Source organism: Medicago sativa, chromosome 4 (assembly GCF_051527215.1).
Source record: "Medicago sativa cultivar Bolivia chromosome 4, Bolivia_mono, whole genome shotgun sequence".
In the NCBI taxonomy this organism is placed as follows: Eukaryota; Viridiplantae; Streptophyta; class Magnoliopsida; order Fabales; family Fabaceae; genus Medicago; species Medicago sativa.
Window position 1 is genome coordinate 4,760,340 of NC_140752.1, and position 61,367 is coordinate 4,821,706.

The following is a 61,367-nucleotide window of genomic DNA, read 5'->3' on the forward strand; positions in this document are numbered from 1 at the left end:
AAAAAAAAAAAGGCTAAAATATGGTTTTAGTCCCTGCAAATATGCCTCGTTTTGATTTTAGTCCCTTTAAAAAAAATTGTTTTTGGTCCCTGCAAAATTTTTTGTTTTTTAAAATAGTCCCTGACCCCATTTTTGTGATGATTTGCATATGTGGCACATGATGACTGAACCCATTTTGTAGTTTTTGGTCCCTGCAAAATATTTTGTTTTTGAAAATAGTCCCTCCAGGTACTATTTTAAAAAACAAAAAATTTTGCAAGGACGAAAAACAAATTTTTTTTACAGGGACTAAAACCAAAACGAGGCATATTTGCAAGGACTAAAACCATATTTTCGCCTTAAAAAAATTATGGCTTTGAGAATAGTAAGATTAGCAATTTTAATAAAGGAAGGGATGGTGACTCACTAGCCATGAATGAATAGTAATCACATCGGAAACTTTACAAGTCGTCAAATATGAGATTGTAATAGGGGTGTTTGTGGTACGGTTTGATTCGGTTTGAGCATAAAATTCATTCTAACCGTGAGATAAAAAAAAATATACAGTTCAGTTTGGTTCGGTTAGCTTTTAAAAAGTCATCTGAACCTAACCAAACCAAACCAAACCAAATCATTGTGGCTTGAATTGGTTCGGTTGGTGCAGGGTTTTTCGAGACAATACAATTTTATGTTTTCAACATTAAAATCAAGTTAACAAAGCTAAAACACAACATATTTCCAACAAAGTTTTATATTCCATCCAACATAGATCAAATAAAAATGCTGACAAAAAGTAATCATATTCTGTTAGAAATACAAAAGATTAAGATTTTATCATTCTCAAAAAGTTCAAATAGCACAAAGATACATTTTTTAAGTAAAAAGCAAAGAAGAAACTTAACAAGAGAAAAAAATATGTTATTTTATAAAAGTTTCAATTGTGTTTCTATGAGTATTGGTCTAGGTGACATATGTTTAATTAATGTTTTTCTTATGTTGCGGTTTGGTTTGGTTGGTAAAATAAAATCCGCAAACCAAACCAAACCATGCGGTTGAGTAAAAAAAATGATTTGAATACATCCAAACCAAAAGTGGTTTTTTTGCGGTTTCAGTTTGGATTAATTTGATTTGCGGTTTTTCTATTGTATTGTAATTAGTTCAGTTTTGAACACCTCTAGATTGTAGCAGGGAGAGGACTAGGGATTTATGCATGTTTGATGCACACACTTGATATGATAAGATATATATCATAACTAAATGATAAAATTAACTTTCTAATAAATTCAATAATAACTTTAACATTTTTGTTTCTCTTTGGCATTGGTTCATACTTGGTGAGGTTTTCATTGGTTGATCCTTTTAATATTTTGGATCATTTTATTTAGTATACTCATTTGACTGGTGGTTCTAAAGTGTGACATTATTTTATGCACATAATTGTTTATAATAAGGAATAATCAATTTACGCAGCTTCTTGACAAAGTCAAGATTATTTTTTATTGGTGGCTACAGGCAAAAGTCACAAACCGATCTGTAGGTTTTCATAGTTGGTAGCAGTGTCCTTTTGTTTGTTTGAGCATTGACTAATTTTGTCATTTATCGATTTTGTTTTTTGTATTGAACTTTAAAGCTTCTTTTTGATACATCATGTGTTAGCGAGAATGATTGATTGGTGTTTTAATATAATTCATTTTAGCTTGTTCAAAAACAATATTAATTTAACATTTTTTAATAAAATATAATTAAATGGCAATTTGCCTTGTAATCCAATTAATTTTTTTTTGTTTGTAGTCTTTTCTATAAAAAAAAAAAAGTACTCGGATCCTCTACTGCCGCATGACGATCTTGTGCGATCTAGACCGTTTGATTTCAGTCAACTATGGGAAGTCAACAACACAAATTAATTGATGGATGGTTCAGATTAAGTGCAGGACGAAATGCATAAGAGAGAGGCAGGAGAGGATCTACTTCCAAAAAAAACATTTGTAATCTCTCCAGTTTGATTCACTCAATATTGGGTATTGGATTGAATCCCGATGAATATTATCGCTCCATCTTGCGTCTTCATTTGGGTGTTATATTGAATCGAATACAGATGAATACACTTTTGATATTTTCTTATAAATCAAAAATGAAGATTTTTTTTATTTAATTACGGTATATACCAAAAAAAAATCATAATCATATATGATAAAATAAATATATAATTACACACGATCAAAAGAGTAAAGATAGATATGTTAATGTATGTCTTAATGTTTGATAAAAAAAAATGTATGTCTTAATGCTAGTGAATAAATAAGATACAATGCCTTGTTTTTTCACAAAACCTAATGTTGCGATTGATCTTCTAAATAATATTTATAACACAACAAAATAGCTCAAGACAAACATTTATGATATTAAATAATTTTGTGTGTTATGCAATTTTTTGTGAACAAAATATTATTTTGATATTTTAAACAACTTGTAGGTGAGACAAAAAGTTGAGGTGTGGTGTATCCATAAACAAGAATTTCAATCTTTATCATATCTCTTGTTTCCAGTTTATCTTGTCCTTCAAACAGTTTTATAAATCAAACACATTTACAATTGGAGTTATCCTATCACGTATTCAATTTTTTAGCAGATCAAAATGCACCTCAAGAATTGATTTTTAATTAGTCTAACATAGTTTTTTTTATAATGACAGTTTGACATGGGTTGCATATAATGACAGTTTGACATGGGTTGCACTGAGAGCTGATCCCATGGCCGGTACATCAAAAAAATAATAATGCTAGCGGCAATGGAATCTTTCCTCACATATATATAAAAAGCACTTGCTAGCAATATCACCACCTGCTCTAAAACTTGTATTTCTTGATAAATCATGAATTTAATTATAATTAGTTTTCTTTTTTAGCTTCATAACCCAACATTAATTCTGCATCGAATTATATAAAAAACAAGATGTGGAATCTGAAGATAGCAGAAGGTGGGGATGACTCATACTTATTCAGCACAAACAATTTTGTGGGAAGACAAACATGGGAGTATGATCCAGAAGCAGGTAGTGAAGAAGAGAGGGCACAAGTTGAAGAAGCTCGTAAGAATTTCTATAACAACCGCTTCAAGGTTAAGACCTGTGGTGACCTCCTTTGGCGTTTTCAGGTACGTACATAGATTTTGTCTTGTAGGGTGTCCCGAGAATAGACAATAAGGGCAGCCATTAGAGCGCTATTTTTTTAAGCACTAAAATTATTATTTTAATTTAGTTATTTTTATATACTTTTTTTTTTAGAGAAGTTTTTTTTTTGACCAAAGCAAAATTAACTATCATTTATCAACCATTGTTCAATACAAGAAGAATAAGAATCAAAAATACGGTGACTAGCCCAAGAACAGACCGCTCTAGCTAAAGTATGAGCAACCATGTTCGTTTGTCTCCTAACAAACTTCATCTCGAAGTTGAAATGTAAAGATAACTGATAAATAATATATTTTTTTGAAGTAACTGATAAATAATACTTGGAATGTAGAGAAGTTATTTTTATATACTTGTATTTCCTTTTTAACTTTTTTTTAATTACTTCTATTTCAAATATATTTGTAGAGATCCTTAATTATGAATCAATCTTTTGTATAAAAAAAAATACTAAAAAAGACATTGAATAATTAAAATAGCACTATTTATTAATTTATTTATAAAAAATTAATTTACTTAGGACACCAAAAATCTTAAGACCGACTCTACTTTCTAAAACAACATATCGTTTTGAGTGAATGCAATCTATATTTCTCTCCCCACATTCACCTATTACCGGTGTCCAAGTCAATCTAATCCTAAACTTGACTTGTGCCAAAAAAGAATATCCTGAACTTGACAATCGAATATGTTTTAATCTCTATCAATCATTAAACTTTGTTTGTAGAGTCTGTAATTTTTCTTCAACTTTTAATCTTAAAAATATTCCATGTCACCTTTAGGTTTTGTTTTTGAATTTAAAGGAAAGTAGAGTTTTTTTTGGGAAGGAGAGTAGAGGAAAAACATAGAAATCTTCCATTTTTTTTAGGGAATGTTTTATAGAAAATGTTAAACGAATTGTATGATTAATTTATTTTTAATTTGAGAATATTCTAACAACATAGATTAATTTAAAATATTCATATAAACACTTCAAAATCATCCTCTAATACAATACTTTAGTTCCTACAATTAAGGAATTTTAAATCACTACTAATATAAGATTTTTAATTATTTCCAAGTGTACTTTATCACCCTTATCATTAATTTATGAGGTGTGTTATTTGAGCAATCATTTGTATGACGACTTATGGAACAACTATTACAAAGAAAAGTATCAATAGAAACATAAAGTAAAAACATAACGTGAGTATAAGAAAGAAAGTTGTCACAAATTAGTTGTACAAATAAGATCACTAATTTCGTAGGGTATTGGGTCATTTTACATGTTATTTATCAGAGACAAGATTTGACTTTTCCCTTTAAACTTCAATTCTAACACAATCTTTTAGAAGCTTCCCAACATTCTCCTCACTAAACCAATTCGTTTTTACAAACCCAACTCAAACTCTAAATTTTGGCCTTAATTTGATTATGGACGACTCAAATTCGGTGGTTCCTGAATCGCCTCCGACATTGAATCAGAATTCTTCAGGTTTCGAAGAGTTGGATGCTAAGAAAGTCTATGATATTCAAAAGAAGGTGGGAGTTACTTTTACTATGGAAGATGTAAGTACTACAACAAAATTGGTAGAGTTGGACGAAGGTGGTGTAGGATTGAAGGTAGCAAAGGAGAGACTAAATTGCGATCAATGATTATTACAACCTTCAATGTTAGAGGGTTGGGAGTAAGAAATAAAAGGAATAAAATTAAGGAGTTGGCGAGTAATAATAAAAATGGAGTTAATTACAGAGTTCTTATGTCACTCTTTGTAGGGTGGAGTTGATTGTGATTGGGTGTTTCTACCTTTAGCATAAAATAATGGCGGTTTTTTTCGTTGTGGAATAAGATTAATTTGAGCCTTGTGTTTTCTTTTCTATGGGGGGGGGGGGGGGGGGGTGATTTGTGTGTGTGCGTGCTTGGATTAGCATATCCTCAAGAAAATATGTTTGGTGATCGATATTTAAACAAAATGTGATTTTGCATCTAAAAGAAGGTTGTGAGATAGTCTTTTGGTGGTGAAAAGGGGTTTAGGAGTGGGGGCGTGGTGTTTGGAGATTTCAATGTGGTGTTTAGAAGGGAAGAGAGGAGGGGTGTGCATGTGGAAGACTCTCAGGGTTAATGATAGAAAATTAGCAAGTGTACTAATTTATATCGAAGTAATAATTTAATTCGTATCCACATGGACTGTTTTTAATCTCTACTTAACAAAATCATTAATATTAAGATGTGATTAAATAAGGGGGTTGCCTTAGGCAAGTTGGTTTTAAGTGCAATTGTAATTTAAAAACGAAAGAAATAAAATTGGTTTTTGGAATGTTTAAAAGAGATGACTAGGTCAATTGATTCATCTATATGTACCCCATTAGTAACATGTTTCTTAAGCCTACGAATGTAACAAAGTCAACGACGAATTAACAATTTAACTTAGTTCAATCCTTTGATCCTAAGTCCTCTCATCTAATCATAATTCCCTAATTCCTTAGGTGAACCTATAATCATCAAAGGCTATTTAGTGCGTTAATTCAATTGTCATTATCTAACAACGCTCTATCCCTAGATTGTCCGTTAGAAAGAACAGCATAAATATTTTCGAGATACACGCTAGTGTCAGTAGTCATATACTCTCTTAGATCAATTATATTGGGTCAGAATCATATAAGCATTAAGAACAAAATATGCTGAATAAACTAGATTGAAATTCATAAACGTAAGAGTTTCAGGTTACATCACATGAGCTAGTACAGAATCATCTCTTGACCTAATCACAGGAAAACTTAGCAATTCATAATAAAAGGATCAAGCAATATTAATAAAAGAAATTACAAGGTTTTAATCATGAGAATTTCTTCAATTTGATATGCTATGGCCCTCTGTGCATGCGTTAGAACCAGCTGCCACTTCTCCTTGCTTCGTGACCGTATCCCTTCTTGGTTGCAAAACGTGATCCACTTTGTGCCCAAAACGTGAATGAATATCCTCCTCTGTGTTGTGACTTTTATATCATTCATTGCCTTCAATTCTTCTCTCGGGTCAAACAACTTTGCTTTTGGTCAAAAGCCCAAATTTTCATTCAATTATGCATATAAGATATTTCTTCTCATACCTTCATTATTTGCTAGGCTAGACAAATGGTTCAGTACTAGTTGTTACTCATTAATATGTCCAACAAATAGTAAAATATACTACTTGACTCAATAAATCAAGAACGACAATTTATTCAAAATGACTCTAAATTAAATACTAAAATAATAATAATAGACTAAAAACTTAATTAAAAAGACTCTAAAAATAGTGAATGACTGACTGTCATCAGTTAATCTAAGGAGATAAGATTTTCAATAGATTTGTGGAAGATTCGGATATAGAAGATTTACCTATGGTAGATGGAGTCACTTTTCACATTCTATGTGATGATGATAATTTTGGTCTAGTAGACCCTTTTTTATGGCGGAAATAGATAGGGTGTTTTTTAGAGTGACATGAATAAAATTCCCGGTCCATACGACATTAATTTTGCTTTTTTTTAGAGATTTTGGTATCTCTAAAAGTATGAAATGCGAATTATGTCGGATCAATTTCATGCTAATGAATGTTTGCCTAAGAGTTTGTTGGCTTAATTGTACCTTTGATTCTGAAGGTTGTGGTAGCTTTTTCTTTGATGTATTTCGACCAATTTCGCTTTTAGGTTAATTGATAAACTTTTAGCAAAGGTTTTGGCGGTTAGATTATCTGGGGTGGTGAATAAAATAATCTCTTCCTCTCAATTGGATTTCATTAAAGGTCGAAATCTTGTGGATGGGGTATTGGTGGTGAATGAAGTGGTGGGAGAAAATTATCTATTTAAATTTAATTGAAGGTTTGCTCCCTTTTAAGTACTTGGGGTTACTGGCAGGAGAAAATTCTAGAAAGTTGGCTGCTTTGGAGCCCGTTTTGGAGAAATTGTGTAGAAAATTGAACTCGTGGGGTGACAAATTTGTTATTATAGAAGGCCAAATTATGCTTCTCAATTCAATCCCAATATCCTGCTTTTATTTTTGGGAAATGCTAGGTTTGGTGTAGCGGAAGTTAGTGCGTATCCAGAGGGAGTTTCTTTAGGGAGGTGTGACAGGTGGTTGAAAGATTAGTTGGGTTGAGTGAAGTACCATTTTTCAATCTAGAAGGAAAGGAGGCCTAAGGGTAAAAGATGTGAGATTAATGAATTTAAGACTCTTGGCTAAGCGGAGATGGAGGCTAATCTCAAGTGAAAATGATCTTTGAAAAGATGTGTTAAGGGGCAAATATGGAGATACTATTTCGAGTTTGGTGGATTAGCGGAGCTCTTCTTGGCCATATTTTGATTCTTTTTGGTGGAAATATTTAAATTCGTTAGAAGCCTTAGTGGGGTCAAATTGGGTTAATAGGGAAGTGAGGAGGAAAATGGGTAATGGTGTGAATATGGACTTTTGGATAACTTGTTGGATTTGTAACACTCCTCTTTGTGAGCAATTTTCGTATCTATTTTTAATTTTGGATGTATTGGAAATGTGGGTGACATTGAGGGGGGTAGTACTTATGGGTGGTCCCTTTATTTATTTGAGAGGAGGATCTCTTGAATAATTAGATTAATTTAGTAGAAATGGATAATGATAGATAAGTCATTTGATTTTTTTTTATGGGAGATAAATCAATTGATGGTGAATGAATTTATACTCTTACAAAATATGAGTCTAATATGGACTAGCCTTGGTTGCTCCCTCACCACACTCCATTTGCACGACCTTCCATTTGTCCATTTGCACGTAAATACAAGCAAAATTTTAATAATTTTTTGAGACAAATATATAATATAATGTCATTTTGTTCATATTCAATAATATAATTATAATGTATTTTCCATTTTTGCTTCTCGGCACATATGTATACAGGTTCTAAGAGAAAATAACTTCAAGCAAACAATAGATGGTGTAAAGATAGAAGATGGAGAAGAGATAACATATGAGAAAGCGACAACGACATTAAGAAAAGGCACACGTCACCTAGTAGCATTGCAAACTTGTGATGGCCATTGGCCTGCTCAAATTGCAGGTCCTATGTTTTACATGCCTCCCTTGGTGAGTATATACTTACTAACCGCTCAATATTAATATAAAGGTTAATAGTGTTTTTGTTCTCTATAGTATATGGTGAATATGTTTTTAGTTAATGTTTTCTGTTTAGATTCTCTATCTTTATGATTTTAGATTCTTCACGTTTGTGTCTTAGTGGAATGTGACAATACAAAAATGTCGTTGATGTGGCCGGCATAGTCAATAATCTTTGGAAAAAGATAGCTAGACACCCTTTTTTATACACCTCGTACTCCTCATGTGTCAGGGGTATTTTAGTAATTTCACATCACATCATCACCCTTTTTCATCTTTTCTTTCAATGTTTTTGCCACATGTCACAAATGATTGCTATTTATCTAGAGAGTTTTTATCAAGAATTTATCAAGAAAAAATCTCAACCAATTAAATTTGTTATTTGACGGAAATCAAGGGAGGTAATAGTGTGTAATTAAGGAAATATGTTAGTAAATACACTCTGTCTTGGAATTTTCTTGATAAATTTTGTCACTGTATCTATCATTTCCCATCTTTTAATTATGTGACCTTTTTATGTTTCTTAGTCAGCATATTTTATTAAAATAATTAAAGAAAAAATTAATAATTATAAATAAATTTAAAAAATTCTAAAAATGAAGGGAAAAATATTTAACTTAAGTTAATCTTAAAAAAATACTAAAAATCACGAAACTCATCATCAAACTCACCATCCTCAAATTTATAGGTTAGATTTCGATGCAACTCACTCTATAATTCTCGCAAACCAGAAACATCAACAAAACCCAAAAAGATCACATCAATAAAAAATCCAACAACAACAAACCTTGAAATTTAATCCTCATTTTTCAATATTTTGTTTAACCAAGAATTGCTCATTTCACACCATAGATTTAGCATGAAGCAAAATTCCAACCTCCACACCACACATTAGATAGAAAGCATGTTGAGATAAATGTTGTTTATGATAATCTCATTTGTCAAAAGAGACCCTCGCCCCACACGCCAAAGGAGTAATCTTAATCTTCTCAGAACCTCGCCATCGCCAAATATGCTTAAAGATTCTTGAAGGAGGGGGAAGATCGGCCTAAATAACATAAATAGGTTGATAGTAGAGCAAACCCATTCTAGTTTCTCATGTACTTCAGAAGGAGTAGGAAGAATAACTAATAAATTATTACATATGTTGAGAGATAACCATTAATGCAACAAGTATCAACAGATTCAAGCCAATTTTTATCAGAGAAGCCTCATTCATGAATCTGGCAGAACAAATTGCCAAACCCCCATTTTCCTTAGGAAGTCACATAGTCTCCCAAGAGACCATATGCATACATCGATTTTGATCATCACCTCGATCCCCAAATAAAATTCATGTATTTTGTATCAATAGAATCACAAATGGGTATAGAAATATAAAAAGTTTTCAAGCTATAAGCTAGATTTAAAAACAAAATGGATTTGGGAAGTGTAATCGTCCCTTCAAAGGACAAATTATGATTATCCATCTTATCCAAAATAAACTATAAAGTTTCTTATACAGCATGGTAATGTAAGATAGGCACTCCAACATATTGGCATAAGTCATCCGTCCTCCTAAAACCAAAAGTCTCGCTGATATGAGTACATGCACCCTAATTAAAAAAAAAAAATTTGAGAAGAATATTCTAGTCTTGTTAATTAGACTTAATTATTTTCATCGAACTGCTGCAAAACCGATTTAAACAAGTAGAAATAACATCCAAATAGGTCATGTTAGCTTTAGAAAATAAGATAATATCATTTTATAGGTTTCGAATTCCTCTCTACAATCAACATAATTATTATTTAAGATAAATGCTCAAGACACAGAACAAACAGGAGAAGAGTGATTAGATCTCCTTGTTGAATTCTTATAGTCGGCTGAAACTCATGCCTCTCCATTCCAAATACACATATTTTACTTGAAGGTAAACAATGTCTGTCTAATAAGAGAGAAGAAAATAGAACGAAAACCAATGTCCTTCAAAGTTCTCTTTTATAAAATTCCAATTATGGTTCTTGAAACTTATATTCTAATAAAAATTGCTTGAAAACCATCTCCGCCAGGTTCTTGAAACTTCCCTATTCTAAATGAAATTATAAATCTCCTCATGAGAGAAATTTAATTGGAAACATACCATGCTAATGTCATCAAATCTACAAAAACATATCACTAAATCAAGCGCCTCATGATTATTTTTCACCTAGAAATAACATGAATGAAATTTAGTGATGTGATTTTCAAGCTCAATATCAGAAATACTTTCACCATTATCATTTTGAAGGGTCTCAAACTTATTCCGCCTTATCCTAACAATAGTAGAACCATAAAAATAAAAATAAAATATCTATTTGTATCGCCAAACTCCGACCATTTGGCTCTAGATTTTTGGACCCACAATAACTCATCACTTTGCAAGGTAGTGTTACTCTAATTTCACAAATCATGCTGAAGGATTTTTTGGTTTTTTTTATGTGTAATTCTGGCCTTTCTTGTATTTAACCATTGTAACAATTGCTCCTTCTTAATTAAATTGAGTTTATGTATTCTTTGTAAGTAAATTGAATTACGGAGTGGTCACGTAAACAAAGTTTAATGAGTTTACCTAGTCTATGTAAACAACATGCCTAAACTGAGTTATATGTCTACATTAATTTCCTACTTGTAGGTGTTCTGTATCTACATTACAGGACATCTTGATTTTGTATTCCCACAAGAGCATCGCAGAGAGATTCTTCGATACATATATTGTCACCAGGTAGGTGTTATCATTCTATTCTATTTCAACACACATTTATTTACCTATTTTGAACATGATGCATGCAAATATTGTTGTAAAATTAGGAATAAATTATCTCTATAAATAATAATCAACATATATAAATATAAGCATCAATAAAATATAGGTAAAAGAGAGAACAATAAACTTATCTGTTCTTGAAATTGCGGTGATTTGACGTCGATAGCGGTGAGGTAAACAAACAAGAAATCATGACCTGTAACATAGTAAACCGTTATATAACATGAGGAGTGACAAAGTCACTGTCCTTAAGGATTTATACGCCTCATAAGCGCATATCCTCCCAGGATACAACATGTTCTTCCCTGATATGAATCACATCAGAGGTGACAGAACAGCTTGAATCTATCTCAAAGATAGCAGAAGATGTAACCCAGAAACTCAATTCTAAAACTAGAGAAACTAATCTTGAAGGTGAGTGGTTCTCTTATTCTGCCGTAAAAAATTACTAGTGCTATCACTTTTATACATAAGTTAATCAAGGGATATATAGGTATGAAATAGTTAAATAGGGAGGTTGAGAAAACTATATTTGAGAGAAGAGTTGGTTTAGCAAGCTATGGAACCCAAGACACTTGTTGTATGCAAGAGGTCTCACAATCACATTACACCCCCACAATTCTTGCTGTTACGCGGTTGTGCGCTAATAGGCCGTGCGCGTGCCTGGTATTCATGAGTGCTCTAGAGACCCGCCACGGTCTCATGCAAGCGGCCCCACTTGACACTCATATAGGTGATTCCATCTAGTGTATGCTACTATACCATACACCACCCATAAGGGCTTATGGTAATCATTAAAAGCTTTTAAAGCTTACCCATCAATTTTATATTATTTAGCACATCTCATCCATTATCATACACTATAGGAAAGAGACAACGTTGTTTTAGTGCTAACAGAACTAACAAGTAACTTGTTCTTACCCATTGAACCTTCTTCATGGGATCTCCAATCACAAAGGTTGGGTTCCTATTACTTGTCGTTTTCGAGTGGCAAAGTCTCATTTTCCTAAATTTCTTCCCAAGGAGTTTTATATACGGATCCGCTTAATTCACAAATATTGACTAAGACGTCTCTAAGTCAATTACCTCTTATTTCATCTAGTCTATAAAAATAAACTCGGATTACACAATAAATTTAAATTTAGATTTATTATATAGGTCTACTTGAAAATGCTTCCAAGCGACAACACCCAATATTGGGTAAATATAAATCTTGTGTGAATTTTATTCAAGTCTGCTTGAATTATTTTCCAAGTGACAACACCCCCACATTGGGGAAAATAAATCCACACATAGATAAATCAAACATCATTGTATTATTTTAATACAATGGATAATCCACACTATGTCGACCACTGTTGAACGAAAATTTAGAAACAAATGAGTGAATTACAAGTGTGATAAAGTTTTTGTCACTTAGACCTAATCTAAGTAGACCTGAATATATTTTTGTGGCACTTGATAAACACAGGATTTGGTTAAATAGACATGGAGTATAAATATTCCCTTAATAATGATGATTTATGGAGACATTCAAGGAAAATTAGTTAACGTATGGAACCGGTCAACAAATGGATATGTAGCAAAATTTCTCTTTTAAATTGTTTACTACTAATAAAAAAACTTTTGAAATATTTAATAACTACAAATTACAACAATAATTGTTACTTTTGCTTAATTAACCATGAAATTCACGAGTTCTTCATATTGGTTATTATGAATAATTTGTATTGACCTTGTTGTGGGTTCATTTTGAAGAATGAAGATGGAGGATGGGGGCTACAAATTGAGGGTCATAGTACCATGTTTTGTACTGCACTCAACTATATATGTATGCGGATTCTTGGAGAAGGACCTGATGGAGGTCAAGACAATGCTTGTGCTAGAGCCAGAAACTGGATTCGAGATCACGGTGGTGTAACACATATACCTTCATGGGGGAAAATTTGGCTTTCGGTAGCTACCATTATTTATTTTTTAGGTTAATATGTTAAATAGCTCGTGTAATTTATGTGAGGTCTGAAAATACATGGACTATTTAGGGTATTAACCTTATTAAACTCATATATATATATATATATATATATATATATATATATATATATATATATATATATATATATATATATATATATATATATATATATATCTGTTACTAATTTGAATGCATCCTTTACCTATAGATACTTGGTGTATATGATTGGTCGGGAAGCAACCCAATGCCCCCTGAGTTTTGGATCCTTCCTTCATTTCTTCCTATGCATCCAGGTTCAATTAATTTAGTCTGTTTTGTTAACCTTTTTAGAACAATTTAAATATAGGGTTTGAAATGACGCTTACAACTAACTCTAGTCAAGCAACATTGTCCATCAATAACTTGAATTTTGTTTCTAAGATCCTAAAATCTAAGAAGATGGCAGCAATTTAGTTAACATGTCAGCATGTTGATATTTAGTTGGTACATCATAAACTCGAAGTTGTCTAGATTTAACTTGCTCATTGACAAAATGATATATATACTTCATTTTTTAGTGCAGAGGTAGTAATAGACAAGGTTGTTAAAACCATGAGTTGACTCGTGGAATCGTATTGTTAAAAAAAAAAAACTTGTGCAATCATACGAATCTAATCTAAGTATCAATTTTAAGTTGACTCCGCTTTAAACTCGAATTGTAGTAAACTCGGAAATGAAATTGTGTTTACACGGATGGACTCACTCGTAGTGAACTCAATAAACTTGGGTAAACTAGGATAACCCATAGGAATGTTTTAAAATAATTATTTATCTTTTATTTCATCTCAGTTCTCACATCAGTTCCTTTTCTTCCTTGTTATCTTGATTTTACTCGTGTCAATTTTTTGCTTTATAATTGAGTTGAAATTTTTATTTATTGATACATTTATTGTATCATATAATTATATACGTCACCCTGTAAAAAAAATATATGTCACATATATTTTTTTAATATTATTTTAATATGAGATAAACTCATATGAGTCATTTTAACATAGGCAAAATGAATTTGCTAAACCTCTCGATTTTGACAACTTTGATAATAGAAACCTAAGCCTTCATAGAGCAAGAGAATTTAGAGAGAATCTAAATGAATGTGAATCTATTTTCATTGATGAAAGTTAGTTATGTTTATATGATGACAAGTATTTATAGAGAAGTAATCCCTCAAACTAATTTGACTCAAGTATTAGTCTAGTTAATTTAGCTGACTAGACTAATATCGGCTAACTGTAATGAATTGTTGCTCTATATTCTATAAACAATGTTCCCACCTCAAGCCACATTTCCGAGGTATTATTTGCTTTTGAGTCTTGTGTGTAAGCCTTCATGGAACTCATAGTAAGCTATTGTATGCTACTCATCACTCAATAGTTTAGGAGCATGAGCCATTGATATTTGCAAATCAGTGAAAAGATTGGTGACCAACATTATCTCAAATGTTGTTGTTGGAACTTTCATGTAATCAGCTTTCTGCTGAAGATCTTGCAATAATTTCTCTATTTCTTCGATAGTCATGTGATTGGATTGCCACCAAAGAAGATGATGTTGAGATATATAGCAATAAGTTGAGATAACAAGGTCATTTTGGCATGACCAAGTAGTAAATGGTATGCTTAAGATAGAAAAAAGACGTTGTATGTGTTGAAGATGAATGGTAATGGGTTTGTGCATGAATTGAGAAAGCTTGTCGATGTTGAACGATAAGTCAGGAAGGGTGGGATTTAAATGTTGAAGAGAACCAATTATTTGCCTATATGCGGTGGAGTTAGTGGATATTGAAGCATCATGTAGTTAATGTTTGCCGTTGTTAACATATCTATCAATGATGGGACATAAACAAACGATTTGATGTTGGTACTTGGTATAAGTTCAACTCCAAGAAATCAATGAAGATTTCTCATGTTTTTAAAAGCAAATGTTTCATTAAAATGAAATCTTGCACGTCGAGTAAAGTCTTTGGCCACAAGGCGTGCTTTCTACATAGCAATTTGTGGAGCCATCTAGATTAATTTTATGAGAAAAAGCCATTTGCATCCAAATATATTGTAGTTCTTCGGAAATGATAGCATGAAGGATAAGATTATCCCGACGTCTTTAGAAGTTCTACATGTTTTGGTACCATCAACATAGCCAACAAGGTCATATGCAATGAGTAATGCTTTGAGTTGAACCTTGCATACTAGATAATTGGTTACACTTAGTTTCATAGATGCATGGTTGTTGATAGAAACAACCGATTGAATATTATTGACAAGAATATCAGTAGTGGTTAGAGATTCAACAGACATGGCTGAGCCTTAACGTGTTAAAAAAATATGGATCAAGTTTGTTGTTAAGCAGAAGCTCGTGATATCATAAAGAGGGTTTGAAATGAAAAATTGAATTGAATTAGAATGAAATGAAAGCTTTATATAATTAGCATTGTTAGTTACATCAAGGTTAGGAACAAATACATAGAAGTAGGAATCGAATGAATTTCCATGATAACAGTTGGAGAATTCAAATTATACACCATAATAGAAAGCTTATAACTAGTCTTAGTCATTTGATATTATCTAATACAATATACATGTGAAATTGAATCGAGGGTTATTCTATCTGATTTTCACCTTCGTTATTTACAGCTAAAATGTGGTGTTATTGTCGGTTGGTATACATGCCAATGTCTTACTTGTATGGGAAGAGGTTTGTAGGTTCAATAACCCCACTAATCTTACAGTTGAGAGAAGAACTCCATACTCAACCTTACGAAAAAATTAATTGGCCAAAATCACGTCACCTATGTGCAAAGGTTAGAGTTTGTCTTTTATTGATCACAATGTGTGAACTTACACATCCTTTTTAACATAGGAGGAATAATGATCCATTTTATGTCTCACAGGAAGATCTTTACTATCCTCATCCTTTGATACAAGATCTGATATGGGATAGCTTATACATATTCACCGAGCCACTTCTCACCCACTGGCCTTTCAACAACCTAGTCAGAGAAAAAGCCCTTCAAGTAACAATGAAACATATCCACTATGAGGATGAGAATAGTCGATACATAACCATTGCGTCTGTGGAAAAAGTAAGTAACATGGCAATTAAGCATATTGGTCATTTAGTTTTATGCATTAACTGGAGTGGGATTAGTTTTTTAGTTTTCCATTGAAAAAGTGAATCAATTCAACTATGCCATTAAAGTGTATATATTTATCAGGTTTTATGTATGCTTGCTTGTTGGGTGGAAGATCCAAATGGAGATGCTTACAAGAAGCATCTCGCAAGGGTCCCAGATTATTTATGGATTTCAGAAGATGGAATGACCATGCAGGTGTGCGTGTGTGTGTGTGTGTGTGTGTGTGTTGTTATTACTAATTACTTCTATTACTATTATAACTTATGTGATACATTCATTAAAGAACATTTGTATTAATACAATGCAGACTTTTGGTAGCCAAGTATGGGATACTAGTTTTGCCATTCAAGCTTTGCTTGCCACCAACCTAATTGAGGAAATTGGTCCTGCACTTGCAAAAGGACATGATTTCATCAAGAAATCTCAGGTATGCTTAATTTTGATGACAAGCATATGACACAGTCACAATTTTTTCCTTTAAAATAAGGAAAGCAAACTCCCAAATGAACCAATATAGTAAATGAGATATGTAAGGTCGCATTTATTTATTAAATGTAAGGCCTTACAGGAGTTTATTAAGATTCCTCATCTTTACAAAATCAGCTTGCAAGATCAGGAGTGCAACTCTTAATAAACCCTTGTCAGGCCTTACCATTAATCTATTTCAGACTTTTGTTTTTCTCAATGACGCCCATTAGGCCTTTGAACAATAGGTGTGCTAGCTTTATCTTGCAATGAAACTGATACTCTTATTTCACAGGTTAAGGATAACCCTTCTGGAGATTTCAAGAGTATGTATCGTCATATTTCTAAAGGCTCGTGGACCTTCTCCGATCAAGACCAAGGATGGCAACTTTCTGATTGCACCGCAGAAGGATTGAAGGTAACTAACAACATAGGCTATAAACAACTTAATTTGATACTAAGCTTTCACAATCACAACAAATATAAGTTAATTAAGGTAAAGTTATGTGTTGTTCCAGTGCTGTCTACATTTATCAATGTTGCCTCCAGCGATTGTGGGGGAAAAGATGGAACCAGAAAGGTTATATGATTCAGTCAATATCTTGTTGTCGCTTCAGGCAAGTACTATTCAATTATTTGTCATATACTTTTAATTAATTGATTAATTAATTTCTACGTGATCTTTGATCAACAGAAACTTGGAGTTTATTTTGATCATTGATGTTTGATTTATTTGTGCTACCTGGTTTACTTTTGACACAACTTTATTTTTTTAATTATTGCAGAGTAAAAATGGTGGATTGGCAGCTTGGGAGCCAGCAGGAGCTTCAAAATGGTTAGAAGTAAGTATTGTATTAATATGTAATCATTCATATATGAAAATTAATAAACTAATTAGCTTTGTTATTTATTTTCAGGTGCTCAACCCCACAGAATTTTTTGTGGACATTGTAGTTGAACATGAATATGTTGAGTGCACTGCATCGGCAATTCAAGCTTTAATTTTGTTCAAGAAGCTATATCCAGGGCATAGGAAGAAAGAGATAGAGAATTTCATCGCCAATGCAGTTCGATTCCTTGAAGATACACAATTAGCTGATGGTTCATGGTATGGAAACTGGGGAGTTTGCTTCACTTATGGTTGTTGGTTTGCTCTTGGTGGTTTAGCAGCTGCTAGCAAGACTTATACCAATTGTGCTGCGATTCGCAAGGCTGTTAAATTTCTTCTCAGAATACAGGGAAAAGATGGTGGATGGGGGGAGAGCTATCTTTCATGCCCAAAAAAGGTTTATATATAATTAAGTAATTATTGCTAACTAGCTACCAATAATTTGCAAACTTCAAACATGAGTTGACTGACAATATTAATAGTGATAATGTCTTACTAAATAATGATAATTCAGATGTATGTACCTCTTGAAGGAAGTCGGTCAAATGTTGTACAAACTGCATGGGCTCTTATGGCATTAATTCATGCTGGACAGGTTAGCTTTTGATATTTATGTGTATGATTAATTGATTATAGACCTGCTTTCATGACCATATATATAATTGCCAATGAATCTTAAGATAAGTTTTTTTGTCTTCCTTTTATAATTCTGATGTACAGGCAGAGAGAGACCATACTCCTCTTCACCGTGCTGCAAAATTGCTCATCAATTCCCAATTGGAAGAAGGCAATTGGCCCCAACAGGTTCATCTCAGTACTTCTTTGATATGAAATAATATGGCTCTTGCTTCTTTATGCCTGCCTAAGGTCACAAGAGCAAAATTGATTATATTTGATTATACAAGACAAGACATTAGCATTATATATATATAATCAAAGAAGATCTCTTTTGCCATCTTGACTGTGTGAGGACACTGTGTTGAAATTGATCATACGTAATTTTTATTTCAAAGAAATTGAATTGCACAATTGCATTTTCTATCTGGTAGTCAACATCAACATCTACTAAACCTTTGTCCTATTTATTTATTGCAGGATATCTCAGGAGCATTCATGAAAAATTGTATGTTACATTACCCAATGTATAGAGATATTTTCCCATTGTGGGCTCTAGCCGAGTATCGTAGACAGGTTCCATTGCCTTCCACTGTGTGTGACTGCAATTTAAAGAATGAATTCGAGATTTGAACCCAACACATGCTAATTACTTGCAAATGTTATGTTCACTAGGACAATGATATATACAAAATTCAAGTATATAGGTAGAATATTTACATGATTTTTAATACAATTTTTTTAAGGACGGTATTCTTATTCTTCTTTCCTTCTACAAATTCCCGTTTTCATATTTTTAATGACATTTTATAGGCCACCCAATGGATGATGATATTCTTCATAATATAACAAAAAAATTATATTGAATCTGTTTTGTATAAGTTCGAAAAACTTGTTTAATTATCCTAAACAAAATTGTGTATAATTTCTCACTGAAAACTACTTTTTCAAGTAAAACGCCATTTGGTTCTTTGATAAAAAAGAATATTCCATTTTATTTTTTGAAAGGAGAATATTTGATTCTTATACTACTAGGACTAAGGAAAATGTGTGTGTATACTTCAATAACCTTTATGATGCATTATTCCAAAAAATAATAATTTATGATGCTTTAGTTTTTTCTAACATAAAACAGCCTATATCATTCATTTCATTAGGAAAGTAATAGCTGAAATAGTGAAATACAATGTAAGAAGGTCAAAAAATTGGTGACTAGTCTACAATATAGCTGCTTTTGTTGATGAATGAGCAGTTGCATTTTTTCCCCTCCTAGTAAAATGAATGAGAAAGCTTCAACAAAAATAATAAGGATTGTGTTAGTACAGCAATTGGTAACAAAAGAATAAAGAAATAATAATCGCAAGACAACGAGATACGATCTTTGTTCATTTAATTTTTAATGGTTTCTATATCTGCGATTATATAGTTGTTATAATTCTGTATATTTCTTCGGTGAATTAAAGTTTACAGTGTTACAGTCCAGATCTTCTTACTTTAAAAGCTTGTAAGGTTTAGCTAATGCTTTACCCTAATTACATGCCTACTTTCCCTCCTTAACTAATTAACCTAGCTTACATGAGAAGCTTTTACACATGTATTTAATTGCTATTGGCTAACTCTATTCTTATAAAAAAAAACTAAACATAGCTTCCTTTGGAAGCTTTTAGACGTGTAGTTAATGCCATACACCCAATAGCCTTGCTAACTTTTGTATTCTCAATTTGAATTTTTATTTCCCTCTCCCCATAATTAAATTGACCCTTCTATCAATGAGTGTGATTTTCATATTGGTCCACTATATATACACGTGCATGATACTATTTTATTCACCCACTTAACGCTAAAACATACTAATCAATTACTCCCTCCGTTTCAAAATGAGTGTCGTTTTAGCCAATTGCACATAAATTAAGGAATGGAATAAAGTAGTCAAATGTCATAGCAATTTTACCAAATTATCCTAATCAATTATTAGTTTGTTTTTCATTAAAGAAAAAATAATACTTTGGTAGTAGTGTAACATAATATTAATTGAAGGGTACAATTGAAAATAAAAAGTTATTATTGCATTGAAAATCGAAAATGACATTCATTTTGAAACAAATTTTTTTGGCTAAAGCGACACTGATTTTGAAACAGAGGGAGTATATTATATACAAATGCACGTAGAAAACTCACAACTGTCCCTGCTTCAACATTCTTAACTTCACTCTAATTTCCTTTTATTGGAGGGTAACATGGTAATAATTTTTGAAATGGGATAACCCTGAGTTTTTTACCACACTTTCACCTTTTTACCCTTTTCATTACACTGTTGATTCAATTTAATAAAGGGTACATATGTAACAAAATTTCATCATTTCGCGGGTCCAGCTACAAAGCACAAAGCAATGGTCTAATGTTGGTTACAACAAAGCATGGTTTCATCATTTTGCATGCTTTCACGGTTCCTACAAAGCACAAACCAAGCTATTTCAAATTCAAACTTCACATACTAAAAATTTCCCTCTCTTCTTTTTCTTTATAATGAGATCTTTCCATAACATTTTATCATTCACTCATTTCCAAATGTCTCAACTATGCTCTTTCTCATTCATTTCTTTCCTGCATATTTCTTTACCAAAAAACATCATGACTTTTTTGAATTCAAAACTCATATATGCTAACACCACTTTTCATACATATTTCTTTTTGTAGATTTAACAGGTTACAAAAAATCTACAAATATGGAGAGATTCTATCTTCAAATAAATGGTAGTGTTACTAACTTTATTTCACATTTCAAAAGTTAAAAGTGTTTTCTAACATTTCATTGATTTATTTTGCAGAAAACTTTAAAGTTCTTCATTCTTCAGTCGCTAATATCATTTGTTAGAGTCCTATAAAAATAAGTTGTTCATTTTTTAACTACAATTTTTTGCAGAAAAGTATGTCGCTAATATACTTGAAAAATATTATATTTTGCAGGAAAAGATGAATGAAGTTCTTATCACTTCAACAATCTACCAAAAAGACATGCTTCAACCAAAACAAATAATCAACCAAAAGAAAGTAGATGAAGTTAATGTTGGTTGTCTATCTTAAATGTAGAAGATTAGCAGCAAACAAGAATACCAAATGAATATGATTAACAATAATAATGTTGGTATATTATTCTCTAACAAGTGTCATTTTATTATGCTGGAAATTCCACAATATGAGAGAGGGGCGTGAATGGGTGAATGAGGGTGAGTCAAAGTAGTGTTAAAGTATTATAATAGATGTAATGATATGGGCAAGTAAGATACATCAGGTGAGTTTATTATAAATTTAGTGAAATGATATGGGCAATGGTATGGGCAATAGTAGTGTTAAAATATATTTCAGACTAAGACTTGGAACATAGTCATGTGGTTCATTTATCAAAACATGAACGAAAAAATATCAAAATAATGTGAAAGAATGCTCCAGGGGAAAAGTTGTTAATTTTTATTAATATATTAATAAAATTTATGTGGGTGTATTACTATATATTAATAAAAATATATATAAGTTTATGTTTGTTTTATGGAAACTATATATTGATATAATACAAATGAGTATATGAACTATATATTGTTTTATGGAATATGTGATTATATATTTATTTATAAAATGTATTTTACGATAATATTATATAATACATTTATTATGAATTTTTACGGGATGTTTATTAATATTTTTCACACTAAAACATATTAGTAAATTAAAACTATGATTTAGTTATTGTCGCTTTTAATTTTGGTCACTGCTATGCTTGCTACTAAGGATGTATTTTGATTGATTATTGTTATGTCATGTAATTCAAGTACTGATTCTTCTGCTGTTGTTATACTCTTTTTGCAATTTATTTCCGCTATTGGACCCGGGCGGAGCACGGGTCGATGTCCTAGTTACAAGAATTCATGTTAACCATGCAACAAGGGACTAACTCCCCCTGTATCCCTAGTCACTCCCAACAACAATTGGGCCTAACACACGTTTGGGCAAACACAAGGGCAGGGACGGACGAACCTTTGACATATACTCAGCTTCTTCATCTGTCTTTGGACACTAATTAAATGAGAGTTTTAAGTGATTTGTCAATAGGGTATTCACAACCTTTGAATTGCTCATATCAACTTTGTCTAGCACCTTTTCAATGTAGCTTTTATGAGAGAGAGCCATACTTTTCTAGCACTCGGCCATTTTCATGTAGACTACCTACGAAAATCAAGTTCTTTATCAATTTTGGAATATACTTTATTCCAAAAATACCTCACTTGAATGTAGTGAATCACTTCCAGTGCGGCGTCATGTGGTAAGAGCAACCAAAGTCAAGAATCCACATATAAGTACACTTGCTAGGTGAAACATGATAGAGATTTGGCAAGTGAACCAAAACTATCGAAGTAATAAATAAGATCGAATCCACGAGGACCGTTGTTAATTCCTACTCAGCAATTTCTTTATCGAAAGGATGTATTAAATTTCTGGTTGCCCTAGACAGTTGGATTTGTTTTCATAACGTAAACGTAAATAAAACCATAAAAGTTGGTTTTAAGAAAATTAGAGAGAAGTATGGTTAAGACCTTCAAATCCTCCAAAGTTCTCCTATTGTAATTTGCACTCCTAATTCAAGCAATGATTATATAGTTCAACGACAGATTAACAAAGTAACTCTACCCAATCTCTTGACCTAGAATTCTCCCCACAAGTGACAACCCCTTAATCTCTTAAGTGAATTCGAAACCGTTGGAGGTTTTAACAGAACGTTAATCCATTAGTCATAACCTAATAATGATCTATCTCTAGCATGATTACTTAGGTTAAACATATTACCTAGATCAGAGTCAAAAGTCAGGGTTAGTGGTCATTCAATCTCTAAGATCAGTTTGCATATTCAAAAACACTAGGGTTAGTAGTCAATATAATGAACATACAAAAAGCATTAAACATAAAGTAATACGAATTAAAACTAGACTTTCATTGTTGATATTCAAAGGAGTTCAACAAATTAGGGTTCTCGTGAGATTATATCAAATTCATCTAAGTCTCAACCACAGTTCAACAAATTAGGGTTCCCATGAGATTATATCAAATTCATCTAAGTCTCAACCACAAAGAGATTAGTTACTCATAGCTAAAGTACAAGATAACTAACATAAAAACAAGGATTCATACATGTATTGGATGACTGACTATGAGTTTTGATGGTCTCCCTCCAGATCTCCAAAGCCTCCGCTCCAAAATATGCCTTTTTCTCTCTAAAATAGTCCACACCTTAATCTGAAAACGCAATTTGCTTAAATAGACATGTAAAAATCGGGCCCCGAAGTGTAAAATTCGGTGCCCAAACTACCAAAATAACAGATCCATAAGCCCATGCCTGCGTGAAATCGGCGCCCGATTTATGTCGAACCAAAAGTGGTTCATGTGCTTCAAAATCGACGCCCGAATGTGAAGAATCGAGGCCCGAACTGCTTCTTTGTGGTATTCTTGCTTTCTGCACTTTTTGACCCTTTTTGCTCCTGGATTACAATGAATTTGTCATAAAAACCAAATAAAAACATCTAAGAAAAGAGAGATGATAGAGTGTCATCAAAACACAAATAATATCTCCTTCACTGTCAGAATTATCGGTTTTGACCACATTTGCTTAACTAGATCATGTTTCTTGTTCAGACAATACTTCTTTCAATGGTTGATATGTTACCAATCAAAGCACTAAACTGTTATTCTGTTCTTGGATTTTGATCTCTTTTTCCACAATATGATTTACCATTGTTTCGCCTAAGATCTTGACTCTCTTTCACATACAAATCGTCGCCTTAAGTTCTTCCCTCTAATTTTTTTCTCCTTTAGAATGATACAAGAATGTAGCATTAACTAGTCTGGTACCCGTGCGTGCACGCACGGGTGGATATCGTCGTTATTTTTCAAGTCATATCAACACACGATTGGCTACAAATTACCCAAGACAATGAAACAAATTACAGAAGCTAACCACAAACGGTGTCAAATGATAACGATGATTGAATTAAAAAGGAGAATATTAATACATCTTTGAACAGCGACCAAACAATCCAGCTTCTGAATTCCCACCAAACAAGCCTTGCAAGTGGTGTATTAATTTAATCTGATATAATAGCTTGGATAAAATATTGTAATTTTTTTCACAAATCTATACTGGGATTTTTCCACAAATACTTAAGAAATTATCATGTTATGAATTTTGAATTAATATTTGTTTTTACCTAAATCTTGATCAAACTCTTTAAATAACTTATTATATAATTGCAGGCTAATTATGTGTTATTTTCTTTATATAAAGAACCTTGTTATTATTATATCATAGTTGTAGATAGTGAATTTGTATGCTAAGACCTTAATTTTGTATTTGTTTTGTTGGAAAATCTGTTTTTAGACTCATTTATGTATATATCATAAATTTCCATTGTCTATCTTGAAATCTAATTCCTTCTCGGAATTTAAATTTGAAATGTCATTTTTCAAGCATCACTACCATTTCACTGTGGAGTCTTAAGATTACTCTCATAACTCTGGTTGAATTCGAAAAGGATGGTGTTTTTATGCACTTTATCTTGAAAAAAATAGAGAGGTTGGCTAGCTCTTAAAATGCCTGAAATTGAGTTTGAAAGTTTGTTTAACCATGCCATGAGAGGGCAATGGAGAGAAGTTTTAGGCTTTGTTTGGGAGTTTGGAGGGGAAGGGAGGGGAGGGCTTTGGGGGGTTGGAAATATATAGAAAAATTGACAAAAAATTGACATTTTTTGAAAGAACAGTTTTTTAGAGAATGATAAACTAATACTTATGATTAATATACTTTTAATTTTAAGAATATTATAACAACATAGATTGAATTTGAAAAATTCATATAAACCCTCCATAACCCCCCCAAAACCCTCCCCCAATGCAATTTTTGAGTTCCCCAAATGAGGGGGATTTTTTATTTTAAGAATATTATAACAACATAGATTGAATTTGAAAAATTCATATAAACCCTCCATAACCCCCCCAAAACCCTCCCCCAATGCAATTTTTGAGTTCCCCAAATGAGGGGGATTTTTTATTATGAGTAAAAAATTAACCTCCAAAGCCCTCTCCTCCCAATGTCTTCTATTTCTTCCACTTGCTCCTTCCTTTTTTCGAAAACCCTCCCCTCCCCTCCCCTCCAAACTCCCAAACAAAGCCTTAGAGTCATATGAGAAAACCCCTAAAGTATCGGAGGCAAAGACCACAAAAGCAGAAGACACAGTGTTACACATTGCTGTGTATGTGAGCTAAATATGCTTTGTGATAGGGACAATACTTGGGTGCCATTAATGGCACCGTGCCATTAAATCCTGGCCATTGATGGCACCCAACACACACATCACACACACACACACTTGGGGCAATGTGTTGCCCTGATCTAATGGCATGGTGCCATTAATGGCACCAAAGTGCCACCCTTGTTTGGTGTCATTGCTTCGCTAATCCCATAAAAATTACACGAGTTTTACACTTATATCGAGTTTTACACTTATATCAAATCATTGTTCGAATCCTCATAGGAAAGTATACATCTGAATGAAGGGAAAAAATGTGTTTCCGTCTGGAAGTATACTTTCAGAGGGCAAAAATATAGTGTATTCATTAAAGTATAGTTCCGGAGTATACTTTCGGAGGGGTGCGAAAAGAAACTCCATCCATACTTTATTATGCAAGATTGTCCGATAGAAAATTATCCAAAATATCACAAAAAGGACTATAATACCACAAGGTGATAAAATATGATTGAATTTTATACTAAAACATGTTTATGTAGTATAGTTATTAAACTCTAATCCTATATCAAGCAATTTACTTTATGAAATATGGCTAAGTTTGTTATTTCACTAAACTTATATAGTTCATTTCATTCAAATATTTTTTCTATGTAATTTGATACTATGTAGGTCAGGCACTTCAATTATTTGTTTAGATAGACTGCATTTTTCTCTCAAAAAAAGAAAGACTGCATTTTATAATAAAAAACTCAAATCTAACATGTTGCTGGTGTGGTTGCTTGAACTTGAAGCACTGCTGAAAAATTGATAGACTGGATTCTTGAATAAACGTGAGAACCTTGTTTTAAACTATATTCACACCTTGGACGGAATGTTTAAATATTAAAAGATTCAATTTTCATTTCACACTTTAATCATCTTTCCTTTTAAAATAAACTTTAAACTTTTGGGACTAATTTTTGTATTGCTTTGGTGTGCCTTCATGTTGCTAGTGTGGTTGCTTCAAGAGTAGTTGGCTGTGGAAACCTGTGGATTGGAGACAAAGAAGAGGCATGTATTGCATGCTTAAAGTTATTCAACAGACAAATGGATAATTATAGAAAAAAAAATTCATGGATCTTTACTTATCTTGTATAGAAGATTACATACATGAAGACATAAACCTGCACCATCAAATTTAGAGCATGAATCACAATTATGAAGACAAATCTCAGCATGAAGGACAAATTTATAAAACACAATGAGAAGTGAATATAACGCGAGATATCTATAAGCAAGATGAAGAAAAAAATGACAGAAGTTCACTTAGCAAAGAGAGTATGAAGAGTTCAAGTGAGTCACTTACCAAAGAGAGAGTGTGAAGGGTTCTAGCGATTGAATTAATGCACTGCAGCTAGCAAAGGCAACATATATATATATAGGAAAATAAAATCAAATAAGACAAACCTATACATTAGCTTTTGTAACATATATACTAGAGTGGCTTTGTAGAATTATATGGGGAAGGTTTTATACTGGGAAGTGGAGAAGGATATAGCAAGTGGGTGCAAAAAATGACAAAACCATTGCAAGTGAATATTAATTTAATCTGATTTAATTCTTTGAATAAAATATTACAATTAATTTGTGTTTCTACAGTGAGATTTTTTTGCTACTGTGGTTAAGATTATTGATTACATCGATGTTGATAGAGTCTTTCTCGTAGGTAAGAGTAGCCACCAAGTGGTCGTAAGAACTTGGGAACGAGCATAACAAAATAATTACCTTGTCTTTGTCATCGATCTTCACCCCAAACCTCACCAGATCATCGATCATGTTGTTGGAGACATTTACATGTTGTGAATCAAGTCATTCATACATCTTTCAGTTGTATAGTCACTGCTCCGCAAATAGTTTATTTATCAGCGTCTTAGATATATACTGACTCTTCAATTTATCCCAAACCTCCTTCAGAGTTGTTAGGTCCAAGATATGATACATCACCTCGTTTGAAACGCATAAACATATCAATCATGTGACCTTCTTTATCATATTTGCTTAAGTGGTATCCTCTATGTGGGTTGGTTTCATCTCACATGTCGCCTTGTGTAAACTTTATAGAGCCAATAAATCCTTAACCTTGTCTTTTGCCATAATCCAAAATTTCCTGTCGAACTTTCTCACCTCGAATTTCACATCAGAGTTAAGCATCATTTGATAACAATTGTTAGAACATCAGATAGTAGCATAAGAATACATAAACGAGATAGCGTGAAAATTTTAGGGACCTCATTGATGCGCATGATATGATAGAGATGAGATATGAAATAAAACAATATAAAATTTAATAGTATATATAGAAATGATAATAACTTACTCTAACATGTGTTTGATGCACACAAGATAACAAATCTTATCATATTATTTTATCATATCATGTATTTTATGCATACCGCATACCAACATTAAATTTTTATATATTATAAAATATTATGTAAGTAATTAATATTTTTAAATAATTTGAAAATATTCATTGAAACCACTAAATATACAATTTATTTATTTTTCAAAAAAAATATCATGAGTAACTAAATAATTCTATGAAATATGTTAGATAAGATCAATAAAGATATGCTTTTTCAAAAAAGATAAGTAAATGCGTGATACATACTATATGTAAAAAAAAAATTGTGGTGTCCGGGGTTCGAACCTCAGACCTTACATATATTATGCATTATTATGCATTGTCCTTACCAACTGAGCTAAGCTAACAAGGACACATACTATATGTAAATGATAAAACTAACATGGTGAGAAAATTATGTTTAATTTGTTAAAAATTTAAATTAATAATCATATTTTTTGTAATTTTTAATAATTATTTTGTTTTTCTAGTACAAAAAAAAAACTTATTTTATTTTCAAATGTTCTAATTTTAATATTTAATTAATTTTTTAATACTATTATTTTTTAACTATAAAATTATGAAGATATAAGTTTTAGTATTAATTTATCATATCTTGCTGATCAATAGTGAATTAAGACAAGATGTTATATAGTTATAATATTTTGTCTCTTTTTCTGACAAATAATATTTTTTGAAAAATATATTGTCTCTCAGTGTCGGATCACAAACCGAGTTTTTTAAGGTTGAAGAAAATTTCTCTCAACCAAATGAATTTTCGAGACAAATATTTTATCTCCTATAATGGCACTAAGCGACCTGATATTATTAATACGAGAAATGATATTTGTACAACCACTTTTTGACAACTTTTGTGACAACTTTCTCTCTCATACTCACATCATGTTTTTACTTTCTCTCTATATTGCTTTAGTTTTTGTGTCAATACCTCTTTTTCTTTGTAAAATTATGGTTGTCCAAAAATTGTCAATCAAATGATTGTTCAAATAACACAACTCTATTAATACATCACAATCTCTTGTTAAATTCACTTTTTTTTTAAGTGGATTGCATTTGAGTGAAAAAGTGAATTTAATTAATGTCTTAACAATTGATTTCGTTTTTTTTTTTTAACTACTTTAGGAATTTTGACTAGACCAATAACAAATAAAAATATTGCAAACATAGTATAATAATGAAATAAAAGTAGTAGTAGTCATTGTTGTAATAACGTGGGTGTATAAGAGAAGTAGTAGCCAATAAGAATGAAGTGATTATTACATGGCGCAATGTGATTGAATAATATTGACAGCTTAACAATATATGACACGTTAATTAATCAATTAATTAATTAAACTCAAAACTGAAGAAGAAGAAGAAGAAGAAGAAAGAAGCAGTAGTTCGAAAAAAAGAGAAGGAACGAACACGAACACGAAGGAGAAAGAGAAGAAGAAGAAGAAGTGTTTCTGCTTGGTTTGGAGTGAGTGAGACGAAGCTAATTTCACAAGTGTAAGCATTATTAGATCTATTTTTTTCAATTTCAATTTCAATTATCAAATCTTAAATGCCGATGCATTTAGATCTATCTATCTATCTATCTACGTGATTTCGTAATGTCGTCGTTATTAAATCAATTTAAATTAATACGATCTATCAGGTTTTAGTTGAATTCAATTTTGTTGAATTGAATGTGAGGAATAATAGGTGAAGAAGAAAGAGAATTCAAAATTCAGCGACCGGGTTCAGGGGGTGACTTACCACCACCCCAAGGAGGTGAGTATAGTCCTTTTCCAGTTGTACGGAGAGTGAATTCAACTCATACAATCATGATGGATGAAGATATCATGGAGACCGGCACTTACCATGATAGGCCAAGAACTTTCCCTAACATGCGTTCTAAACCTTACACCCCCCTGGTAGGTATTATCATCTTACTCTATTTCATTCATTTCCCCCATTTTTGAATTTCCCATCTTCCTCCTTACATGTTTGATTTCTGCAGATATTTCGTATTCTACTCGGTATAAATGTTCGTGTCCTCTTCATTCTTTTACTCCTCGGCTTTGGAGCTATCTTTTACATGGGTGCAAGTACTTCTCCAATTATTGTCTTTGTCATCACCATTTGTATTCTCAGCTTCCTTGTCGCCATATATCTTATGAAGTGGGTGCTCGCTAAAGATGAGGGTCCCCCTGAAATGGTTCAGGTTAATACTATTTTGAATCTTGAAATTATTGGATCACATACCATCAACTCTTGTCCTGTGACCTTATCATATTACTTTCTAGATAGCTGATGCCATACGAGATGGAGCTGAAGGATTTATCCGGACACAGTATGGAACTATATCCAAGATGGCTATGTTGCTTGCTCTTGTCATTCTTTTCATATATTTGTTTCGCAGCCCAACTCCTCAACAGGAAGCTTCTGGCATGGGAAGGTAACATAACATCACACTTATATATCTCATATATTCTTTATTAAACTTTTTACATGTTCTCATCTCTCATACATTCTTTTTCAGGACAACATCTGCATGCATCACTGTAGCTTCTTTCCTTTTAGGTGCCCTTTGTTCAGGTTTTGCTGGATATGTAGGGATGTGGGTGTCAGTTCGTGCCAACGTCAGAGTCTCTAGTGCTGCGAGACGGTCTTCAAGAGAGGCATTGCAGGTTAGCTGTCATTAGTTCAGTATCAGTGTCTACAAAAAAATACAAACAGTTCACTATTCCTATATTAACTGAAAGAAAGTTCTACAGATAGCTACTCGAGCAGGTGGTTTATCAGCTCTTATCGTTGTTGGTATGGCTGTAATCGGTATAGCAGTCCTTTATGCCACATTTTATGTTTGGCTGGGAGTGGGCACACCTGGTTCAATGAAGGTCACTGATTGTATGTACAGACTTCTCCCCGAACTTATTTATTATAATGAATGGAAAATTTCTTTTTAAAATGTTTGAAGTTTAGATGCTGTTATCAATAACATATATGAGTACTATTATGTTTCATTGGTATACTTCCTTCCAAACTATTTTTCCATTTGGTAAGTGTGTATGATTTGGTGATTTTTTATCTGTGTATGGATCTGATTGTGGTCGCAAATGATTTCTAGATGTACTGAAAAATCCAAAAGATGTATATCATTTTCACCCCTAAATGTGTTCTGTATCCAGTTTTATCATAGTTAGCTGAAGTGGGTATATTCGACTTTAGTCTGAAATGAATTGCAGCTGATTTGACTGCACCATGATTTTGTCTTTACTGCTAGGGATGGGAGCATTACCTGCATCTTTTGGCTTTTATTCTCTCTCCTCTCTCTCTATTTGATTTTTAAACATTTTTCTTTTCCGTCAGTGCCTCTTCTCCTAGTTGGATATGGATTTGGTGCCTCCTTTGTTGCACTGTTTGCTCAGTTGGGTGGTGGAATATATACTAAAGCAGCTGATGTTGGGGCAGACCTTGTTGGAAAAGTAGAACAGGGAATACCTGAAGATGACCCTAGAAATCCTGCTGTTATTGCTGACCTGGTAATTGTTCAATTGTTGTTTACTTCATTTGGAAGGGTCCACACTCTGCACATTCAAATTGATGCTTATGTCAATCCAGGGTTTCCATAGATTACTACTTGTTTTTCTCAGGGCCATAGGATAGTTTGTTGAATTTTTAAAATCAAAATAAGGTTATAAGTAACAGAAACAGTATATCTACTTGCTATTGTTCATGTTTAAATTACATTGACGTTTTACATGGTCATATTTGAAGGTGTTAATGTTAGACGGGTTGACTTTTACTCTGATTTAATTTACTTGAAGATTTTCTCTGATTTTAATTCCTAAGACCTAGATATTTGCATTTGTTGTTTTGTGGAAGAAGCTTATGGGATTTATCACTTCTATGGTCATTGTTTTGGTTTTGTTAAACTATTTAATAACCAGAGAATAAAGTATGTGATAGAAACTGGTGTCTATATTGGTAAGTTTAGGAAAAAAAAAACAATTTTATTACAATTAAATCCTGCAATCCTGTATTAAAGCAGAGGAATGGTGGAATTACAGAATATCACACAAGAAACTGACTTAGGCACTAAGAACAGATTGGTCTGCGGTTACCGAAAAATTCCCTTCCAAGAAATTCGAGAGTCTTGGTCTCTCCCTTCCAAGAATGAGAGAGAGGTCTCTCCCTCTTATAACCATTCAATAACTATCCAAATAACCACTTTCCTCTTTCCTTTCTCAATTTGTTCATAAAAATAAATAAAATAACTGACAAATAATAAAAACATAACTGCCATAATAAGAAATTTAACAGTATGGTACATAACAAACTTATTGTAGAGATGTCCATTGGAGATATTTTTATTTCAGTATATCTTAAATTTAAGAACTCTAATATTAAGCTTCAAGCCAAGAATATTGAAGATATTATGAAAATTTTGTGAACATCATTAAATAATTGATATACATACACGGAAATTTTGTAAAATCATTTCATACTCATAAAATTATAAACATAAGGCAGGTGAAAAGAACTGTTTTCTGTTTATAATTTATGTGGCCTTTGTGTTTGCTTCTTTCTGTCTTTACTTTTTTTCCTCCCTAGTCCTCTACTTCCAGTGGTATCATAATGATTCTGTTTTGATTCTAAGGTTGGAGACAATGTGGGAGATTGTGCTGCTAGAGGTGCTGATCTTTTTGAAAGCATTGCAGCTGAAATAATCAGTGCCATGATACTAGGGGGAACAATGGCACAGCGCTGTAAAATCGAAGGCAAGTACCCAGTTACTCCATATTGTCTCTTTATTGCTTTGTTTTGGTTTTCACTGAGTTGTATGCATAATTTGATGTTTTTTTCTTCTGATTCAGATCCATCTGGCTTCATCTTGTTTCCTCTTGTTGTTCACTCATTTGATCTGGTAGTTTCATCTGTGGGAATATTTTCTATTCGGGGTACACGTGAATCTGGACTAATGGCTCCTATGGAAGATCCTATGGCAATTCTTCAGAAAGGATATTCTGTTACAATAGTTTTAGCTGTTCTGGCATTTGGTCTGGTAATAGTTAATCTTCATTTATGATATTTAAATTTGGCTTTTTTAAGTTATCTGGGTTGGCCAAGCATACTGTGTTCTATTAGCTGTAATTTTTTTGTCATTGAAATTGAAATATGCAATTTCTGTTTAGGATTGCACCACAAAATATCTTCAACCTTTTCAAATTATTTCACACCTTCTATTGCTCTTACTGTTTAAATTTAATTACTCTGCAGTCTACCCGGTGGTTACTTTATGTTGAGCAAGCACCTTCAGCATGGTTCAATTTTGCTTTGTGCGGGTTGATTGGTATTATCACAGCGTACATTTTTGTCTGGATCACCAAGTATTATACTGACTACAAGCATGAGCCTGTGCGCACGTTAGCTCTTTCTAGCTCTACTGGCCATGGCACTAACATAATTGCTGGGGTTAGTTTGGGGCTGGAATCTACTGGTCTTCCGGTCCTTGTCATCAGTGTGGCGATTGTCTCGGCCTACTGGCTGGGACAGACTGCTGGACTAATAGATGAAACAGGAAACCCAACTGGCGGGCTGTTTGGCACAGCTGTAGCAACAATGGGAATGCTTAGCACCGCTGCTTATATTCTTACCATGGATATGTTTGGCCCGATAGCTGATAATGCTGGAGGAATTGTAGAAATGAGTCAGCAGGTAGTTCTGGCCAGAACAAATATTTTCCATACTGTTATATTTGAGATTTCTCATGGTACGTATACTGACATTACCTATTATCAGCCTGAAAGTGTCCGAGAGATCACTGATGTCCTTGATGCCGTGGGTAACACAACCAAAGCCACCACCAAAGGATTTGCCATTGGTTCTGCTGCGCTTGCCTCTTTCCTTCTGTTTAGTGCTTACATGGATGAGGTTTCTTCATTTTCTCGCGAACCTTTTAAACAGGTGTGCAGAACTGGCTCCCATCTTATTAGGCTATTAAAATTTAATGCAATTGAGGGAAAAGGAGAGGAAGTGTGGTTTGAGTCTGAAAACATGATTATTGCAGGTTGATATTGCCATTCCAGAAGTTTTCGTTGGTGGGTTGCTGGGTGCCATGCTTATATTTGTCTTTAGTGCTTGGGCTTGTGCCGCTGTTGGCCGAACTGCACAGGAGGTTGTTAATGAAGTAAGAAGGCAGTTCATTGAGAGGCCTGGTATAATGGTAAGTTTAAGTTTGTAAAGTAATGTTGAGTATGTTAGTTATGTTTTGAATCTTTTTTTTTTCCTTCTGTTAACGACTTTGATACTTTCTACAGGATTACAAGGAGAAACCGGATTATGCTCGCTGTGTTGCAATTGTAGCATCTGCATCATTAAGAGAGATGATAAAACCTGGTGCTTTGGCAATCATTTCACCTATTGTAGTTGGTGAGTTTACTTTTGTTTTTTAATTTTGTTTGCTTTATATTATATTACTAGTGAAACCTGTGGGAGAAATTCAACATTTATACAAGTTTTGGGTTGTGCCATAATCATCACATTAGATGCAAATGAATATTTGTGGCTATTTCAGGAACAGATAAAATAATTATATATTGTGTTAAATTTCTAGAGGCAGAAATTTTTAAAATTTTTCAGCATGTATTCGTGAAAGATAGTATATTATCTCACAATCCTCAAATCAATGAATCATGAACTAGTTTTGGAGTTCCTATCTCTCTTATCTCCGAGTTTTTCTATTTATCTAGCTTGATTTCTTGATTATGAACTCTTCAGGCTTTCCTTGTAATTGTTCCACTACTACATTGTTAATAGCAGTTGTATACTCCTTTTGGCATTGAAGAGATCTATAAACTAAGTACTATTTTTAGTTGTACATGATTATCAAAACTTTATTGATATGCTTTTCCTTGTTGCATTTGGGCTAACTGTTGCTATATTTGAGAAATGTTTGCATGAATTTGTTGCATTGTTTTTTGTGTTCTCTCTAATTCTGTCACTACTAAAGTTCTTGGACCAACTTTATGGAAAATGCCTTAGATATCAGCTAACTGTTTCTTCATTCTTTTTCATTTTTCTATGACCTGGTCTGATTGGTGATCTGTTAATAGTATATTTTTGGTATGGATATTTTTATGCCAAACTTAGGTTTATTACATTTTATTTTATCACTTGCAGGTTTTGTATTCCGAATTTTGGGCTACTATACAGGGCAACCCTTACTCGGGGCTAAAGTTGTGGCTGCTTTGCTGATGTTTGCAACAGTGTCTGGTATTCTTATGGCACTTTTTCTGAACACAGCTGGTGGTGCCTGGGATAATGCAAAGAAGTACATAGAGACCGGAGCTCTTGGAGGCAAGGGAAGTGATGCTCACAAAGCAGCAATAACAGGAGACACGTAAGTTACTTTTTATGCTATCCTTGTTGTTCAATTATGACATTAACATACCTATGACAATTTAGAGTAATATAGTTACTTTGTATGCTATCTTTGCTGTACAATTATGGAACGTTTTTCACTTGCTTTTGAGTTTCATCACTAATCTTTTCACTATTCAGCTTTTGTGGCCAGTGTTTATTATAATATACCTGTGATATATTCTGTTTTTCTAGCAATTACAATTCTTTTAACTAGTACGAAATTTTTTTTATTTTTATTTTACAGAGTGGGAGACCCGTTCAAAGACACTGCTGGTCCTTCACTTCATGTACTTATAAAGATGCTCTCAACGATTACATTGGTAATGGCTCCCATCTTCCTGTGAGAGTTGTTGATATTGCGGCCTCTAAAAGCATAACTTTTGCCTATTTGATTTTGATATTTTTGGGAGTATAGAGATAGGTTGTATGAATCTAAGATGTACATCGACGAGCCTGATTTATAGTGACATTGAATTTTCTTGTTCTTGATCAGAATAAGAGATGTTAGTTGACCCAACAAATGGCAAATATAGGAAATGTCCTCCATATTTTTGGTCTATTTAAATTATGTGTTCCCATGCGTTGGTCACCAAGACCTAAATTAAATATAGCTGATACCTTGATGATCATTGAAGCAAACAAGCACGATTACTTCATCAAAGTATAAGCTATTCACAAAACAATATATCGTGAATGCATGAGTAAGAACGAGCATGCAATTTGATAAAAGATGTCACACCAAAAGCATTGCATGAGGATAATGCGGCATGTATTAAACAAATTAAAGATGGCTGTTTAAAATGTGATAGTTCTAAACACATTTTACCAAAAAAATTATAGTCATAACTCGTAAGAATGAGTTTGGACGAGATAATTGAAAATTCAAGAAAAATTAGAATTTTAGCAATTCAAATACTTCAATTGAGTTCTCTTCATTTTAATTTTTTTTGTTAGGATAGAGCAATTTCAAAATGAAAATAGGGATCAATTTGCAAATTTTGAAGATTTTGGTGACCAATTTACAATTTTTTGAAAATTTATAGGGCCAATTTGTAAAATTTGAAAAATATCGGGATGAATTTGCATGTATGAAAGAATTATAAGGACTTATTATGTGATTCACACGAATGAATTTCAGATTCTTAACTTTTAGGTAGTATTTGAAATTTCCAAACTTGACAAAATACTTCACAAAGAACCTCTATTTTGAAAATTCTCCAAATTTATCATCCAAACAATAAACTGTATATTGAACAATTTAAACCATCCTCTAAAATTACATTACCCTTCATCTAAACACATTCTAAAAGAAGGCTAGTTGCATGATACACAAGTGAGATAAGTCTTGCATCATATATACGTTGATTTACACTATTGGATCTATAAATTCCACCATTGGATAAGTCTTGCATTATAGACGTTCATTCTATGTCTGTCTTAATGCTAGTTATAAATACATTTTTTAAGAAATTTTGATTAAAATTATGGGTCAGTTTGTTATAGTTTTTTTTTTTAAAAAAAATAGAGTTTTGTAGTGTAATATTTTTTTGGTATAATTTTTTAAACATAGAAATTGTTAAGAAAAACTTCAAATGAAATATTTGTTTGAGTATCTTATCATAAAATGTCATTCTAAGTATTTCATCATTTTGTTATAATTTTTTTATACTAAAATTTAAAAAAAAAACTCTAAAAAATAGCTATTTCAAATAGGTTTTCATAAAAATCATTTTTAAAAGATGTCATTTTGAAGAAAAAAAATGCGATTTTTACTATGCAAAATCTCGAACAATGAATATTTAAATTAATGAATGTCAAAATCTCTTTTATAACTTATATCAAATGAGTTTGATATAACTTCTACTCTCTTTTTGAGTAAATTTCCAAAATCCATTTTTAGAAATACAAAGAAATTTTTTTTTTTTAAATTTAAAACAAACTGGCCTTATATATATATATATATATATATATATATATATATATATATATATATATATATATGTATGCGCGCGCACACATATATGTTTGTGACTTTTAAAAGTAACAAACTGTCCTTGTGAGCTTAGCTCAGTTGGTATGGACAATGCATAAAAATATGCAAGGTCCGGGGTTCAAACCCTGGTCACCACAAAAAAAAACTATAGTTTTTTTTTTTTTTTTTGGAAAAGTTTGTTACTAACAAACTATATTTATCTTTTACTAACAATATAATAAATATAATTAAAATTCTTATCTTTTTCAATAACACCAACAATATAGCTTTTTTAAAAGACAAATTTGTTTAAGAATATAATTGAAGTAATTAAAAATCTAACTAAAAAAATCTTATATTATCTTTTTATATATTGTTCCAATATATCTATCTTATTTTCTCTCTCCTCAACCAAAAAAACTATTTTATTGAGAAGCTATACAAAAATACCAAAATCCCTTATACTTTTTTGTTTTGTTTTGAGCAAACCCTTATACTTCTATATATTGTTATAGATTAGTTTAATCTTTAACGTGCATTATAAGTTTCTGCTTCTTTCTTTGCCTCGTCTGTACATTCATTCAATCACCACCGAAATTCTAATTTTGGTTTCTCAGCGAATCGTCGTCCTCCTCCTCCTCCTGTCATGAAGAAAGGTAATGCTAAATCTTCGATAATGGTTTATGATGGTGATGATGTGCCTGAAACTGTGTTTACGGCTGTTTTTACTTGTTCACCTGGCACTGGATTATGCTTAATAAAACATGCATGCTTATGCTTGATAACATATCACTCTTGTGTTGGCTCCTATTCTCTTTTGATGCTAAAACTCTAATTGCTTCTTGCTTTTTTCTTACCTGACTAACTAGCATAAGAAATATATTAATATATATAAACCTACTTTAGCGCTACCGAATATAAACCGGTAAACCATCAAATTAGCCTCTGAATTTGCAAAATACTCTCAAATAGATATTGAGATTATGAATATTTCAAAAAGTCAATTTTACTCATATTAGTCCTTTTGAAAACATATTAGGGCCTAAATTGATAGAAAGTGATTAAATATAGGAATCAAATTGATAGTAAGTTGTTAAAATATAGGGATCTACTTGATAGTGAGGGGTTAAATTTAGGGATCAACTTGACAGTTTAATAAAGTCGAGAACCTTTTTGAAATATTCACAATCTGAGACATGTTTGAGAGTGTGTTACAAAGTCAGACACTAATTTGGTGGTTTGGTCAAATATAAATTGATGCTACTTCTATGTTTTGACCTAATGATGTTTGGTTTACCTTCGGAGCAGCTAACCCCCTTGCCTAGCGGGATAAGGCGCCATGTTTGGCATATACTTCTCTTTACCTTGTAAAATTTATTCTTTTAATTTTTGAACTATTTTTCTGCTCATATTGTTTTGATTTTCCTCCACAGCAAGTGATACAAATGGAACTGTTTCCAACTCCGTGGTTGAAGAAACTCAAGATAGAAAGCAGGCCAAAGTTGTGGCTGAGGACAAAAAGAAAAACCATGATTCACAACACTCTGCTGTGCCTTCTAAGCCGAGTGATGGGAACCTCCGGTCGCCTATTTGCTGCATCATAGGTGGTGTCAACACTGGCAAAACCAAGCTTCTGGGTGCTATTCAAGGTAACAATTTTGAAGAAGGCAGTATCGACCAACAGATTGGCACAACATACTTTCCTGCCCATGGAAGTCGTCGTATCCTGGTTATTGATACCCCAGGCCACCAATCATTCAATAACTCAATATCTTGGGGTTCAGGTCTATGTGATATTGCAATTTTGGTTGTTGATATTATGCATGGCTTAGACCCAGAAACCCTAGAGTCATTCCAACTATTAAAAACAAGGAACACACAATTCATTGTTGCATTGAATAAGGTGAGTCACTATTCCACTTTTATGACCCGCTGCTTTCAAATTCCAATATAATTTGTTCTTTCAGGTTACTCAGTTTTGTCACATGGTTCTTGCAACATTGCAGGTGGACAGGATTTGTGCCTGGCAAACATGTCGCAATGCTCCAATTCGTGAAGCATTGATGCAGCAGTATGGGAGTGCTAAATACGAGTTTCGTAGGAGGGTCACTAAGGTAGTAAAAGATATTTTTTTTTTTTCTAAGTTGTGGCAGATTGTTTTTGTTCATGTTCGCAGTGCTAATTTTTTTCCTTTTACTTCTAGATTATTTCTCAGTTCAGGATGCTCGGCGTAAATACTCAATTGTATTATGAAAACAAAACAATGGGAGAAACATTCAACATTGTGCCGACAAGTGCAATAAGGTAACTGTGGATAGTCTTTCTTGTAGCCACAACACTCTTTCACTGCCACTTTGTTTGTTCATGTTTTAGTATTTGATATTTCAGTGGTGAAGGAATCCCAGACATGTTATTTCTATTGTTTCAGTGGACCCAAAAGACCCTGATTGAGAAATTTACGTACAGTGAAGATGTGCAGGTTAGCCGTATTTTCACATATTATTGAATTGTGGTTGAACTCTTGAATGCTTCTTGATTGTTTAACAATAGAGACCTATCTGTTATTTGACTGTGGTTACCAGAGTACTGTTTTGGAAGTCAAGGTTATTGAAGGCTATGGAACTACTCTTGATGTTGTTTTAGTTAAAGGTGTTCTCCGTGAAGGAGATCAAATAGTTGTATCTGGAATGCAGGCAAGCATCTCAGATTCTAACTACTTCTGTTAATTAATACTTGCTTTCTGCCTCTGACTAATAAAGTTTATAATATAGGGTCCAATTATTACCACAATTCAAGCTTTATTGACACCTCATCCAGTCGAGGAACTTCTTGTTAAGGTACTACTATTTCTTTTGCATTTGATTAATTTATTTTACTATCAATTTTGTTGCTTGATACTTAGGAAAACTATATAACCTTTGTCCATAACTATCTAGTGTGCATGTGGTCACTTGGTCTTGGTTGATATTACTTTTACTGATTTGGTACTAAAGTATGGTTTGGGCAGGAAAATGGCTTTAAGAAATTTGAATGAGCGCAAATGATAAGCATTGGAAGCATAGGACATGACTATGAGATTCTTAACATTATGCTTAACACGAAAGAACCGAGTTATAACAAGTATGGTTGATCATAGTTCATATTACTATATATGCTAGAGAGGTCTTCATTTTTACTGTCATTGGGATTTAGAACTATGTCGATTGAGGGGATGGGAAACACCCACCCTCTTAGGCTGAGCTTGAGGTCTTCGACAGAGGAGCAGCTGTATTCTATTATTTAGTATGTCTTCCAGCTAAGTAATGGTTGTCTAATTTCAGGGATCATATATACATCACAAAGAAATCAAAGCTGCTATGGGAATGAAGATCACTGCCCAGGTACTTGGTGATATTGATTTGACTTCTTTCTTGCCAGATTTTATCGAATTATGTTTTTCTTCAGTTCTATGTTTATGAATGTGTAGAGAATCGGAGATTTGTTAAGATTTCCTGTTATTGTAGGGACTTGAACATGCTATTGCTGGCTCTAATTTATATGTGGTGAAGCCTGGTGATGATTTGGAATATTTTAAAAAAGCGGCCTTGGAAGACGTGGAGTCGGTCTTGAGCGATTATGTTCAGGCTTCAAGACCTGGCTCATTATTGAAAGGAGGAGTATTGAATTTTAAGAAAACTCCAGAAGTGAACATTCCTATCAGTGCTATAGGTCATATACATACGAAGGATGTGAAGAAGGCCAGTGCAATACTTGAAAAGAAAACTCCAGAAGAGAATTCTACTATTTTGACGTTTGATGTCAAAGTCACCCCTGAAGCTAGGGAACTTGCAAGTGACAGTTTAAGGGTTACACCCACAACATTAAGGAATAGAAAGGGAAAGAATCTGCTGATGAGGCCGACTTCCCATGCATGGTAGTTAAAATTCCGAATTGAATCATAAACGTAATTAAGTGCATGGTTTGCAAAATTGATTTGATCTTTTGGCTCACATCCTAAACTGTTCTACTGGCTTTCATTGATAATGCATTCCCCCTTGTGTGGATTGGAATTATTATTATTATTATTACTCGCAATGGGGGCAACAAAATGAAGCATACACAATAACACAAAACTACTAACTAAAATATTCTTATAATTAAAATTAAAAGGTCCTTAGAATATATTGGTCACATGATTCAATACGTAGAAACAATTCATAACTATAAGATAAGATGTGTTAATGTTATGTGTAGTTCTGAGAAACTAAGCCTTCAAAGAATGTTTGCATTTTGCAACAATTTGTGTGGATAAAGATCAATTTACCACTCATTAACAAAGGAAAAACTCAAATCGGATTCTAAAACCCGAAAATCTAAAGGCATTTTTGATAAAAATAAAATAAAATAAAATAAAAACGTGCGAGAATAGCATAGAGTAAGAAAAATAACGGTCATAGAACAATTGACCCATGAAACAATGACATGTCATTGCATCTTTCCCCTATTTTCCTAGTTACACCCTTCAAACACAAAAAGTTCCAACAATCGTACCTAAATTCTCTCAAAAAAAAACAATAGTACCTAAATTACACCTAGCCTCGTATTTAAATTGTAAAGAGTAAACCATCATTTTCAGTTGTAATCTATATGCATCCCAATGATCTGTTTATCGAATCATTGAAATTGATGTTTGACTTGTAAGTGTCGATCAATTTGAGACCTCAAATATACAAAATATCAAATTGTTTCCCCAAATTGTTTTTTTTTTGACAAAATAAAAGATATTCATTCATTCAAATTGAAAGAATACATCGATATAATGCAAATTCGCTAAAAACAAAAAGGATGAATCTGCGAACAGGCTCACATCATCCATGTTAATAGCATAAAACGGCAAAGTACAAATGCCTACACATATGACTATATTTAAATCTCCGGAATAACCATGTTTCCGGATCTGCAACGTGGATGGCGCCAAAGTCATTGATTGGATCTGCACTGGATCGAAGCTGATCTGACAATCTGAAGCGATCAAATACTTGGGAGAAACAAGAAAAACAAACAACGCCGCACAAAGACGACGAACAACCAACGTCGCACGAAGACGACGAAATCACAAAATAAAACGAAATAGATGTGAAAATCACTTATTTCAATAAAAGGGAAATAGAAAAACGAGTTAGAGGGGTGATTTTGGGTCAAAAATTGACCCTAAATCACCCCTCTTTGGTGGATGAATGAGAAGAAACTAGGGTTTTTGTGACGGCTCACAAGAGAGAAAGGAGAGAGAGAGAGAGAGAGAGAGAGAGAGAGAGAGAGAGAGAGAGAGAGAGAGAGAGAGAGAGAGAGAGAGTGTGTGTGTGTGTGTGTGTGTGTGTGTGTGTTTCCCCAAATTGTTTAAGGAGGACCAAAATATTTCATATTTATCAAATAGTTCTCTTAAAGGTAATAATATGTCACGTTAAATTATATTTTGACTTGTGATGTCCTATCATATAAAACCTTTTTTTAGGGACGTCATACAAAACTTGAGCACAAGATTCTGATCCAATTAAAAATTTAAATTATATGCTTATTGAACTTTTGTCAATGAAACTCTAGAACTAGTTAGCACCAACGAGGATTTCACACACAATTAAGTTTGTAACTGGACCAGATTTGTGTGGAGTCACGGGATGTAAGTTAGTTGCATCTCGAGTGTCCAATCAAGATTGTACAATTTAGATTTTAGGGTTGAATTTAAGATTTAAAACAATTACTTCCTTTGTCAGGTGTTTTTAATTTTATTTATCTTAAATTATTTGTCTATTTTATAATATCAATATTTTTTTTTTGATCGATATAATATCAATATATTGTTTACTATTTTTTTTCTACTAACATACAATTATTTATTGCATCCCAAGTACAAGTATTCTGCTGACTATAATTAATAAGGATATTTTAATAAATGACACATATTTCACCATTAAAAAACATTATTAACCATTTTCTTACTAATCGCGTGAAACTCAAATAGAACATCTTCAAATGAGGATGATATCACATTTTCATCTAATATTATGAGTCTTCCAACTTATATGTTGTCCGACCTTCGTAATTTCAATGTTGAAATATAACTGACATTTGATGAATTCTAACCGTGTTTAGGACAGGTGTCCATATTACGAGACTGGTAGTATGGATGGTATAAGCGGGAGGAGAGAGTAAAATCCAAAGTTTTTTAGTTTAGAGATTGAGTATTATGTGCCATGTCACTACTACATTAAACAGAAGGAAGGAAGGAAACCTTATCATTGATTCATTCGTGATGTGGACTGCAATGTCCATCGGAAGCATCAACTGCAACGGTGGTTTGCTCCCGGTTCGAAGAATAATAATAAAAAATTGCTCGGATTCAAATTCTCGTGGCTTCGGAGGAGGTGCAGATAACAATAACAATAAAGTTGCTGCTGCTGCTGATAAGAAGAAGAAGAAGAAGCAGCAGCAGCAGCAGCAAGGGTATCTATCTATCTATCTATATATCTCTCTCTTTCAATTGAGAAGCATGTGATATGTTGTTTGTTTTCATAAATTGAATTGAATTGAATTGAATTGCTTCTTTATCAGGAAATCATCCACCAAACAGTCTCCTAGTAAGTATCTATCTATCAACACAAATTCATTATTATCTGCTATTTCTACTGCTAATTATATATTTATTTATTTGTAGAGCCGGCACCGCTTTTAACTTCACAGGTTGATGCTACAGACATTGACTTTCAGGAACGCCTCAACGCTATTAAAAGGTTTGTTTTTTACTCAGCAAAATCTTTTCTTTTTATATAAATTAATTAATTAATTATTCTTTCTAACTAGGTCAGCACTTGAGCAAAAGAAGGCAGAAGAGAATAAACAATTTGGACCAATTGACTATGATGCACCTATTTCTATTTCTTCAGAGTCAGACAACAAAACAATTGGCTTTGCTACCAAGGTTGGAATAGGTGTAGCTGTTGCAGTCTTTGGTCTCGTTTTTGCTCTTGGAGATTTTCTCCCATCAGGAAGGTAGGTATACATTACACACACATTTTGAATTTTAAATGATGTTATGCTCTGTGAAGCTAGAAATTATGAATCTTTTCCCTCATCATGTTCATTTACATGCTCTTTAATTTTTGTGTATGGTTGAAACTGGAATATCTTTTCCTTTTTAGTCCCAACCAAGACAGTGCTGTGGTCAATGATAAATTGTCAGAGAAGGATAAAGCTGCTCTTCAGGTATAATTTCCACCTTATTTTTCCCCCTTCTGGCAATAATCTTCTTTTTAAGTATTTTCCTATTTTGTTTCCTTTCCTTGTGAAATAAATGTTCACTGAATTAATATTGTTCTTTTCATCGACTAGTGAATCCTGAGTTCAGGGTTTACTGGTCTTTTTATAGTGTCGTTATTGAAAGAAATATATTGATAATATATATTTTAATCCTTAAAATTTAAGCATTACACTCAACCAAAACTACAGAATCATTGATAGTATATATTTCCTGAAATCTGGCAGAGTAGGCTTAAGGAATTTGAAGCAACATTAAGTAACTCCCCAAGAGATCCAACTGCTCTCGAAGTAAGTAGTGGATGCTAGTTATGTTCTGCTAATTTCTGTGTCTCTAGATATATTTGAAAGGGTTTTCAGGGAGCTGCAGTAACTTTGGCAGAACTAGGAGAGTATCCAAGAGCTGCTTCTCTACTTGATGATTTGACAAAGGTTAGTATTATATGGATATTTTGTCAAAATTGCCTATTATTTATTGAAAAGTATCTTCATTCAGGGGATTTATTTCTTATGTAGGAGCTGTAATTTACTGCTAATAATTTGGACGTGATTTGTATTTTTTTTTTTTTTATTAGATGAAACATGTTCAGTATATTTTCTGATTTATTTGAATTTTTTCCCTGCATTGTAATTAGAGATTGTAATGTAATCACGTTATACATTTAATCTTCTCAGGCTTTCCTCATGCAATTCCGACTAAAATCTTCTTTCAAAAATATTTAGCACTCGTGCTTTTAATCATGGAACAATTGTTGAACTGATTTTTTTCGTGTTCCAAGGAAAAACCAAATGATGCTGATGCTTTTCGTTTGCTTGGAGAAGTAAAATATGAACTCAAAGATTATGAAGGGAGTGTTGCTGCATATAAAAGTTCAGCAAAGGTCAGTCTTTTGAACGACTTCAAACACTTTTTTTGGGTGGATGTCTTAAACAACTGTCAAAACTAAATGGTTGCAGCTTACTTCTTGTAAAGATGCCAAGAACTCAGTTCATTCTGCAATTAAGATTGGGTGGATGTCTTAGCTTTTTTTTTATTTTACTTGTCAAATTTTTTAAGTTCTTTACCTGCTTTTAGACCAGCTATTCTGTAAATGAGTACATTCATGTGAACCTGAGTTTAAAACTGTAGGCCACAGCAAGAGGCTATGGTTACAAAATCTTAGTGATTAATTGCTTTAGGCTTAGTAGTTTCACTTAATGTTATCCATAAATATTTGGTTGATCCTAACAGGTATCTGAAGATATCAAATTTGAAGTTCTTCGTGGCCTTACCAATTCATTACTTGCTGCCAAGAAGCCAGATGAGGTTTGTCATCTTGATAGTATATTCTTCATATGAATGTGCTATACGGCCATTCTGGTTTCTTATCTTAGTCTTTAGTGTATAATAATCATCAGATTTCGCTATACGGCCATTCTGGTTCTCAACGCTCATATTTCATCTAAATACAGTGGGTCTAGTGGATGTTGAATTAACATTATGTTATTCAATTCTTTCTTCAACAGGCTGTTCAATTACTTTTGGCCTGCCGTGAGCGTCTGAGTTCAGAAGACTTCAGCAGAAAATCTGATAGCAGCCCAACAGACTCACAGAAACTGGATCCAATTCAAGTAAATTCCTCATCATTTAGAAAGTGAACAAGATATTATTCTCTTTTGTAAGGTCTTGCTATAGGTCTACAATATTTAAAGATCAAAGAATTTAAAACAAAATATTGTTGTAGTACAAAAACCTGAAAATATTTTTTTCACAAATACAACTACACAACTCCTTTATATCAGCACCATGACCATAACTTTAACATGGCAGGATACTTTCAATATGTTGGGATCAAATATTTTTGTTTCATTTCTTTTATTTATTTTTGGTTGGGACCAGTATTTTATCAATAAACGTATCAGTTAGGTCTTAATTCTTTATACTGTCCTGCTGTTATTTTATCGAATTTCATCATTTCTAGAAAATAAGAAAACACAATTCAACCCCCTTTGTGTTTTCATTATTGCCGTTTCATTGGTACCATGTTAGATTTATAGGTTTACCGAAGAAGGAAACTATCAAGGTTTTAATTTGCGGTCGCCGATGCGGTTGTGACCACTACGATTGCCGGGATTGCATCTGTTGTGATGCGCATTTTGGTTATTGCGGCGTGAATTTATTTTTTATTAGCATCAAATTTCATAATTTATTACTTATAACTCACATATCTCCTATTTTTTCTGTAAAATCTCATAGTTATTCAATTATCAACTCTCCATCACTTTAAAATATCTCTAATCCTTATAAAATACACACTAAATCGATGATATGAAGAAAAAGAAACATATAAAAAAAATTTGTGTGATCACTACATAGTCTGTTGCAGTCCAGCCGTTACACCCACTACGTTGCGGTTTTCACTGTGATTAACAATTACACCATAATTGCAGCATGATGCGGTTGTGGACATTGTTGCAACCGCAATATTGTGGCCACATCACGTGATGTGGTCCGCAATTTGAAACCCTGGAAACAATAAGTATCCATAAACTACTACTCCTTTATGATCGGTTGATGTAACAATATAGACAACCTAGCAATCATATTTATACTAATGCTCCAGTAAAAATCGCAAAAAATAAAACTAATAACCTTATCTTTATACATTAGTGAAAAGTTTAATTTGCTTTCTACTGAATCTTTTGTTTTGCTTTCGGGGATTTTCGTTGATTTCACGATCTCAATGTACATACATAAACTTAATTTTCTTAGGTCTTCCTTTCATAGAAAACATTTTGTCTGTATATTTTGCATTGCTTTCTTTAATATATTTTCTTTTTATATTATTGTGATACTCAGGTTGAATTACTTCTAGGGAAAGCCTATTCAGACTGGGGCCACGTCGGTGATGCCATAGCTATTTACGATCAGCTCATATCAACTCACCCTGATGATTTTCGTGGATATTTAGCCAAGGTCTATATTTTCTCTCATTTAATCACTAACCATGGAGTTATCATTTCTTTTCATTGCGAATCAAATTGAAGAAAAGGATATAGTTATCAATGAAGATGTATATTATTGCAAATGTGTAGTCAGAAGTTTTTACTGAACATAGTTTAAGTATGTCGTTCCTTTTCATTTTGTGGTTGGTGTACAACTAAATTCATTCCTTTCGCTTTGACCATAGACTGTAAATAACACTAATTTCACAAAATCGAGGTGAAAAGATTTTCAAAAACACTAAAACATGTTGATATTCTAAAACATTATGGTAGCATCTTTTAAATACATGATATTAATATTTTGCTTTTGCAGGGAATTATCCTAAAAGAAAACAAAAACATTGGAGATGCTGAGAGGATGTTCATTCAAGTAAGTTAATGAATTGAACTTGCGCGACTGAGAATATATGGCAAAATGTTAAAATAACATATATAGCCTAAATTTAGATTGATGACTGTGGAAAATTAATTTATCTTGTTAAAAACAATTCTGATTGCAGTTGTAACCTTTTTCTGCAGGCTAGGTTCTTTGCACCAGATAAAGCTAAAGCACTCGTGGACCGTTATTCAAGATAATAGCTTATCTTGACATTGATTATGATGGTATGCTTTGTATAATAGAAACAATATGTCTTTAAACAGATAATACAAAAAAGAACCTCTTTTCCTTACTGCAGATTCACAGAAAGTATAAATCCAATATTTCCCCATTAAGTAGAAGCTATGGCCATTAGATAGGGAAAATACTTGGGTGACATAATGTCACAGTGACATTAAATCTGGACCACACAAAGGTGTTGTGTTGTGTGGCCCAGATGTGTTGTATGTGTTGTGTGACCCAGATGTTGTGTGGCAATGTGTGTTGTGTGGCCCAGATTTAATGTCACGGTGACATTATGTCACCCAAGTGCTTCCCGATAGATAGAGTATTACAAGATTATGTTTAGCTATTCTATATGTAATTAGGCCAACGAACTTCCAATTAAAATAAGTATATAGTTCACTTCAAAAAGTCGTTATAGGTTTAAAGATGTTTTTCCACAAAATTTCAAAATTATACTAGAAATACTTATACAAAAATTATATTTTAAATTTTGTAGTTATTGTAAAATTCTTCTAATATTTCTTTTTCAATAAGTATGTGATGAGAAGTTTTTCTAAACAAGTAAACACTCTATTTAGTCTCTAAAAGTGACATGCTTATTAGGCACAATGGTCCCTAAAAGAACATAAATTATTTAAATCAGCCTGACTCTTACTAGGCTTAAGTGATTTGTACATATGGAGAAACTATCAATTTTTTTTTTTTTTTGAGATTAATGAGTTTGATCGTAATATGATTTCTAATAAAACATTATGGTGTAATTTGATCAATGTAACGGACCCTATTTAGTGGAATAAGACTTGGTTGTTGTTGTTGAATCTTCCTTATGTTAGTTTTTTTTTTTTTTTACAAACTTCCTTATGTTAGTTATTTTGGTCTCTAATGTCAACTAATCACGTATTTTTCCTTTAATTATGTTGTGTTGTCGTATTTTTTGCCATAACACACTGATTTGGCATAGTGATGTTATTATAACTTACCGTCATTTAGGTCCCTAAAAAAACACTTACATTATGATGTTTTCTATTAACATATAAATATCCTAATGACTACAGCGCCTTCTCGAAGTTTATAAGGTTAATTTTCTTTTCTTATAATTTAAAAAGAATTAGTGCCTTGCATGTTGTTAAGTCACAAATGTAACATGCATGTATAAAGAAATTATTGTACCAAAAAAAAAATGATAACGACGTGCATGTTATGAGAGTGAAAAATCCTATTTAAAAAATATATTTCAAAAGACTTATTCGGAATAGATAAATAAATTAAAAAAAAGCATGAGAAGTCGTTACTTGAAGCATGATATCTCCATTGTTAACCAATGATTGAGCTATAAGATCGTGAGGTAGATAAGGGGTTGAGAAAAATATGCTCACAATGAAGAACCAATTAATTAATGGTTCCCCTTCCTCAAAAATGCATGCAACCAATTCCTTATTATAAATAAACTAACATGTAGTTGAGCATTCAAATTTTCAACCGTATTTCTGTCTCTAATAAAATTATCAGTTATTGTATATATTGTTTAAGTTCTATTGAAGGGGAGGAAAAGTTTTACTTTTCCTCTTCTATGTCACCAATATTTAGATTTACAAATCAATAAATAAATTTGAAAATGAAAGTTGGTGGGATTTCCATATCCACACCAAAGCTGGCAATGCCTATCAATCTCAATGGCAAAACTGCGTCATATTATTCATATCGCCGATCAAAGACGACGACAACAACACCAAAAAAACCTTTATTGATGGAAGCCAGAGAATCCTCGGATGGCATCGGAAACCGGAAGACAAGCAAGGTTCCGAAAGGATACGTTGCCGTTTATGTTGGACCAGAGTTTACAAGGTTTGTGATTCCAATAAGGTTCTTGAGCATGCCTGAGGTGAAGGAGTTGATGGATGATGTAGCTGAGGAGTTTGGTTGTGATTATCACGCTGATGGTGCTCTTCATATTCCATGTGATGAAGATTATTTTCGCAATGTTTTGATTAATTGTTTTGCAACACAAGGCAGGGTATCTTCTAAGAATTATAAGATCAAACTTGGTAATAAGAATGCCTTGATTTACAGTCATTAATTTATTCATATAATCCCCTAAAAAAAATCATATAATGGATAGCTGCATCATATAATTTCCACTATAATTTCCTCTGTTATCATATATATCATCAGATGAGGACTTCCAGTTGTTTTTGATGGGGAGTCTTAATTGATTATTAGAATCGTATTCAATTCTCAAATAATGGATATGATATGACAGAAACATGCTTTTGTAAATAGAATGTGTACAGATCAAATTGTTTGAATAGTATCCAAATTCAATATAAAAAATTGTTTGAATATTTAGTGTCCAAATTCGATGCATAAAAAAATTGTTTGAATATTTTTGTGTCCAAATTCGATACAGTGCCTAAAATTTCATATACAAGAGCATGTTATTATTCCCTTCATCCCAAAATGAGTAATCTAGTTGATTATTTCACCTTCTTGAATTTTGTTATCGCTTGACCTGAGCACTTATTGTACTCAAATTTGTATATATGTTTGGAATCTTGTAGGATGTTACTCCTTTTTATATTTAATATATATAATATATACTTGTCATTCAAAAAAAATGTTGATTGTTTCACCTATGTCAATTTACAATTTTTACCTTTAATATTTTTAAGGGTAAAATATGCTTTTCGTCCCTGCAATTATAGGCCATTTGAATTTTCGTCCCTGAGCTTACTAATCCTCCCATTTCGTCCCTGTAAAAGTTAATCACTTGAAATTTCGTCCCTCTTCCCTTTTAATCACTGCCACGTCAACAATTTATCAAAATGGCATGGGGAATTGACGAAAATACCACTGGCATATTTTTTTTCCTTAAAAAAATTTCAAAATTTTGAAAATTCTTTTTTTAAATTAAAAAAATCTGAAAAAATAATTAAAAATCATAAAAAATTTCGGAAAAAAATGTTAAAATTAAAACTGAAAAAACTGAATTTTTTCGGAGAAAAAATTGTAAAAAAAAATCCGGGAAAAAACTGGGAAAAAAAATTTTGAAGGAAAAAAAACAAAAAAAAATAAGCCAGGGGTATTTTCGTCAATTCCCATGCCATTTTGGTAATTTGCTGACGTGGCAGTGATTAAAAGGGGAGAGGGACGAAATTTCAAGTGATTAACTTTTACAGGGACGAAATGGGAGGATTAATAAGCTCAGGGACGAAAATTCAAATGGCCTATAATTGTAGGGACGAAAATCATATTTTACCCTATTTTTAATTATCTATTAGTTCAAACTATAAAAAGTTGATATTTTGACAATATTCATAGTGACAAATCCAACAATTTTTTATAAGTTATCATTTGTCTTTATATAGTAGTAGAAAATTATATTGAAAGTATAAATAATGCACATATTCAAATTAGATCACTTGTTTTAGAACAAAATTAGTAATTATAGATATAATGCGGATCCACTTAAAGCAAATTAAGAACATAAAAGTGTTCTATGCAATGGACTAAAAAGATGAGGGAAAAGGTTTATAAATCCTATGTGGCCTGGTTTTGAGTCCACAAAAAGAATTTAATGACATATATAACTTTTGTGATAAATATTGGAGGTTTATAATAAAGATGGTACTTACTGTTAGGTACTCCATATATCCTTATATAATATAAATATAAGTTGGATTAAAGCACAAGATATACATCACATGTATATGTATACCTATATATATATATATTAAAAGCAAGTTGGATTGATTAATCAGTGGAAGGGTACAGACCGAAAATATCGGATCAAGAGTGGCACAACCTTAGTTTATGTGAATCCACCTGGGAATCAACCTCATTCTATGTCTATCACATCTTCAATATTTTTTTGACTCAAACATCTTTAATTTGTTGAAAGGGGTGTTTAATGTGTATTACATCATATCTTTTTTCATGGTTGATTCAGCTTTCCATATCAAAGTCAGAATATACATTATATGTTAGATGTTCCACATTTGATGAAATATGACGTAAATATGTGTTTATAAATGGTTACAGATTTTGCCTTATAAACCGATTTTGTAACGTTTGAATTAAACTCAACCCGAAATTCTAAGAATATGTGTATTTTTTTTATTGGTATAATACAAATTTGCTATTTTGTGTAAACTATATATATTGCAATAGGATTTTTTTTTCTTTTACTAAATTGCAATATATGAGATTTTTTTGCCTATAATTAATATCTATATATACTCAATCAATATATATGGTACATAGCTAGCCCGCCCAAAAATTCCATTCAAAGAGAACCTTAATTAACTAGAAAAGCATTATTATGAAACAAAATGGATCAACATTTGTCACTTCTTTTTAATCAATCAGCATTGCCTTTCACATATCAAAAGAAAAACTAGAAAAGCATACATAAATAAAAAAGAGAGACAAGAATTAATATCATCTACAAACTTGAGCATGATGAGTGGGAGTAACATCACAACTAACCATGTCCTTCTCTCCACCAAATCCAAACTCATGCAAGTTTAAGGCTTCTTTTTTATCTTCCACAATCTTCAATATTTTCTCAAACATTGATACTTGACATGGAATTTTGAGCACACCCTCTTGTTGGAAACCAAACTCCTCTTCAGCTTCTTGTAGCAACACCTCAAATGCTTTGTGTTTAAGGTAATCCATTGGAATAATGAATCTCTTGAGCTCTTTCCCAACACAAACAGCTAGAAAACCTTTTGGAACTATGTCCACATTGGAATTGGAAATAGAAACATCTGTGAATGACAAAGTTCTTTTCAAAAACTTGATGCCTTTATTGCCACTGCTACTACCACTACTACTTGAGTTGTTGTTGGTGTTGGATGCATTTGCAGCAACCTTTTTCCATTTCTTCAGAATTTGTTGAAGCCTAACAATATCTGTTATCTTGTTAGACTTCTTTGAATCCATCAATGCAATATGGTTATATTGTTTCTGTTCTTGCCTTATATTTTATGTAGACAGATTTGAGTGTGTGGAGTACTATGAATCTCGTGTGATTGTGAGTGATAGCGTAGTCATTTATAAGCCGAAGTTGCACAACTTGCTTTTTTTTTTTGAGGGAGCACAACTTGCTTTTTGAATACGTATTTCCTGCTATAGGGAATCCTCGCATTCACGTGCAGTTAACACATTCATAGTCGTTAAATCAACATCAGACAGTTTACATTTTTATGCAAATATTAACCTTTTTAAACTAAAATATAAAGTTTAAAATATGAACCATTCAATTTTAATATAACAGTCATTGATGTCCCAATGGTGTGAATGCGAGAACTACCCTCGTCACAATCCAAATTCAAAATTTTATTTTTTATTTTTTTCTAGTTTCCCACATATGGGTCTCTATTATTTTTTTTTTAATAAACTAAAATGAAATATATTATCAACACAAAATGTCTTTCCTAGCACAAGGTGTGCAAAGGAAAAACAAATAATTTGTACAATAGTTACAAACCGGTGAAAGAAAAAACAACAAAAAGAGCAACGAAAGAAATAACAACTAACTGTAACCCAACATAGTGAGGGACTAAGCCACCAACCATGGTAATTAAAAGAGAATAGAACAAATTTCTCCTTTAACCATGGGTCTCTATTAATTATAATCATACTCGAGACATTTCACACACTAAACATAGATACATTTAGGAATGAAAATTGGACCCGAACCTGATCGATACCTGTAACGGGTAGGGTAAAACTCCGCTTTCATGGGACCAGGCTTGGGTCTGGATAATCACCCGCAGATTTAAATGTATATAGACACGGGTAAAGAGTATTATACTGTCCAACCCCGCAACCCACATGTACATATTTATATAATATGATAAATAATATATTTATATTTGATGCATAATTAATTAATTTATTTAGCTATTTAAGCTTAAACCTAAACCTAAAAACTACTTATATAATAATCGATGGTGTATAAAAGTCAAACTCATACCGGTGTTAAATGCATATCAAATGTATCCATAAATTAAAAGTATATAATTCAACTTATCTGGGTTGGTCTAGTGGTGATGACTTGAGATATTAAAATGTGTTTATTGTAAGGTCTTAAGTTTGATTCACTTGATACCGATTTTGGTAGGTATGTCTATAGAATACTTAATCTGACTTTAAATGGAACCCACACAAATAGACGGTGGGATTGTACTTCCCAATTAGTCAATCATTGAGTCATATACTACTAAGTTTTCAAAAAATTATATATACTCTCTCCGTCATTTTTTACCTGAGCCTCAACAAAAATTATAAATTAAGAAAAATGTTTAAGTAATAAACTTGTGTCAAATGTGTGTTAATTTTATAGATTTATCCCAATAATTATTAATACCATAAGAGAGATATAGATGGATAGCTTATGCTATTTAGCCATTGGAAACTACTTGTAATTTTATATTTTTTTGGTATGTGGAGTATCATTTATACTCTATTTTCTAAGGCGGGTTGAGTACTATTTGTAATTCTTTTGTTGTTTATATGAATTTACTTTTCTTTTCTTTTTTAAAAAAAAAAAAATAAGAAAGAGAAAATGTATTTATGTTGTTCAATGATAGATTAAATAAGAGCATTTTTAAAAGAAGAAAAAAAAAGTCATCAACTCATACTTTCCCCGATCACTATTATAAGAAAATATTTTATTTTCATGTTCATTAAATATTTGATGTGTCTAGTTTATAATATAATTCAATTAATACACCAGTTATTCAATAAATCGGAATGTTTACTTGTAATAATGACCTGAAACAATATACTACACAAAACTTTACAAATTGCTTTTGTCAAAAAAAAAACTTTACAAATTGCTATTTATAAAGAAACAAAGTAAAAGTGAAAAATAGTTTTACATGCATCCGTTGAAAAAAAAATATACACATATCATTAAATATAACTCTTTTTAAATTATCATATGCATTTATTGTTATTTTTACAAATAAATACTTAAAGTCTTGTTAACGAGTGCCCCCATATACTCTTTAAAGATCCCAAATTTATAAAGTCAAATATTATAAATTTCAATGCATTGATTACACATATTTTAATAAAAACTTACTATTAAATATTTTTAAAGAGTACATCGAAGACACTCGTTAACATTTCTTATACTTAAATATTAGTAATATCGTGGACTTTCTTTTTGTCAAAAAAATATTATGGACTTTCTTAGAAAAATCAAGTTAACCACGTGCTTCTTTTAGTCTTAATTAAACAATTTTTTACTTTCTAGACTCATTAAATCAATGATTTGTATGATCTATATTCGTTTAATTAAGACCGGATATAAAATAATATTTGTACTTATGTAGAAACTAAAGCTAGTCGCATACTGATTAGAAAAAGAACGCAGTCTCTCTACAAACCCTTTTCTGCCGCCAACACCTCCTATTTACCAATCTCAGATCCAGCCATGTAGATGCTGGTATCGGTGGTGCGATGAGCGGCGCCGGCCCTCCGTACCACCATCTTTTTGTTCTCTGGCGATGGGTTTTTTTTTTCTTCTTTCTTGTGTCTCTGTTCGTTTTTTTTCTTTTCAATCTGATGGTGTCCAAAGCTTTGTTAAATCCGGTTGTGTTCTATGGCAGTGGTGGCTCCTCATACGCTCTTGATTGTTCTCTGTTTGTCCACAGTTTTCGGTCCGGGTTCGTTCGATTTGATAAGGATTAGCGTGGAAGAGGTGATGGTGGTGTTGTAGGTATGGTTTTGGTGGTGAGGCAGTGATGGTGGTGATGTAGGTCACGGGTTAGGTGGAGGGAGGAGGTGATGGTTGTGTTATTGTGGTTGTGGGAGGAGGTGGTGGTGGTGATGTTGCAGTGATGGGAGGTGGTGACGGTTGTGTTGTTGTGGTGGTGGAAGGAGGTGATGGTGGTGATGTTGTGGTGATGGGAGGAGGTGATGGTGGTGATGTTGTGATAGTGGAGGTTGTGATGCTGTTTTGGTGGATCGGTGGTGAGAAGATACGGGTTTCGGGTTGTGTGTGTGGTTGCGGTTTGTGGTGTTTGGTGACGGTTTTGTGGTGTGTGGTGGTGGTGATGCAGTAGGAAGACGGAGCATCAGAATCGTTTCTCACGGTTGTTTTCGGTGATGTTTAAACGGTGGCAAAATGGGTGGTGGCCAACGGGAGGGTTAGCGACATTATTGGTGTTTGCGTGGTGTGATGGAGATAGCTGCTTGCGTGATGGTTGGGGGGTTTTTGAAGTTGTGGTTTTTGCGTGGTGGTATGGATGGGGTAGACTTGGATAATCTAGTTTTCAGATTTTGTGACGGCTTGTGAGGATGTTTGAGTGATTTGGCACAACTTTTGTTTATGTTGTTGTGCGGAGGGTAGTCTTCGAATTTGGTGTCCTTTACTGTTTTCGAAGATAGTCCTTTATTAGGTGATGTTTCCTGTGGGTTTTTCAGATTGTCTTAGATGCACGGGTCTATGGGTTTACAATTGGGTGCTCCCCATCTATCATTTGTATGTTGCTATTTTACGACTCCTGGCCTAGCACCTCTTGTGCTGGTCAGGACTCATTGTGATTTTAATAAATTCCATTTTAGCTTCTTCAAAAAAAAAGACCGGATATAAAATATTATTTTGGTTCATTCATGCATAAAATAAACATACTGCACCATTTTTTTTTTAAGTATGTGTAAAAACTATCAAGTGTATTTTTTTTTTTGTTACTCCTTAATAAAAATAACTATCCTTAAAAAAAAGAATGAAAACTTGTAAAAAACAAGAATGAAATGAGTATTTCTTCTAGAATAAAATATAAACAAAAATGCTTCTTTTTTTTTTTAAGGGAAGCAAAAATGTTAATTGAAAGGTCGATGTATGTGGCTAAAAAATTTAATCCACATATATAAACTTTTTAATAACTTTTTTGCTTATTTTTAAGAGTACGCATGCATATTTGTTTAATGGAAAATGTTAACTTGTGCCCTTAAGACACATGTTAAGAATTCCACTAATAGAAATTATGTATCGGAATTTGTGTTAATTTATTGCTCAAAATGTTTAATATAATCTTTTTTCAATAAATTCTTACCATTAATGGAATGACATTAATGCTTAACATGTGCCCTAAGGACACAAGTTAACATGACCTTTGTTTAATCTAGATGTTTAGACCATGTTAAACAGTTTTAACTTGAACTTTAAGAAAAAACACAAACTTCAAAGGCGCATCTCATTAATTAGGATCATTTTGTTTTTCTTTTTCAAGAACATGTCCATCGTGCCTTTCTCCCTTAAAAATCAATCAATGACTCAGGTTGCTTTTTGTGAGGCTATATAGCATCTTATTAATTAGTTTATGATTTATGAAAACCGGGTGTAAATATTAAGTATACTGACAAATCTCTTTTAGGTATTTTGGAACTCTTCAAATTATTTGCACAATTATATCAAGCGTATTGATAATAATAGTTTATTGAATAAAATGTATTTTAGAATTCACACATTTACTCTTGTGCACAATTATGTTTTAGGATTTGAATATGTGTCCGGTCACTATTATAAGTAAAAATCAATTTTTAGATTCATTGAATAAATGATGTATTTGGTCAATAATATAGACTAAATACATCATTTAATAATTGAAACTAAAAAGTTGATTTTTGTTTATAATAGTGACCGGAGGAAGTATATGTTTTGTAAAATAATGTGAACAAAAGAATACATCTACAATAATAAATATTGAAGGGATGTTCCTCTCAAAAAGTTATGGAATGGATGATGATTAGCATATTAGACTTGCTTGAGCTATTGGAGTTTTCACTTTTCCTTTAATTTTAGGTGAAAGTTCAAGTATCTTTGATGTCTAGTTGAGTTTGTATCTATATCTAATCATTCAATATTATAGCATATTTTTACATTAATTTTTTTAAAATACATTAAAATTTTGAATAAATCTTGCCTAAAGGCACCCCAATTAAAATTTCAAACTACTTAATAAATTAACTTAATTTTATTGTTGTTACTTTTTTTTTAGAGAATTGCTTACATTTATGTTACAAAAGAAAAATGATCTAGAAAAAAATTCTTTTTTTATAATTTTTCTTTTTATGTAAGTTGGGTATCCTTTGCGTGCAACTTATGATATTAATCTTCGAGCCTTACTAGACCTAAATAGGCGGCAACTCACACTAAAAATTTTAACTGTGGCATGTTCATGGCTAATTTCAAACTCAAAATATGGATTAGGTCATAAGAGATCCGTGTCATTTCATCTAAGCATTTTTAAGTTTTTTTTATAATTTTTTTCCTTATAAATTTTAAAATTTAGAAGAAACTTTTTTTCTAAAGTAAACATATACGTGCCAAGCGATGAGTCCGTGGTTCTTGTTTCTCCATCATATCATCATATATCACATTCACAAAAACATAATAATGTATCAATCAATTATCAATATTCAATCATTTATTTCATATATCATCTATGTGCAGAATTTATTGATAATTTACTTTAAATATTGTCCGGTGTAGGAAAAATGAAGCAATCAGTGTTTGCTGCTGATACTGATTACTAATTCAACTTTCTTATTTTTTTCCTGGTCAGTTATGTGTATGTAGATGATTATTTATTTGCAACTTGAATATATTATTCCATATCTGCTTTATTGGATGCTTACAAGATCTCAGAAGGTGGTGCTCTGTTATTTCCATGTGAATTTGCCCATTGATTTATCCAACAAACTAATATAAAAACTCTAAGCCAGCAGATTGAAATGGTGATCTTATCAATAAAATCATATTATTATCTTTTAATTCTTTATATATTTGGTTGACTCACCCCTAAATGATTAATCATCGTATACCGTACTAAGATTTCTATTTGCAGCATTCATTTCCATTAAAAGAATATTGTACTCTGCCTTGACCATGTTCTCTCTTTACTCCTACATCTTAGGCATGTTTGGTTTGCAAAATTATTTTATGTTTTTATTTTTTATTATTATTTTTTTAAAACAGATTGTCATTTTCAAGTTTTGAAAAAGTATGTTTATTTGACTTTAATTTTTTTTTTACTTTAATTTTTTACTTTTAGTAATTTTGACTAACATTTCTGAAAATATTTTCTATTGATAAAATCAAAATGCATTCTATAAATTAAAAAATGTGTTGATGAATATTGCTAATAAAAAGAAACTATGTTATAAAATAAAGATAAAATATGAAATGAGTTTATAAAATGGGGTTCTCTTTATCTTGTCAAATATAAAAATTTAATATTGATATCAAAGTTTATTGATTCATGTCACTCAATTCAAGTTCAATAGTGTTAGGTGTAAGAGGCATGTTAGAAAAATTCAAGTTCCACAGAGAATAAAGGTAACGTCTAAAATGATTTATGAAGATGTGGCACTATTTTATTTTGATTTTTTCAAAAAAAAAATACCCAGACAGTCTTAGTCTAAAAAAATATAAAAACTAGAAAATTCACTAAAGGTGAGAGCTTGGGCATGTTATTTCTAGGATACAAAACAATGGAGAGAAAGAGATTTAAAAATTGAATTGTGAGACCTTGTATTGTGTGAAATACTACAAACCTTTGAACAAGAAGAAGAAGATAATGGTTAATGCACAATAAAATTTCAAATGATAAAAATAAATGACTTAGATATCAATGGTAAGTTCAAAATCAACCATCACCATTTTATTTCATTTCTATTTTCCAATCCATTTAAGTATTAAAAAAATACTCTAAAATGCAAAATAAATGGGTTGAAGTTGTGACTACGCAGCCAATGTCAATCCCAACAATACAAGGTGAGATGAAAATTATATTTAGCATTATGTGACACATTATATTAACAAATATCCAAATTTATATTTTGAAAGTTCCTCCCACATAATTTGCTTATGTGTGAATGAAATAATTTTTTTGATGGTGAGTTGAAAATTTCAAAAGTTCTAGATTAAAAATCGAAAATTTAAATTTCAAAAACAAAATTCAAATCCATGCAGTAAGACAAATAATAAAGATTGCTCGATAGGAAACATCTTTATCAGTACTGATGGTAACTATGTGCGAGAAGTGATTTTGGAAATGAGATTGTATGGGGAAGAGTTCTGGCCCATGTAGTTCCTTGTCTCTATCTTAGTTTGAGTGATGTCTTATTTTCCTAGGATAAACATATTTTGCATGCATAAATGATAAGTGTTTAAAAGTGATATATTTCATATAGGAGTTTAGGCATTTTAGTGACTTGTTTTGCAAGATTCTCTATGGAAAACTCCAATTATTGTGTAAATATGTCATTTATGCTTTTGAGCCTTATTCTACCCTTTTTGTGCAGGAAAATACAAGCAAGGAGCAAGAAACGTCAAAGTTCAATGTCCTACGCTATTAGCGTGTCCTACGCTATTAGCGTGAGAAGAAATGGCCAAGGTCAGAGAGATACGCCATTAGCGTACCTGGGGCGTAGGTTTTGGAGAACTCTTGAAGAGTACGCTAATAGCGTATTCTGAGCCATTAGCGTACAAGCTCCAGAGAGCTACGCTATTGGCGCACCTGGAGCGTAGCTAGTCAAGAAGAACTACGCTATTGGCGTAAACTACGCTATTAGCGTAAATATTCCAGAGAGATACGCTATTGGCGTGGCTGGAGCGTAGCAGCAGGGCAAGGCCAACGTGGCACTCTCCTATTGGCCAGATTATAGGCCGCCTTACCACGCTATTAGCGTGAGTTGCGCTATTAGCGCAGGTGTAAAAATGCAGGCCCATTTAAATAGCATTCTTCCCTCTCTCTACATATTATTGACTATTCCATTGAAACATTTTATACATTTCTAGAGAGAGGTTAGAGCTATTTCATAGAGAGAAACACAAAGCAAGTGATTAAGGAGTAGATTCAACCCTAGATTCATTGAGACATCAAGGATCTTGGCATGGAATCTTCATCTTTCCTTCCTTCCTTGCATTAGTTTACATGTCTATATGTAACTATCACCTTCTCTGTAGTATTGAGGTAACAATCAAGCTATTATGTAATCTTTTGACCTTTTAATATATAAGGTTCTAGCTTAATGATTCAATATTGTTGTTATTCTTGCTTTTAATGCTTTCAAAGAGATTCAAGATGATTTGGACACAAACCCTTGAATCTAGAACTAGAATAACAATCTATCTTATGTTATATCACTCTTGACAAGTTTGTAAACCTTTGATAATTACTTTTAATCAAGCTTTTAATGCTTTCGGATATTTAATCAGGCTGGACACGGTCGATTAAGTCATCCGATCGA

General features: G+C 32.4%; 6 protein-coding genes and 2 long non-coding RNA genes across 9 annotated transcripts; 6 read left to right on the forward strand and 2 right to left on the reverse strand.

The window, feature by feature from the left end:
* The first annotated feature begins 2,931 nt into the window (after positions 1–2,931).
* Positions 2,932–18,915, forward strand: LOC146925652 (beta-amyrin synthase-like). The gene is made up of 16 exons (XM_085706805.1): positions 2,932–3,132; positions 8,054–8,239; positions 10,921–11,010; positions 12,811–13,008; positions 13,236–13,320; positions 15,694–15,860; positions 15,951–16,142; positions 16,275–16,388; positions 16,501–16,620; positions 16,954–17,076; positions 17,177–17,275; positions 17,444–17,500; positions 17,576–17,944; positions 18,062–18,142; positions 18,268–18,351; positions 18,643–18,915. Exons 1-16 carry the CDS (start codon positions 2,932–2,934, stop codon positions 18,793–18,795), a joined length of 2,319 nt encoding a protein of 772 aa, XP_085562931.1. The 3' UTR covers positions 18,796–18,915.
* A 1,599-nt stretch (positions 18,916–20,514) lies between these two features.
* LOC146925653 (uncharacterized) lies at positions 20,515–21,750 on the forward strand. The gene is made up of 2 exons (XR_015008081.1): positions 20,515–20,916; positions 21,130–21,750. It is a non-coding gene; the product is annotated as an uncharacterized LOC146925653 (long non-coding RNA).
* A 4,406-nt stretch (positions 21,751–26,156) lies between these two features.
* Positions 26,157–26,871, reverse strand: LOC146925654 (uncharacterized). The gene is made up of 2 exons (XR_015007914.1): positions 26,797–26,871; positions 26,157–26,614 (listed from the first exon to the last, which is right to left on the reverse strand). It is a non-coding gene; the product is annotated as an uncharacterized LOC146925654 (long non-coding RNA).
* Positions 26,872–29,187: 2,316 nt separating this feature from the next.
* Positions 29,188–35,809, forward strand: VP2 (vacuolar H+-pyrophosphatase 2). 2 transcript variants are annotated; one of them, XM_085706806.1, is made up of 15 exons: positions 29,188–29,343; positions 29,492–29,750; positions 29,837–30,040; positions 30,123–30,274; positions 30,359–30,506; positions 30,594–30,726; positions 31,189–31,361; positions 32,480–32,600; positions 32,697–32,884; positions 33,100–33,537; positions 33,622–33,786; positions 33,890–34,045; positions 34,140–34,251; positions 35,002–35,221; positions 35,489–35,809. In XM_085706806.1, the coding sequence occupies exons 2-15, from the start codon at positions 29,661–29,663 to the stop codon at positions 35,586–35,588; spliced, it is 2,400 nt and encodes a 799-aa protein (XP_085562932.1). In that variant the 5' UTR covers positions 29,188–29,343; positions 29,492–29,660; the 3' UTR covers positions 35,589–35,809. The 2 variants fall into 2 exon arrangements, with proteins under 2 accessions (XP_085562932.1, XP_085562933.1); XM_085706807.1 differs by having other exon boundaries at positions 29,539–29,750.
* Positions 35,810–40,223: 4,414 nt separating this feature from the next.
* On the forward strand, positions 40,224–41,205 carry LOC146925656 (uncharacterized). Its single transcript, XM_085706808.1, has 2 exons — positions 40,224–40,596; positions 40,720–41,205. Exons 1-2 carry the CDS (start codon positions 40,573–40,575, stop codon positions 41,131–41,133), a joined length of 438 nt encoding a protein of 145 aa, XP_085562934.1. The 5' UTR covers positions 40,224–40,572; the 3' UTR covers positions 41,134–41,205.
* A 2,205-nt stretch (positions 41,206–43,410) lies between these two features.
* Positions 43,411–48,201, forward strand: LOC146925657 (Tetratricopeptide repeat (TPR)-like superfamily protein). Its single transcript, XM_085706809.1, has 13 exons — positions 43,411–43,696; positions 43,805–43,830; positions 43,908–43,983; positions 44,054–44,242; positions 44,392–44,455; positions 44,735–44,797; positions 44,867–44,938; positions 45,286–45,387; positions 45,738–45,812; positions 46,013–46,117; positions 47,346–47,462; positions 47,805–47,861; positions 48,011–48,201. The coding sequence occupies exons 1-13, from the start codon at positions 43,440–43,442 to the stop codon at positions 48,065–48,067; spliced, it is 1,260 nt and encodes a 419-aa protein (XP_085562935.1). The 5' UTR covers positions 43,411–43,439; the 3' UTR covers positions 48,068–48,201.
* A 1,499-nt stretch (positions 48,202–49,700) lies between these two features.
* Positions 49,701–50,437, forward strand: LOC146925658 (protein SMALL AUXIN UP-REGULATED RNA 54-like). The gene has a single exon (XM_085706810.1). It carries the CDS (start codon positions 49,711–49,713, stop codon positions 50,170–50,172), a length of 462 nt encoding a protein of 153 aa, XP_085562936.1. The 5' UTR covers positions 49,701–49,710; the 3' UTR covers positions 50,173–50,437.
* Positions 50,438–52,393: 1,956 nt separating this feature from the next.
* On the reverse strand, positions 52,394–53,104 carry LOC146925659 (protein SMALL AUXIN UP-REGULATED RNA 9-like). Its single transcript, XM_085708041.1, has one exon. It carries the CDS (start codon positions 53,037–53,039, stop codon positions 52,533–52,535), a length of 507 nt encoding a protein of 168 aa, XP_085564167.1. The 5' UTR covers positions 53,040–53,104; the 3' UTR covers positions 52,394–52,532.
* Between the last annotated feature and the right edge of the window lie 8,263 nt (positions 53,105–61,367).

Bases quoted from the DNA above. Each gene is read 5' to 3' on its own strand.
- VP2 (XM_085706806.1), top strand. From the start codon at position 29,661: ATGATGGATGAAGATATCATGGAGACCGGCACTTACCATGATAGGCCA. The intron at 32,885-33,099 runs GTAATAGTTAAT...ATTACTCTGCAG, and splicing joins CTGTTCTGGCATTTGGTCTG to TCTACCCGGTGGTTACTTTA. The intron at 35,222-35,488 runs GTAAGTTACTTT...TTTATTTTACAG, and splicing joins GCAGCAATAACAGGAGACAC to AGTGGGAGACCCGTTCAAAG.
- LOC146925652 (XM_085706805.1), top strand. From the start codon at position 2,932: ATGTGGAATCTGAAGATAGCAGAAGGTGGGGATGACTCATACTTATTC. The intron at 17,945-18,061 runs GTTTATATATAA...ATGATAATTCAG, and splicing joins ATCTTTCATGCCCAAAAAAG to ATGTATGTACCTCTTGAAGG. The intron at 18,352-18,642 runs GTTCATCTCAGT...TATTTATTGCAG, and splicing joins AAGGCAATTGGCCCCAACAG to GATATCTCAGGAGCATTCAT.
- LOC146925657 (XM_085706809.1), top strand. From the start codon at position 43,440: ATGTGCCATGTCACTACTACATTAAACAGAAGGAAGGAAGGAAACCTT. The intron at 43,984-44,053 runs GTTTGTTTTTTA...CTTTCTAACTAG, and splicing joins CGCCTCAACGCTATTAAAAG to GTCAGCACTTGAGCAAAAGA. The intron at 47,463-47,804 runs GTCTATATTTTC...TTGCTTTTGCAG, and splicing joins TTCGTGGATATTTAGCCAAG to GGAATTATCCTAAAAGAAAA.
- LOC146925659 (XM_085708041.1), bottom strand. From the start codon at position 53,039: ATGGATTCAAAGAAGTCTAACAAGATAACAGATATTGTTAGGCTTCAA.
- LOC146925658 (XM_085706810.1), top strand. From the start codon at position 49,711: ATGAAAGTTGGTGGGATTTCCATATCCACACCAAAGCTGGCAATGCCT.
- LOC146925656 (XM_085706808.1), top strand. From the start codon at position 40,573: ATGGGAATGAAGATCACTGCCCAG. The intron at 40,597-40,719 runs GTACTTGGTGAT...CTGTTATTGTAG, and splicing joins GAATGAAGATCACTGCCCAG to GGACTTGAACATGCTATTGC.